Source organism: Homalodisca vitripennis, unplaced genomic scaffold, assembly GCF_021130785.1.
Source record: "Homalodisca vitripennis isolate AUS2020 unplaced genomic scaffold, UT_GWSS_2.1 ScUCBcl_5746;HRSCAF=12626, whole genome shotgun sequence".
Classification (NCBI taxonomy): Eukaryota; Metazoa; Arthropoda; class Insecta; order Hemiptera; family Cicadellidae; genus Homalodisca; species Homalodisca vitripennis.
Window position 1 is genome coordinate 21,448 of NW_025781874.1, and position 62,297 is coordinate 83,744.

Here is a 62,297-nt window from a genome sequence, read left to right on the forward strand (position 1 = left end):
GCGAATTGACTTTGGAGATGTTAGTGCTCTAATACTTTTCCCTCATGGATCTCGATAGGAGGCACGCCCTACTCCCTAATAACTTATCCCATCTCTGAATATACTGTACTCGGGGAGACAGCGCAAAGGTTTTCTTACTGGCATAAGTGCAAACTTTAAAGCTTCCTTGTCCTTAGGAGACACAAAGAAAAAAGATTAAAGCACAGCTTGATGAGCCTGTTTAAGACACAAAAAAAATTTTTTTTTAGACAAAAAATATCTTATATATATCAATTTAAACTGGGGGGAATGTATTGACACATGAGAAAATATTCTTTATAGTCTTGCTTTGGTCTGAACTTCAGATTAATGTTACGGCTTGTACGTACAAACAATTAAAACACAAGGTCTATTTTAAAGAGCAGCGCTGCATGTGTGAAGGTAAGGATGGCCTTTATCGTGTTGTGTTTATACTTTATATTTAGTGCCAATGTAAACCGAACAAAAATCTACTGCTCTAATAAACGCACAGCTATGAACTTGAATCTTATTGTTTATTCCTCATTGGTCGAAGTTTAACATTTCGTCTTGTTCGACAGCTAATGCTGGAGTTCTGCTAGTCATTAGATATGTAATTTATGTTCTGGACTTCCTCTAAGTTAAATGGCAAGTTTGAAACTCGTTTTTAACTTTACTATGTTGTATTATTTAGGAAACAGGATTGCAAATTTGTTTTTAACTTTTGGTAAACTTCATAATACAAGTTAAAAAACTAATTTTAAAACTATTGTACAATTCTAGTAATAAAAACCAAGTAGATCGAAATTAAGAAGTAAACACTTTAATCTGCATACACGAAAGTTATTCCAAAGGCGCTTTCACACCTCAATTTGTACGGCCGGGCGCTAAGTTTTAGAGAGACTATTGAAAGGCACAGTCCCAAAGTTTGTCTGTTCAAACACGTGTTCAAGAATGCGGGGACACCCCCCCCCCCCCCCCCCTCCCCCCCCCTCCCCCCCCCCCCCCCCCCCCCCCCCCCCCCCACAACCTCCCACCCCCCCCCCCCCCCCCCCCCCCCCCCCCCCTATTTATTTGAGCTTTGATCTAAAGTTGTTAAAAAGAAACTAATGAAGTGAAAATATTTTTAATAATCTAAAGCAAGACGCGATCTTAATCATAATTCAGCTATGAAAGAGCTCATCTTCCTTTGTTCTTTGAGACAAAGAAGATACTTCATAATTACTTGTAATACTATTGTTCCCATAAACCACTATGGAGGTAATGACAAAACTGAAGTTACTATCACACTGTGGATGGGACTAAAAAACAAATGCGGTTATAAATAAACCTGTGGAGGAAATAAACATATGTGTTCCTAAAACATTGTGGAAGAAACAAACAAAAGGCTTCCTATATCATGTGGAGGGGAGGAAACAAACAAATTAGCTTATATAACACAGTGGTGGAAACAAACAAATGAGTTCATTATAACACTATGGAGGGAACAAACAAATGAGTTCCTATAAACACTTTGGAGGAAGTTATATCAAATGAGTTCCTACAAACCACTGTGGAAGAAACAAACTAAAAGAAGATTTATTAATACTGTGGGGGGGAAAAAGCAAACAAACGAGTTTCATATAAAACCACTGTGAAGGGAAAAAACCAAAATGAGTTCATATAACCACTGGTGGGGGGAAACAACACAAATAAGTTCCACTACTAAAACCTGTGCAGGATAACAATCAGATAGTGTTTATCATTCAACTGTGAAGGCACCAAAAAATGAAATGAATTTCATAATAAACACTGATGAAGGAAACTCAAACAAATGAGTTCACTATAACACTGTCGGATGCACGTATTACAAATGAGTTCACTAAAAACCACTGTGGAAGAAGCAAAACAAAAGAGTTCTTATATCACTGTGGAGGGAAACAAACAAATGCGTTCCCATAATAACAATGGGTGGAGGAAACAAACAAATGTTTTCATATAAACCTGTGAAGGAAAACTGTAAAAATGTAGTTCATATATAAATGTTTATGTTCATAATAAGGTCCATTAGTGATGGAGGGAAATTTAAACAAATGGAATTTGCTCATAATCACTGGATGGGAAATACGAAAATTTTAGAGTGCCTATTTCCTTGTTGCCAATCACGGTTTGCTTTAACTGCAATATATAAAACTATTTGCCAATGTTCAGCCTTAACCTTCCATGGTAGTGGACATGCTCATCGTTGATTGAAACTCATGTGTTGCCTATATAGAAACTGACATTTTTCATGCTGATGACAAATGGGTCCATAGGCCCCAGTAATGTATTATTTTATTTTGTTTGTAATATGTTCTATAAAAATTAGCAATATAACACTTTACTTTTACCCCAAAAATCATTAAAACCAATCACCTAAAAAATCATCTAAAAATTCAAATTGACCGATTGTTACCAAAAAACAGGTTGATTTCAATAGTCAGATTAATATAAAAATGAGGACATTGTTTATTTAAAAATTTACAGCTTATTTACAAATTTCATGTATTATGATATTTTTATCCGTTGCCGTTTGGTTTACAACATTAAAGGGCCCAATGTAGAATCATCTGAAAGATCGCTTCAGCAAATGGCCCTATATAGAAAGGAAGTTTCTTCAAAATTTAAAGTCTATGTCAATATTTGATTTTGTTATTGTGCCGACAGGACAGACAGGAACATGACATGAGCCCTGATTCTAATATTAATTAAAATTGTTTTATTTTAATCTTTTTTGTGTTTGCCAATTAATTTTTAAAGTTGACAAAATTTCATATTATCTACATGCAACAACTAATGTTAATGATTATCAATTCTACTTATTTAAATATTTTTTATATTAAAAAAAAATATTGGGCGAGGTTATTCTGATCTAATCCCCAAGAAGAAACAAGTTTGCTAATTTTTATATCAATTGCATTGACCCATATATTCTGGTTAAAATCAAAAATCAGTTACTTTCAAAGCTGCTTAACTTAAAACTGGAGTTCATTGCCTTGTCCTAAAAAACAAAGGAAGATGAGGCACTTTCATAGCTGATTTTGATTTACTAAAAAAAGATCGAACTGGTCCTTATAAGTTATCTGCAAAATTATGAGGAAGAAATTTTCATCTGAATAATGAACCAAGAAGTGGTCGGTGAAATGAAAAGGTGATTTTGATGTCATCTACAAGGTTTTGAACTCCAGCCGTGGTTCACTAGAATATGACGATCACGTGTTACTTACGCCAACAGTGGGACCATACAAAACATGGGTTCGAACAGCTGATTGCTTCTCTGCTTTGTCTCTATTAATAATCTCTTTGTTCTGAAATTAATCTTATTAGTTCCTTGTTTTCTTCTTAGTTAGGGTTTAGTGTAATTTTAATAAAACCGATCCAATTCATTCAGTGAATTTAAAAAACGAACACTACAATTAATATAATAATTACTTTACATCAACCAACGACATCGAATTACGTAGGTGCATAGCGTAAATGCATTTACCGTAAGAAACATTGCTCATAGGAAACTTGGTTGGCATTTATCAAGGTTTGGTTGAGGATCAGATCAGGAGTACCTCAAGGATCCGTAATTGGTCGTTTTTAATTTTCTATATATATATAAACGACATTCCCTTCCAATATGAAAATCTGTATTTGTTTGCTATGCGGACTTGTCACAAACTGCTCTAATATTTTCCTGTGTCGTGATAATCACAAGCTCGAAACTTATTATGTATCAGTCGTTATATAGATGGAATAGTTGGTTTGAGTTCAAATTGGTTTTCTCTTGAATGACAAGAAAAACGATAAAATCATGATTTTTTTCACCCAACTTTTCGTGATATAGCGAGTGTCAGAGTAAATTGTATCAACCATCAGAGGTTGCCTTTTTTCGTGGTGTTGTCATTGATTACAAGCTCAACTAGGTTCTAAAACAATATAGATATGCTATTGCTCAAAGCTGTCTTCAATTACCTTTGCTTTTTCGAGTTTTACTGCCTGCTATGTTGGTAAAGAAAAACGATCCTTCAAATTTACTATGGCTTATGTACCAAAACAGTAGGACTGAACATAAGCTATAGGATTCTGGGGATCTTCTTAGTGAAAATTTTAAGAGCTCTGTTCTCGTATCCTCTTCTCCCTTATTCCATCCTTTCTATCTCTATCTATCCTACATCCTTTTCTCCTATACTTTCTGTACTCTCTATCTTTGCTCCTATTCTCTTTCTATATCTCTTTCCCTCCTCCCCTAAAAACTTTTTTGAATCTTATAACTTCTCCTCCCGCCTTTTTCTATCCTTCTCTATTCTCCCTCCCTCCTCTTCTCAAATCCCTGTATCTATCTATTCTTTATTCCCATCTATTCTCTTCTTTGCTCTACTGGCTTCTTTCTCTTCTGCTTACTTTATCTTATATCTCTTCCTCACTCCTTTATTATTTCTTCCTACTTTTTAATTAGTATCCTCTCTTCCTTACCTCTCTTCTTTTCTCTACCTTACACTCTCCTTACCTTATTTGTATCCTCTATCTTTTACTTCTCTTATTTCTTCTTTTCTCTCCTTCCATTCTCTCTACTGCCTTTTATCTCTTTCTTATTCATATCTCTTCATAAATATCTCTATGCTGCTTTTCCTCCATACATATTACTAATTCCTGCTTCTATCTCTCCCTTTAACTATTTTAGAATCTATTCTTCTTTCATCTCCTCTCTCTTCTCTCTCCTCACCTCCCTCCTCCTCTTATCTGACCCTCTCCTTCTCTTACACTTCTTATCTATATCTCCGTCTCTCTGCTCCTCTTCCTCTTCCTATGTTCTATCCTCGCTTTCCTTTTGCTTTCTTTTCCTCCTTACCTCTTAGCTTATTATTCTTCTCCTTCTCTAGCTACCTCTTCTTATTCCTCTCCTTTTCTCCTTTCCTTCCCTATCTTTCTACTATTTTTTCTTATCTTACACTTCCTCCTATCCTGGCCTCGTCTCTCTTATCTCCTCTCTTATTCTCTCTTATTCCTGCTTCTACCCTCTATCTTATCCTTTTATTTTTATTCGCTTATCTATCTTCTCTCTCTCTTCCTCCTATTTCTTCTACTCCTTTATGTCTTTTTTCTCTCTCTTTTCTCCTATTCTATTTCTGTTCTGCTCCTCTATCCTCCTTATCTCTTCTATTTCTCCTTTCTATCTCTATCTATTATCTCCTTTTCTCCTTCTACTATTTCTCCTTCTTACTTTTCTCCTTCTCCTTCCCCTTATTACTTCTCTACTCTTTATCTCCTTTTGCTCTCTCTCTCTCTCTTCTCTCTTATCTGCTTTATACTCCTCTATCCCTTCCTTCTCCATCTGTCTTTTATCTTCTTTAATTCTATCCTCTCCTACCTTTTATCTCTCTCCTTCTCCTCTCTGCTTATCTATTTTTTTCCTCTCTCCTCTCCTCTCTCTCTCTTCTTCTTATCTTTCCCTTCTCTCTTACTCTTTCCTTCTAACTTACCTCCCTCCCTCTATCTCTTCTTCTCTTCACTTTCTCCTCTCTCTTTAGCTTTCTCTTCTTCCTTTCCTCTTTTCTCCTTCTTCTTCTGCCCTCACTACCTTCCCTACTCCCTCTCTTCCTACTCTACTTTTCTCTCTCCCTCTTCACTCTCTATCTCCTGTTCTTTACCTTCTCTCTTTCTTAGTCCCTTTCCCCCTCTCTACTCTTATCTATCTTTTTTGCTTCTCTCTATCTACCCCTCTCCTTTTTTATCTCTCACCTACTCCTACGTACTTTTTTTTTTCATCTATCTGCTCTTCTACACATATCCTTCTTATTTATTTCTCTCCCTCTTCCTATCCGGCTCTATTTTTCTCTCTCTCTCTATCCTCTTCTTTACCCTTTCTTACTCTATTCTCCTGCTCTTCTCGTGCTCCTTCATTCTATATTTTTCTCTTCTTTGCCTTCTCCTTTTTCTCATATTTCTTTCCTCTTCTCTTTCATCTTCCTCGCCTTCACTTTTCCTCCTTCTACCTCTATTCCCCTTCTCTCCTCTATCTTCTTTTCTTTTCCTATTTACTCTACCTACTTATCTCCCTCTCTATCTGCTCTTATCTCATTCGCTTCTTTTGCCTCCTGTGCCTCTATCTCTTTTCTTACGTCTCTTACCTATGTCACTCTGTCCTCTCTTTGTCTCTCTGGCTCCTCTCCTACTTCTCTCCTCCTCTCAACTATGGGCTCTCCTTTTCTATTTCTTCTCTCCTCTCTTCTACCTTTCCTCTATACCTCTTTCCCGACGCCCTTACTCTTTGTTCTCCTTATTCTTCTGTTCTCTCTACTTTCTTCTCTCTCTCTCTTACTTCTCTCATCCTCTTCTCTAGCTTCCTACTCGCTCTTTTCTTCCTTTCTTCCCTCTTCCTTTTTCTATCCTTTCTCCGGCTTCCTTTTCTTCTCTATCTGTCTATATCCACCCTTCCTCCTTCCTTATTCTCCTCTCCTCCCTCTTTTTTCTCTTTAGGCTATCCTTCCCCTTCCTTTACCTCTATTATCCTACCTTTTCTATCCTGTTATTTCCTTGCTCTTCCTCCTCTGCTCTTCTACTCTCTTTCCCTCTTTCTTTCTTTTCCTCTCCCGTTACTTTACCTCTAACTTCCCTCTTTTTCCCTCCCTTTTTCTTATTCTCTTTCCTCTTTCTCTGATCTCCTACTTTTCCTCTCTTCTTATTCTCTTCTCTCCTCTCCCTCCTACTATTAGAAGTCCAAAAACGAATTGTTCGCATTATGTCTGCAGCGGGGTAATCGTGCTCACTTGTAAGCCCTTTTTCAGTACCTGAATCTCCTGACTCTTCCAAGTAGCTATATACTTGAAGTTTTGACTTTTTTCAAAAATAACCCACATATTTTTGCAGAGAACACTTTTAATCATCAGTACAATACCGCCACAGGGGTAATATGGTCTACCGATCCATAGATTGACAATTTTTGAAAGGGGCATGTACTATTCAGCTCTACGGCTCTATAAACGCGCTGCCTCGGCACCTGAAAAACAAAACCAGCTCACAAAGTTTTTTTAAAAAACGTTTAAAACTATTTTGCTTGAAAAATGTCCGTTATACTTTTCAAGAATTCCTGTCAGATTGCACAAACATGTAAAATAACCTATGTTGACTATTTGAGATTTTATTTAATTATTATTATTATTATATTTAACTACTTTTTTTTATCTATGACTTATTTCATGTAACTTTTTGTTTATTAACGAAATAAATTCTTTCTGATTCTGACTCTGACTGACTCTGACAGTATTTGTGGTTGTCAGGTACTTTCTTACATAAGGTAATACTTCTGTTGTAAATTATGTTCCAATATATTCGGATATTACTTCATTTGGGACCATAAGTCCTTCTGAGACAACCTGTGTAGATTATCTTTAGCGATGAAATAAAAGTTTTATACTGTTAAGCATATTTACTGACAGAAAACAATGGTTAACTAATTCTTCAATATGGACAGAATTCTCTCAAACCAATACTTCTAAAATGTTACAGAGAACACTGGTTTGAAATCACTTTAAATATTACAGAAAGTTGTGTCAGAATCGGTTTGAAAAAGAGTTTGTAAATGTAATGGGTGTGCGTACCATGTTTTGTAACATTACTGCTTTATAATTAATATATTTCGATAATGTTTAGATGTTTACGCGTTATCTGTAGATCCCTTAGTCTTTGCAGTTTACGCTGCCCCTAGTCTCATGCCTGTATAGTGTTCGCTTGCCTCTAGTTCTCATGCCTGTATAGTTTACGCCGCCCCAAGTTTCATGCCTGTATAGTTAACGCCGCCCCTAATCTCATACCTGTATAGTTTACGGTTGCCCCTAGTCTTATACGTGTGTAGTTTACGCTGCCTCTAGTCTCATGCCTGTATAGTTTACGCTGCCCCTAGTTTCATGCCTGTATAGTTTACGCCGCCCCTAATCTCATACCTGTGTAGTTTACGCTGCCCCCTAATCTCATGCCTGTATAAATTACGGTTGCCCTAGTCTTATACGTGTGTAGTTTACGCTGCCCCTAGTCTCATACATGTGTAGTTTAAGCTGCCCCTAGTCTCATACCTGTGTAGTTTATGCTGCCCCTAATCTTATGCCTGTGTAGTTTATGTTGCCCCTAATCTCATACCTGTGTAGTTTATGCTGCTGCCCCTAATCTCATGCCTCTATAGTTTTTACGATGCCCCTAGTCTTATATCTGTGTAGTTTTTTTCGCTGCCCCTAGTCTCATACCTGTGTATTTTACGCTATCTTTAGTCTCATACATGTGTAGTTTATTCTGCCTTTAGTCTCATACCTGTGTAGTAGTTTATGCTGCCTTTAGTCTCATACCTGTGTAGTTTATGCTGCCTTTAGTCTCATACCTGTGTAGTGTATGCTGCATTTAGTCTCATATGTGTGTGGTTTACGCTGCCCCTAGTCTCATACTATATATTTTACGCTGTCTTTAGTCTCATACATGTGTAGTTTATACTGCCTTTAGTCTCATACCCGTGTAGTTTACGCTGCCTTTAGTCTCATACCTGTGTAGTTTATGCTGCCTTTAGTCTCGTACCTGTGTAGTGTATGCTGCCTTTAGTCTCATACCTGTGTAGTGTATGCTGCCTTTAGTCTCATACCTGTGTAGTTTTATGCTGCCTTTAGTCTCATACCTGTGTAGTGTATGCTGCATTTAGTCTCATATGTGTGTGGTTTACGCTGCCCCTAGTCTCATACTATATATTTTACGCTGTCTTTAGTCTCATACATGTGTAGTTTATGCTGCCTTTAGTCTCATACCCGTGTAGTTTATGCTGCCTTTAGTCTCATACCTGTGTAGTGTATGCTGTCTTTAGTCCCATACCTGTGTTGTTTACGCTGCCTTTAGTCTCATACCTGTGTTGTTTACGCTGCCTTTAGTCTCATACCTGTGTAGTTTATGCTGCCTTTAGTCTCATACCTGTGTAGTTTATGCTGCCTTTAGTCTCATACCTGTGTAGTTTATGCTGCCTTTAGTCTCATACCTGTGTAGTGTATGCTGCCTTTAGTCTCATACCTGTGTAGTTTATGCTGCTTTTAGTCTCATACCTGTGTAGTGTATGCTGCTGCCTTTAGTCCCATACCTGTGTTGTTTACGCTGCCTTTAGTCTCATACATGTGTTTGTTTACGCTGCCTTTAGTCTCATACCTGTGTAGTTTATGCTGCTGCCTTTAGTCTCATACCTGTGTAGTGTATGCTGCCTTTAGTCTCATACCTGTGTAGTTTATGCTGCCTTTAGTCTCATACCTGTGTAGTTTATGCTGCCTTTAGTCTCATACCTGTGTAGTGTAACGCTGCATTTAGTCTCATATACCCGTGTAGTTTATGCTGCCCTTTAGTCTCATACCCGTGTAGTTTATGCTGCCTTTAGTGTCATACCTTTGTAGTGTATGCTGCCTTTAGTCTCATACCTGTGTTGTTTATGCTGCCTTTAGTCTCATACCTGTGTAGTTTATGCTGCCTTTAGTCTCATACCCGTGTAGTTTATGCTGTCTTTAGTCTCATACCTGTGTAGTTTACGCTGCCACTAGTCCCATACCTGTATAGTTTTACGCTGCCACTAGTCTCATATCTGTGTTGTTTACGCTGCCACTAGTCCCATACCTGTGTTGTTTACGCTGCCACTAGTCCCATACCTGTGTTGTTTACGCTGCCACTAGTCTCATACCTGTGTTGTTTATGCTGCCACTAGTCCCATACCTGTGTTGTTTTACGCTGCCACTAGTCTCATACCTGTGTTGTTTACGCTGCCACTAGTCCCATACCTGTGTATGCCTTGAACTGTTAAGGCACATTCAGACATACAGAAACATTGTTGTCCCAAATGTATGGCCCTGGCAGCACAAATATATGTACTATAATGTCTCAATAAAGTTTGATTTTAACAACACGTAATTTAAATATGCATATACACACAAGCGATTCGACGAATATCTTCGACGAAATAACTCACGACTACAAACACTAGAAATGAGGATAATGTTGGAATACGTGTACCAAGACTTATAAGTACTTACTCGACCACTAATCCGTTCATTATAGCCCATATTTTATACAGAAATATACCTGAAGACCTACAGCAAAACAACTTTTTATACAAGCACGACATATAAAAAGAAAGTTAATACACGGTTACTGGAGGTTGGAAGGGGACAGGAACTGAACAAATTATAACATCAATCTATAGATAAAAAACAAATATAAACTTAACTTTCGACCTAACGTAGTACAAATGTTTTGTCATTGTGAGCTAGCGTGTATGAGTGTGTGCGGTGTGTATGAGTGTGTGCGGCGCGCGCGCGTGTGTGTGTGCGCTGTTCAAGTAGTGTGTATTGGGTGTATGTGAGTGCGAGTGATTGGGGACGTACGAGTCATTAGGTGGGGGGTGGGGGTGGGAGGGTTACAACTGCCATAGTCTTCTCCCATATAACCAACCAATCTTTAGTATATTATTTTTAAATTATTAAAAACATAATCAATTAATAATTTTAGTTTCTGAATATTTATATATTTATTTTTACAGAAAATTTTAAGTATTTTTTATAGAAATTCTCAAATGTAATTAAGCTACAATAAAATATTAAGTAACAATGCGGTACATTACAAGACTCATTCTCAAAACACAAGTTTTTACTTAGTTTGGAAATTAATTTCTAACTTTTATTTTATAGAGTTGTACAGCAACGTAATTAGTTCTTGTAGTATATTTTATTTCACCTAAGGAAATGTATGTATACTAGATGTAAATTGTTTTTGATAAAGAAATAATAATTACTTTTTGACTTGACTTGACTTGAAATTTTCGTACTTCTCACAAAATATAGAACTGGTTCTTTGTTTGACGTGAGTTTGAGTACACGGTAGTACTTCCCCCAATTACTGACGTAATAAAACTGTAGAGGATCGTATAATATATGAATTTAAAACTGTAAAAAGTTACTGGTTTAAGCTATTAGGGGTAAAAGATGTATGTTTTTGTCTGAAAATGTTTTAAATGATTCATTATTTATATATGTTATACAGAGTCATACTCTACACTTACTTTATCACGTTCTAGCTCTTTGTTAAGATAAAGTATTAACGTACACTTTAAGTTTCTCATGCCAGTAGTTTGTGAAATGTAAAGTCTAATTTGACAGCACACAAGCAGCGGATGGGGGGAGCGAACTGTGAACTTGGTTTAGTGATAGTAGGACGGACAGACAGACAGACACTGGAGCGCCAGCTTGAGTCAGTGCTCAGTGGTGAGTGAGCGAGTGAGGGTAGCAGCATGGACTCCGACGAGTACTCCGATGCGTGGATTTTACCACTCGCCAGGGATCGATGTTAGTATTAATAATAATAATAATAGTAGTTTTTTTTTACTTTAAGTAATAAATTTCTCAAAGACAAAATTTAAATAAAATAAGTATGTAAAATACAGTTTTGCTGCCTTTTTCATTTCAAATTACTTTAAAATGTAATATATTCAAAATTCTTATTAATAGCAGCTTAAATGAACTACATTAAATTTGCTCCATTAGTACTGTAATTAGTAAAAAAACTAAGCATGTGAACTTAAGCAGGATTTAAGTTTCATTAATATATATTAATTATATAATAATATATAGTGTTCGTCTATGTAGAGTATTCTTTTAATTGCCATAAGGTCCTATAAAATAACTTTAAATAAAATATTTAAAAGGGATGTAAAGTGAAATTGTTGTGTACACAATTATAATGGAAACTTTAAAAATTATGTATTTTGTGTGTTTAGAACCAAAAATATCTAAAATACAAAAATTTCAATTTTTACCAAATTCTTTGTTTGAAGTTTATTTTTCACGATGGAAGGATTGTGAAGGAAACAGGATTTTACCTAATTAGTTTAGGTGAGGTTCCTGTTTAAAATGGTTAAAAAAGGTTAAAGTTTACAACTCTATTACAATCGTTTCAAATCCATTCATATTTCATTTCAGAAACTTAGATTTTAGGATTTCAGTGCTAATTAATTGTTAAAAACACGAAAAAACGACTCACTATGTCACACTGTGTTATTAATACTAATTGTTTGTAATTCGAGCGCGCGCGCGCGCGTGTGTGTGTGTGTGTGTGTGTGTGTGTGTGTGTGTGTGTGTTTGTGTGTGTTTTTATATAATCGTAAACTATTTGAACGATCGTTATACAAATTTGTATGTATGTGTATTTTTTCACGGAGTAGGTTTATACGCTATGCCCATTGACGTAACTCGCTCCATCAGGCGGCACTGCAAATAATAAGTTTTTAAAGCGCCTGCACATTATAAACTGCAATCACAAAACATTTACGTATATTACATAGACAGACGCTATTTGAAGGCACTAAGTTACGATGTGTATTTGCCTTCAAAATAAATGTCTGTTTGAACTTAAAGCTTGAGTGTTAGACCACTTTATAATAAAGTACATGAACGTGTACAGTGTCAACAAACATAAACTTTTTACAGATTTTCTTAATCGTTGCAACAAGGCAAAACTCTACCTCGGCGTTGGAAATATAATTCACTCGAACTAAAGCTCGCGGCAAAGCTCATGAAAATCGTGAGAAACCGCGGGGGAAAACAGCTAGTTCAGTATATATTTCCCCATATGAAACTATTTTTAATTTTATAAGAACCCACAAGTTTGATTGATTTCATCAGATTTCAGAATTAAAACTCTGCAATATTGCCTACAAACTTCGTTTTAGCAATAAACGCGTTATTCTCAGCAAACAAATTTTGCACCATAAATTAAAAACTTTTCCAATAATGGTCTTGGTTTCTTTTTTATCCCACGGGTATTGTATGTTCCTGATATATACCTTTCTCAGAAACACAATCCAGGCTGCAATAATGTTCCTAATCATTCTGCTAAATGACCAAACACGTAATTGCTAATGGTGCAGCCCTGAACCAAAGAGTTTCACTCTTCATGAGTATGTTTCAGAATAATTTCAGCCTCTTGTGTTTTTTTTTCCTGGACAATGATGAGAAATTCAGTATCTGTAATTCAGATTACATTATAGATGCTAACTTCCTTTTAAGTCTTTTTAAGCTATTTTTGTACAAGTTAAATAGTAACTCATGTTCTGTAAAAATGTAAAAAGTTAGAAAATTTTATAAGTTTTTGAGACATAACCCAGAATATTATGTTTAACTAAATGGGTTCATATTTTTTAACTGGACTTACATAGATGTCATCAAAATTAATATAATATCATCATACATAACCTTATGTTTTTAATTTAATTTCATAAAAAACTAAAGCATTAAAAAAATAATTTATAGCTGGACAGAATGGTACCGATTCTTCTTTTTTTTCTACCTAATGAGCTATGATAATTGAAAAATTCAATCAGCGCTGTTAGAGTAAGTTTTAAAACATTTTTTATACTACTTGGTATTTTGGAAAAAAATCTAAAATATTATAAAATTAAGGTTATTATCTTCGATTGTATTTTATATGGTGAAAGGTATCACTAACAATACCTGCATGCAAACAAATTTTGGTCAAAAATTATTTTTTTCCAATACAGCCTTGTTTACATACATACGGATGGATATTGTTTGTAACAATAATTTTTTGTTTACTCGTATGGTACAAAAAAAGACGTTTTCTCTATGAACCTAATTTAATTTTTTTCAAACCATTACATTACTTCTTCTTATATCAATAACATAGTGAAAAATAGTTACGTAAAAAAGAGTGATACACAAACGCATGTTATGATCTGTTTATTGATATAACATTGACAGTGACCTTGACCTTTTGAGTGCCTTCTTAGGTCTTTACAACCTGACCTTAAGGTGTGTAAAATACTAACAATGCTCATTTTTGCACGTTGTTACCTATCTTTGATCTGGGGAAGACTTTTTTATTAAAACATCTACTGATTTTATGAAAGGTGCATTTGAAAACGGCTAAAAATAAACAGCTTTATTCATAGATCAAAAATTAATTCAAATATAATAACACACACTCGTTATAACAAAAACAATTCCTCGAAATTTGAACATTACTTTTCATCAAATTGTTTAAACTCAACTCAATTCATTTATTGTCATAAACAAGTTAATTAGGCAATCATCAAGATACATGTATATATATATATATAAAATGTGATATATAAAAGTAATAAATGAAAACAGAACTACCTATCTAACCTAAAACACTATACAATAGTAGAGGAGTTCTACAAGTTTTTCTCTTCTAAGTATTCTCGAACACTGTTTGGTTTAGATAAAACCAGAAATAATCACAACATTAAATGTTGATTTTACCGTATTTTGAGAAAGAATAGAGCTTGATGATAAAAACGTTTAAAGGAAGGTATACAATATGACAGAGAACAGTCGTTTGTCAATTGTACATTGTAAATTTGGCTTTAAGATGCAAATAACAAAACAGTACTTTCAACCCTTACAAAACGATTTGAAATAATCACAATTGTCCAGAGGTCAAATGCCAAGGACCAGAGTAATAACTATCTGACTATCTCTGGTAAATACTGATTCACTATTTGCCTTACAATAGCACACACTGTACATCTACAATACCACAGGCTTACATAACCTTGTGGTTGCATCACTGCTTCCTCCCATGCCGCTTCTCGAGTGAACACAATTCTAATAATACTTTCATGATTAATTAAAATATTATATGAAATAATTAATTTTAAAATATCTTGAATTCTAAACTATTGGCTATTGTATCAAATGCAGTCACAAAAATCCCAACCTCTATTCTAAAAACTTCAACATGGCTTAAATTTTTTTAAAATAGTTTATTATAGCTATACTACATTTTGTTTAGTCTTATTTTGAATGATAATTTCCTGTATTTTACTTGCACTTGGTTGTATTTCAAAAACTTTACCAAATTTTCCTCGTGAAATTCAGTATTAATTCTGGTCCGGGTTCAGCCAAAATATCTTTGTTTCATACAACTTTGTACCTTGTTCAACAGTTTTGACAATAAGTGGAAATGGTTGGTGTACTTGTGCATGTATTTATGTATACAAATTTGCTCAGTATCACTTTTACTCTCTTAATAAAATGTTTATACATGATCGTAAAATCAACATAACGTAAATCATAAAAGTCATCTATAGCGTTAACAAAGACACTCATACATAACCGGCGAATTTAATAGAGAAGTCAAAATCCCTGAAGTTGACTGAACCCACAAACTAGTAAGTTTTGACGTTGAAAGTCTATTCACAAATGTACCAATTCCAGAAACTCTCGAAATCATTGAATCACGACTCAAAGAAGACCATTAAAGGAAATAACAAAACTTCCCGTGCCAGTAATTGTGGAACTGTTAGAACTATGAACTCAATGCAATTATTTAGAGTTTGAGAGTCAAATTTACCGTCAAGATGAGGGGATGGACAATGGGTTCTCCACTGTCTTCTTTTTTCGCCAATATCTTTATGGAGGAATTTGAGCAAAAGGTTTTGACTTCAGCTCGTTTAAATCGAAAATTTGGTGAAGATATGTAGTTTATGCCTATGTTGTTTTTCCTCATGAAGACACTGAATTGAATGAGTTTTTGAATCACAGTGGAAGTGGAAGTCCTAAACAAGTTTCGTGTTTTGGATGTGTGTTTAAGAAATAGGGATGTCCTTAAGACTACTGTTTTTCTAAAGAAAACACACAAAGAAATATTTAAAGTATCAATTAAACCATAAAAATCTGTCAAAGAAGGAGTGGCCTACTCGTCATTTGATAGAGCACAGATCTTATGCTCAAACAAATATGGAATAAAAGAGGAATTTAAGAAAGTTGAATTGGATCTTAGACGCAATGGATACCCTCAATTAGTAATAAATAAGTAAAAACGAACCAGAAGAACCATTCCTGAGTCAGAAAAACAGAATAGTGGATAAATTTGCGTTTATAACAATACCTTATGTGCAGGTATTATCGGAGAAAATTAGAAGAGTATGTAGAAAGTACAACAATAGAACAACGTTTAAAACATACTCGTACAATACTCTTAGACAAATTTTCGTAAAAACAAATCAAAAAACGGCACACAGGATTTCAAAACCTGTTTTACAGTATAACATGTTGTTGTAATAGAACATACATACAATACATAGGCGAGACAAAAAACCATTAAACGTATAAGGATAAAAGAACACAAAGAAAACATAAGACATGAACTCAGAAAAGTCAAAAATTGCGTAGACCATCATATGAATTGGGATGAAGCCAACATAATACGTCATGAACCTCATTTCTTCAAAAGCATATTAATCGAGGCATCAGTAATTAAATTGGGCAGACCAACCAAATCAGTCAACCATCAGTCGAGATTAGGCTGTAATTGTAAAAAATTGTAAAGAATATTTTGTTTGAACACACTCGAACAGCTTTGAAAGATCCCAGAACAAAAGCAGCAGTAAATTGTGAACAATTAAAAGCAAGTCAAGTCAAGTCGGGTCGCTAGGATGGCCTCTGGGCACTCCTCTTGGTCTGTGGGCAGTATCTGAGCAGTTTGAGCTCAATGGCTTGCCTGTCAACCGGAACAATTTGTTCCTGCAGTAGTCTAGCAGCTGGTCGGTGTGCCACTGAGGGCCACTGCTTCTGCTGCTGCATCGGCTGCTGGCGCCTCCGTTTGTTGCAGCAGAGTGGCTGGTGTAGGCGGCCAGTCTATTTTCTGCCTGGGAGTCACCTTGGGCCTCTGTGTGACCGGGAAGGTCAGCCACAGATGCCGGCGGGCGAGGCAGTCGGTTAGCTGGGTTCCGGGGTTTCCTCCGGCGCTTCAGCTTCACTCTCTGATGCGGAGTCCGCTGGTGACTCGTCCCGCGCTGACCGCTTAGTCGGCTGGGTTGTTGGTCGCCTCGCCGCTGGTTTGGTTGGCCGGGACTTGCGGCTCAATTGGACAGCTGCCGCTCTGGCTTCCTTGTAGGCTGGACAGCCACGGTAGTTGGCGTTGTGATCGCACAGTTGCAGCAGTGACCCTTCTCCGTCGAGACTTTGGGGCAGTTCATCTTCAGATGATTTTCCCCGCAGCGGACGCATTTTCTCGGCCTCCCGCACTTGCTGGAGCCGTGGCCAAAACCTTGGCACCGGTAGCACTGTGGTGGGCCGGCCGGCTTCTTGTAGACAGTGACTGAGACCCTGACATGGAGCAGGCTTGTCACGTTGTAGATTTGACAAGCTCGCTTGGTGTCAGGGTTCTCTCGCTCGCTGTCCCTGGTCAGCGTGATCAGCCAGCTCCTTGTGGGTCCCCTGGCTGTCCGTAATCGCAAAACCTCATCGACGGCGAAGCCCTCGTCAGTCAAGACATCGAAGAGCTCCACATCATCGGTGTCGGGCAGTCCGCTGATCACAACCTTAAGTTATCTTTCACGCCCAAGGTTGTGAGTGTAGAAGTTCAGCTTCTTGGTAATCAGGTACCGCTGAACTGCCCAAGTCCTCCACGGTGGTAATTTTCAAGCGATAGTGAGCACCGCGGAACGTAGTCGTCAGGCCGCCAACTCCTCCAGCTTCTTGGCGTGGGTAGGCCAGTCCAGAACACTGTCCAGGAACAGCCAGGGTATCCTGGGTGTAGAAACCGGAGCCGTCGGTTGGTCAGGTGCCACAGTAGAAGAGGTGGCGTTGTGGCCTATAAAGAGGCCATTTGCTGGAACAGCGACCCGCTTAGGCGCCGAACCGGCAGGTGGAGAGCTAGGCCTCTTAGCTGGCTGCCCGGCGCTTCCAAAGGCAAATCAAAAGCACTCACCACTGTAGAGACCATCTAGCATTAAGAGTTCCTCTTCCCTTCCAAACCCCAAATTGCGACGAATGAAAACACTCATCCTCCTCAAGATGACTAGAGAGTTTATTGAGAACTACAGTTTCCAACACTTAAAATACTGCAGGGAAAGGAGCAATTGGACGGTAGTTATCAAGTTGGGTTAGATCATATTTTTTTATTGGTTTTCCATTACTGTATTTAAGACCATCAGAAAAAAGCACCAGTTTTGAGATAAGAATTAATTAAATAAGCCAAAGGCTTAGAAAGGTGGCACATTCTCTGAGGAGAAACACAGGTATTTCATCCCAGCCTGAAGATTTTGTATGTTTTAGTTGCATTAGTGTCTCCAAAACTTTTAGGTCAGACACAGATCCAAAAGTTGTCAGTAGGTTACTAGGCCTATTCTGTTTTGGAAAAAAAGAAGATTGTATTAAATTAGGGGACAGCTTAAGTTTAGTGGATACATCCAAGAAAAATGAGTTAAATGCATCAGCAATTTCCTTTTGATTACTGTATGATTATTATTTATTTGTATTTCAGTAATAGGAGTGTTTTTTAAAAGACCCTATTTCTTGTTTTACAATATTTCATGTAGTTCTACTTTTATTTGCTGAGTGTTTTATTTTTAAACTATTGCAGTTAATTTTTGCAGTACTAACATACTTTTTATAAGCTCGTTTATAAATTTGCAACATAAGCTTTTAAAATAGGATCGCTAGAGTTTTTACATTGCATGTGCAGTTTGATTCGCCCCTCTTCTTAGCTGCCAACCTCGCAAACCAGCTGTGACCCACCCATTGTCAACTGATGGCTCAAATTTCTTTTTGGAGAAAAAGCAAGATCAAAATGATGTTTAAAAATTTGCAAGAATATCCAATATATCTTGTTGGGATCATTATTTTGAATATCATAGATGGCGTGTCAGTCTTCATTTGAAATATGTAATTTAAATGGTATAATATTTTCTTTGGAATTATTTATTTTCTTGGATATAAACAGTAGCGTACCTAGACAAAGTGGCACCCCCCCTCAGCGTAGTGATATACGCCTTTACTGTCTGCTTCACCCCCTCAACTTCCCACATACCCCTATCTTTCTATATGTAGCCTACTTCCTCGTCGGGGTACATTTGTTCTCATGATGTATATATGCTTTGAAGTTGTGCAAACACATAATATATTATGTACAATTTTTAATATGTATAGAAGAAAGAGAAAATATCAAAGACGTTGTTTAACATCAATAATTATTCAGAAGACATAAGATATAGAAAAACCTACAGTTAATATAAATAATAGCCAAGTAGGTCATGGTTATTTCAACTATTTAAAACCTTTTTCTTATCTTATAATTATAGTATTTTTCAGCCAACTTGTTCAAGTCGATACTACATACACAAGTTGATCCTCTATGCTGAAATTTCCTAAAGCATGGGTTGGTCGTCATATTTCTCAAATAAGCCTTCATCAATTAGTTTTGAAAAATTAACTTAAAAATTCAAATAACGTTAAAAATGTTGTTGTCGACGAGTATGACATTTCCAAAATTGAAACGCTTCATTTAAAACTACGCAAATTTGTAATGAAATGGCATAAACATGCGTGATTGAAAAATTTTAGAAGCTTTTATGAAACTTTTATAATAACGAACCTTTCAGCTGACGCTGATGTAACTGATGGAGTCAGGAATATCATCATGGCAGTACAGACAGCAGGAAGGCTGCTTGACAGAGTTGTTTTCTACCATTAAAAATTAGGCTAAAAACTCCTTAACTTTTTTTATTCCTCTGTGTTTTATGTCACTTGAAACAATCTTTTCAAGGCACACTATTTGTGCCTCTAGCACATGTGAAAACACCCCCCCCCCCTCATAGTTTATAAGAACTAGAAGAGCAGAGTGATCAGAAAGACATGTATCAAGAGTGAATGCATTACAGGGATGTGGATCAAAGCTGGTTAGAATATTGTCAATTCAGGTACTAGAATCTTTCGTTAGTCCCGTTGGTTTATCAAAATTAAAAAATAAATTACATGAATTTAGTGTGTTAAACCAATCAGCTTTAAAATTACCTTGTTTGAGGTGTTAAAATTAAAGTCACCTGCAACAAGAAGATACAGGTTATATCTATACATAATTATAATAACTTTGGTGGAATATAACTTAAGAGTGTAATATCAGCATCAGTTTCACAAAGATTTACGAGAATTAAAGAGGATCCAACATGTTTAATTTGAATATAGTTTGTGCAGGAAACAGAATACTATGAATGCTGGTCCTAAGTCAGTAAGTATTATTAAGTATTACATAATAATACTCAGCTTAGACCTATAAAGAATCATAATAAAAGAGGCTAAACATTTTTAAATAAGCTTTTAAAAAATGCTAAAAAAAAAGATGCACCAACCAATTAAAACATGTTTTTATAGTATAAAAACACATTTAGGTCTTTAAAGTTTTTTATATCTGTATTAAAAATCTGTATAATCAGGGTTGTATTTAAAATTTGAAAATTATTTCCAGTACATTTACATTCTACTAAAATTAATTAAATTTAATTGTTAAAGTGTTGTTTTGTACTTTTTTATCTAACCATACTTTATTCTTTTGTTTGCTGAATTGTGAGTCACTCAATCACTTTATTCCAACGGGCAAAGGATTCACTATCAATTTTGACATTTGCAAGCAGTTAAAGAAACACATTTTTTCACACTTTCTGTCATTGGTTATACCGTAAAAAACGTTAGTTTATAGTTATAACGTGTATGCAGTTACGTAACTGAACGTTACACAATTTATATGTGAGGAAGTGTTTTTGACTGTTTGTGCTTGTTCTGTTCATAGATCCTATAACTGCAGAGCCGTCACAAGAAGAGAAAAACAGAGCAATTATATCGGATGGGCTCAATCTGCTCCTCTACATGGGCATCCTAGCGGTCTTCATTGGCATAGCGATGTACTTGGACCACAAAAAGAGGTGAGTTTTCTTTACTGAGTCGCTATGGTTGACAAGAACGTAGCTAGGAAAAGATTTGGGGGGTCCAGACAACTAATATTTTACCGTAGTGGACAGAGAGTAAGGCCCCATTTTGTTCCTAAAAAAGTTCTTGACCCCGTTATAGAACGATCTTTCAGCAGTACATGTCAATAATACTTAATTATTTTAAATAATAATCGTTTAATAAAAAAGTAATTGAAGACACTGAAAATTTGGGGGGGTCTGAACCCCTTGGATCCCCTCGCTGGCTATGTCCTTGATGAAACACCAACATCATCAATGGCAGTTTAAAACCCGGCTGTAATGAATGAAAAGGTCTTGGGCTATACCTCATTAGAAAAATGACAGACTTCAATTATTTGTGCGCCTTTTTTATGTTCATAGAATTATGGGAGTTATTTAATGTTTTAAATCTTATTAATACACATCCAAACGCTTTTTGGGTTCCCTTGTAAATTTTTTTAAATTGAAAACACAAAGTAACAAATGTTTTTTTCAAATAAGCAATATAAATATTGACAACTAAAACACTTTTGGGTGTATATTTAATTACATTTTAAAATTGGAACATCTCTCAAAATAAGGATATAAATATGTTTCAGGTGTACATTGTTCTTATAAAATTAAAATCAAAATAGCCACTAGTACAAATTTGGGAGGGGTCTGGACTTTTTGGACCCCCTCGCTGGCTACGCACTTGCTTTAGATTAGTACTCACTTGTTGTTTTAAATTATTGTTAGTTCACTTGTAGAATATTCAGCCAACTGAAATATTTAACTTAGCACGTTAAAACTTTAAACGTATTATTGTGAAGCTTACTGGATAAAAAGATTTACATTCTGACCATTTCTTCATAATTAATAATGCCAGGTTATTTCTCGGTGTTTTAGAACAAGAGTTTACGCCATCGATGACCCGCAGGACCCGTCCAACAAAGGCATCCCGTGGCATCTGTATGACCCGAACTTCAGGTTTGATCCCAACGAGAGGAATGCCATACTCCGGTACTCCATGAGACCCGGACTTGGTACGTCGAGCCGACCACCAACGCTCCCAAGCCTGAAAAAAAAACAACTCACTTTGTCACGATTCCCGAGGAAGAGGAAAACGGAACAAGAGCCTGTGAAATGTTAGCCAGAAACGCCCCCAACAATATTACACCGAAAAGCCTTCTGTGATAACCTTTTTTATGTATGTTTTGTTTCGTCTCAAAAAGTTTAGTATGTGTAATTAAAAATCAATAGCACTTCACTGGTTTTTCCCAAGTAATTATAATTTTCCATCATACCGTAGAAAATGCCAGGGCTGGCGTATAATGACTCCATCTTGATTTGAGCCTCTTAAGAGCAATGTTAAACTTAAAAACCCTCCCAAGACCTAATTTTTAGTCCTAGAATTGTGAGAAATGTCTCATTTTAAAAATGTCACTAATACACATCCAAACATTTTTGTATTTCATTATTTAAATATTACAAAAATATGTAAACTATAAAAGGTTTGGATGCATATAAACTAATCTTTAAAATGAGACATATCCCATAATCCTATAAAATTGTTTCGGTTTAACATTGTTTTTATGAGGTAAAACTTAAGGTAATTTCATTACAGCCGGCTCTTCAAGTTTGTTTAGTGTTATACTATAGTTAAGTTATATAATAACACACAGTATTATAACAAATCTGTAATAATTTGGAACGAAATTCAGACGTAAGCTGTTTAGTTTTAATACTATATAAACTGAATAGAAGTTCTAGGGGAAATTAATTAATAATGTTTGATAGTAGTATAAAATTTTAACTTGTTTATTGTGGTGTTAGAAAAATATAAATATTACGTGAATTCAGAAAATAAAACCGTACACATTATCTTAATAAAATGTTTTGTTAACAAATTTGTTATTGCTAGATTATAATTAGCTTGTATACAACAAATCAGTGATAAATTATTCAACAAAGGCATGTTTTGAGAAACAATACTTTTGGTTAAAATTACAGATTTTCAGCAATTACAAGTATTTATTGTGTAAAAGTTTTTATAGACAACTTATTTGATAATAATAAACAATTTCATTTGCAACAGACCTCCCTTTACTGAACCTCCTATATACACATTCAGAAATATAATTATGTAATTATTTTTCAGAGCAGGAAGCCGAAAACACAAAAGGTTTCTAGTGTTAAAGCCTGAAATAAAAATACAGACATTCTTTACTCTATAAAATTCTCAACATTTATGAATCAGGATCAGATTACTCTCAAATCAAAAATTAAAGTCATCCTAGTTTGAAAGTTAATCACAAAATAACAAGTAGCACTACAAAAATGGTAGTAACAGTCAATTTTGCTTGGTTATTTCTGCATTTAAATATATAAAGCAAATTATTTACAAACAATAGCTTACAGCATTGTCTGTAAGAACGATAAAAGGTACCGGTTTTGATGCTTGTCAAACAACCAAGGTGCAACTTAGAAATTTCATAACTCAGAAACTTGAGATCCAATTAACCCATTGGCTTATACATATTTTTACTATCAGCTCAACTGGAGTTATCCTATTAAAAATGCTAAAAACGTAAGAGTTTTGTTATATGTTTATAAAAAAATTATTTTTCAAGTTGTTTCGTTATATTTTATATCTTTTTGGATTAACATGAAATGGGCTTTAATAATAAATAGATAGTGATATATTTGGTCGTAATTTAAAAATAATAATGGTGTACAAACTAAAAAAGTTTTTGAATTTTTTTTAATTTTAAATTTGTACTCAAATAATATAAATTAAAATACTCCATTGTTGCTTTTATTTTATTTGAAATGTATTTCTCTACCTAGCAATACTAGAATATGTGTATATACAGGGTGAGTTTTTTAAAGTGATCCAATAGCTAACTTTTTAATTACACGACTTAGCACTACACTTTAAATTTGGAACTTGCTCAATTTTAAGTTTCACTCAGGGATACACTTTCAAATTTTTTGAAGATGGCCGCCATTTTCCAATATGGCGGTCAACTTTTAAAATCTCTTATGGAACACCCTGTATTTTATGTTGTTTTTAGATTCTACTCAACAAAATAATACATTTTTGCTTTTGAGAGTTTTTCAATATCTCTAATGGTTCAGGAGCTACGTGGACTGGAAGTTTTCATAATTTTTGCCAATATGGCGGCCAACTTTAAAATCTTTTATGGAACACCCTATATTTTATGTTGTTTTTATATTCTACACTACAAAATAAGACATTTTTGCATTTTAGAGTTTTTCTATATCTCTAATGGTTCAGGAGCTACGTGGACTGCAAGTTTTCGGATTTTTTCGGACTGATGATAACAAACTTGCAGTCCACGTAGCGCCTGAACCATTAGAGATATAGAAAAACTCTAAAATGCAAAAATGTCTTATTTTGTAGTGTAGAATATAAAAAACAACACAAAATACAGGGTGTTCCATAAAATATTTTAAAGTTGGCCGCCATATTGGCAAAAATTATGAAAACTTCCAGTCCACGTAGCTCCTGAACCATTAGAGATATTGAAAAACTCTCAAAAGCAAAAATGTATTATTTTGTTGAGTAGAATCTAAAAACAACATAAAATACAGGGTGTTCCATAAGAGATTTTAAAGTTGACCGCCATATTGGAAAATGGCGGCCATCTTCAAAAAATTTGAAAGTGTATCCCTGAGTGAAACTTAAAATTGAGCAAGTTCCAAATTTAAAGTGTGGTGCTAAGTCGTGTAATTAAAAAGTTAGCTATTGGATCACTTTAAAAAACTCACCCTGTATATGCATAGTTTGTCAGAATAAATGTTTTTTCTAAATACTGAAAATTCCAAGAATATTAATTTTCTTGTAGTACATTAATATTTTTATAGTAACTTATTATTAATTTAAATTTCAATTAACAGTAGTATTGCAGTTTTTCTTATGTGTTACAACAATATTAGTCTAATTTATACTAAAATTTGGTTGAAAAAGGAGTTAAAATAAAATTATTTAGATGGCGCTGTACTTGTCACGGAACGTTTCCGTGATATAAATTTTGAGCCCAGACTAGCTGTCACGGAACCATTCCGTGATACAAGGCCAATGGGTTAAGAGTACATTTTTACACAAGATAGGTACAAGTGTAAGTACTTTTTTTTAGTATGTAATTTTAGAGCTTGTTTGTTTGAATGTGCAACCACCAGACTGCCCAATGTGGTGTTGCCTCATATTTGCAACATATAACTCATGTTTTCGTAGCTCTACTGGTTAGTTTGTGGTAAACTTCGGTATCTAACCTTCTCTGTAAGTAGACAAGACAGTTATTTAGATCAAAACTGCCACCTACAATACATGAACAGATGGAATGGCAGGATAAAAATATACAGTATGAGTCATAAAAATTGTTTTTTTCTTTATCAAAATTTCACTAAACATCTGCATTATAGCATTTTTTTTTAATATAATTAATTTACAAAGTTAGCTTAGCACAGCAATGATGAGTAAGCCTGTGACACAAGTAGTAAATATTTGTTCAAACGTTTATTACATTCAATAATTAATTTATGAAAACAACTAATTGTCCGAACATCTTTGAAACCAGAGATTTACCTTAGGCTGGGCTTGAATATTTTAACTTTTTAAATGGATGAACAATTAATTTTCAAATGTCCTTTGTTGATTTTTTTATAATGCCATCGGAATGGTTTCTAACAGTTTCAAAATTTCTTACTTAACCCATTGGCTTATACATATTTTTACTATCAGCTCAACTGGAGTTATCCTCTTAAAAATGCTAAAAACGTAAGAATTTTGTTATATGGTTATAAAAGATTTATTTTTCAAGTTATTTGGTTATATTTTATTACTTTTTGGATTAACATGAAATGGGCTTTAATAATAAATAGATAGTGATATATTTGGTCATAATTTAAAAATAATAATGCTGTACAAACTAAAAAAGTTTTGGAATTTTTTAAATTAAAAAGTTTTTTTTACTCAAGTAATATAAAATAAAATACCCCATTGTTGCTTTTATTTTATTTGAAATGTATTTCTCTACCTAGCAATACTAGAATATGTATATATATATATATATATATATATATATATATATATATATGCATAGTTAGTCAGAATAAATGTTTTTCTAAATACTGAAAATTCCTAGAATATTAATTTTTTTTCTCGTAGTACACTAATATTCTTATAGTAACTTATTATTCATTTAAATTTCAATTAATTGTAGTATTGCAGTTTTTCGTATGTGTTACAACAATATTAGTCTAATTTATACTAACATTTGGTTGAAAAAGGAGTTAAAAAAAAATATTTAGATGGCGCTGTACTTGTCACGGAATGGTTCCGTGATATAAATTTTGAGCCCAGACTAGCTGTCACGGAACCGTTCCGTGATACAAGGCTAATGGGTTAAAAAAATAAATTGAGGTATGGAGGGCTAGAGGAATGCGACACTCACAATGGCACTAAAATCTGTTATACAATACAAAGTTTACAAAATACAAATTTTGATTTTTATATTACCAGCGGCACAAAAGGGAACAATGCAAAAGAACAGGAAAGAAAAGTAATATGGAGGTCAAAAGGAAGGATACATACGAGATGGTGTCCACTTTTGAGTATTTTTTTCAATTATCTGCCACAAAATATTATCTTCCTGGAGTCAAGTCTGTAACAGTATCAGATTCCAGATGCTACACTAAGAGGAAGGTGAACTGGAGCTGAACTCATCAGTCACAAATGATTGACTCATTTACTGCCATATAATATTACTAGTGTTTGTAAGGTAAGATGACTGCAGGAAACAATTGTAGAGTATAAGTAAAAAACCGTGCTAAGTGCCAAAAATTAACAAATTGAGTTTAGTATCAAAATGTGTGCTATAAGCCAACCCCAATACAGTGTAAACCGGGCTATGTCGAGAAAAATCAATAATTCGTTCAAATCCTTGCCGCTAGAATGCGCATGGGCTATGTTCAAGGGTGACATCAGTAAAAACCGAGTCAAGTGCTGCGCTCAACACACGCCAGACTACTCGTGATTTGCAGGTTATGTTTGTTGCCACAGGCATTCTAACCACTGTATGAGGAGTGTGTGTTACCGCTTTACATTGTGATTAGATTGAGTTTGTGTTATCCATAATGGATGTGCCTTTAGTATTACCGAAGTGTAAGAGACGAGCAAAGGGTGAAGCATCTTGTTTGTTGAAAGGAGTCTTGAACAAAATAACCCACAAAAAAGTTGATTGTTTGGAGCGACAACTGTGGGGGACAAAATAAAAAACAAAAATGTTGCTGTTTTTATGGAATTATTTAGTTTGTCGTGGTATCTCTGATGAAATTGAACATAAATATCTTGTGTCAGGCCATTCATATCTTTCTTGTGATCGAGACTTTGCGCTCATCGAGAAAGTAGGTGTGAAGTCCCACTAGACATAGTTCAAATTCTTGTAAGTGCCTCCCACAAAAAGCAATTTTTTGCCACACTTATGGATGAAGATGACTTTTTTGATTTTAAGGAAAGTAGTAACAATTGTCTGAATACAAAGAAATTGGAAATATCCAAAGTCCAATGGCTAAAAATTACAAGAACAAAACCAAGTAGTATTTGTAAAAAAATCATGGACTGATATTGAAACTTGGCTTGAAATAAATGTGTTCAAAAAGGGGGTTAAGGAAGGGGACATCTTGCAAAACCTATCCACTTTGCAAACAATAAACCGATTAACTAAAGAAAAATAAGAATACCTGAAAAAGATGATACCTTACCTCAAAGAAGGGAACAAAGACTTTTATAATAATTTAACTGCATAGAAGTTTCAGTGTTCCTGACTGTTAACTTTAGTTTAGTGTATAATATACTATCGAGTATTTGAGTAAAAGTTTAAAATAATTAAACTGGTATAACATTATAATATTGTTTGTCTTTTTAACCTGTATTATTTTTTAACTACATGTTTGCTTACTCTTTCATTTTTCTGGTTTTTTAGTAACATTTGTTTGGTACTTAGCCCTCTTTTTACATCAGTAAATGTGGCACTTAGCCCGGGTTTTACCTCAGTAAGTTGTGACATACCTCTTTTCAAAAAAAGTTGAATTCAATTTTTTTTTTCTTTACTGTTGCCATGGTATATAATGCATTCTTCCACTGATACTATTAGTAGTGATGTGTATTTTTTATTTAATATATTACAGTTTAAAAAAAATATTTAATTATGACAGTTATATGCAGTTTTCATCGATTATCTCAAAAGTAACTTTTTGGCACTTAGCCCGGTTTTTACTTATACTCTACAATTGACGTAGCGTAAACACGTAGTTTATAACACATTACATAAAAATATGAACTGCACTAACAGCAGTCTAATAATGAAAACTGTAAAGAAGGTAAATAACAATTAATTGTATTAATTTATTCACGTCAGCTGATAATTTGACATTGAGTTTTTAGCCAATCAAAAACGAGGTGCCTTGATTAGCGCTCCTTTTGAAGTAGAACTCAACTAGCACCCTTCGCCGAAGGAGAAATAAATCATGGCCCAATCACCATATGTGAGATAACTGGGCCTGGTGAGCCTGTTTCATCTACTCATATGGTTCAGTTGTAATTCTCATCCTTAGCCAACAAAATGTGAGATGTTAACTAGCTACAATTCTGCAATGCAAGACAGTGTGAGGTGACTTGCATATAGCCTTAAGTTAAGAAGATACTAAAATCAGTCTGATAATTGTTTCACAGGTAGAGGAACGAGGAATGAGGAATAGAGGAATGAGGAACACAGGTAGAAATGACTCTCCCCCACTTCACCTTCACCTTCATAGCAAAGAATTTCCACAGTGAAGAAACATCACACCAGAGTTTTAACTATAAAACATTTAACTGTCAACGTCATTAATAAACTGCTTCTGTAGTGGCTTACATTGAAAGAACAAGTCATGAGAACATCTGTGAGTCATTAGCGAATAGATAAAATGTAAATCAATTTAAACATTATGAAAAATCTGCTGTGAAAAAGTTAAACAAAATAGGACCTAGACAGTTGCCTTGAGGAAACACCATAGCATATCAGGAGGGTTTGACGTCACACTACAACTTGGTAACTTGCAGCTTATCTCCAACATAATACCATATCAACCATTATCTTCTCTAGTAGCATACCATAGTTCATTTCAATCGCCACAGAAATCATCAACTTAGGTGACATTTTACGGTAACATCTTCTGAGTAACAGGTAAATAACAAAGCTCAAATTTATTACAAAGTATACTCTATATTTCAGTACAAAAATATACATCTATTAACGAAGATAGTATTATGTCATGTGATGTGAGCAATCAGGCTCGTCCGAGGACCATAGCAAGCAGAGCCATGCGTACGTACAGGCCACACTCGGCCTGGCGGAAGTACGCGGCGCGGGGGTCTGAATCCAGCTCCACGCTGATCTCAAATACACGAGGCAGAGGGTGCATCACCACCATCTTGCGCTTGGCCTTGGTCAGCAGCTGGGGTGTCACCACATACTGGCCGCAGGCCTGCAAACACAACAACAAATTACCGATACTTTCTGTAGTGACGAGTCAGAATCATATCCAATTTTTTCTATTATTTTATAAAAGAAAACTCACAATTATCCAATAATTTTAATATTTTTACTTGATACAGTAGTGTAATCAATTCTGAGATTACAGATTCCCTGTGGCCCTAAAAATTATTGTATCTTTACATGCCTTGTTAATTAATTATGTTTGTTTCTCAAACAATGAGGATATGTCATCGAAGGAGGAGCTCTTCTTAATTGGAAACAACTATTTTCTATCATTTTATAAAATAAAACTCACAATTATCCAACAATTTTAATATTTTCACGCTTTTGTTCATGAGCAATTGGCATTATTATAAAGTAGTAACCATCAATTCAACGAATTTATTCAGAGGATTTTTAGTGGTTTTAACGTAAGGACCTTCTGAAAGCATTTCTTGAGCTCGAGAAAAAAAAAGTATATGTCAGTAAAAATTGTTGATAGACATCACGATACCGTATCATTCTGAATTTAAATGTGTACAATTATCCTTCCCAGGAGTTAATCAGCAGCTGTTGGTTAGTTGCATATGATTGAACATCAATAAATTGGCCAGAATTTGTGTTTCAAATTAAAGGACAGACACGAGTGTTCACTGAGAAAGTACTCTCCTGTTGTTACAGCCAGTCGTATGAGAATGAAAACTGGAGCAGAAATTCTTTTCAGACAGATGGTTGATAAGATTTACAGAAATGTGTCCTTAGGTGTCACAACACTTTACAACTTATTTACTACAAAACAATTTCTCAAAGTTTTGTTCAGGATTAAAAAAATCTTTGTCCTTCAAGGAAGCTTGGATGGATTTAATATTCAAAGATAATAAACTTAAACTTTATTACCACTTATCCTATTATAAGTGGTAATAAAGTAAAAATTTTATTTTGAGAACTCCACAAAATGGTAAATATGGAATTTATTAATATGCCCACCTTTAATGACAAAGTTAGGATGATATTATTCAGCAAAATTATTTTTGATATAGTATTTAAATATTTGATCAAAAAGAGCACATCTTCACAGAAATAATATAATGTGATAATGGTATATGAGTAACTGAGTCTAGTTTTTTCATGTATATTATGAATTAGACTATCATACAAATCAAATACTAACACTTTTCTTAAACTAGTGCTGGAAAAAAAAGAAATATAATTGCTCTGAAGACAATTACTATGCAAACACAACATCAATTACCTTATCATATTCCTCCTGGGAGGGGAAGCGTTCTCGCTGTATCCGGGTCATATAGAGGACATCCGTGTCGGGCAGGACCTCTTCCAGGGTGCGGTACTCGTGTTGTGATATACCCTTGCCCGCCACGTACTGCACGACATGTAGCGGCATGCCCAGACCTGCAGGGCTCACATACTGCAGCTGTACATTGTAGTGGGTCAGCAGCCTGTGGTGCATAATCACAGATATTTTCATATTTGTTGGGCATGAAATAGAACTATGCAATTTTAAGATATTAGCGTTTAGAGTAGTCATATTTACTTAGGTGAGTTGTTACAGTCTAAAATAAATGTTTAACACGTTCACTGCCTGCCCCTGTCTGACAGTTGCGCTACCATCGCTGCAGCAATTGTGTTATTTTTCCTGTCAATCAATCAATCACATTTTTATTACTTTCAAACAATTTTACATTGCATTTGTAAACACCAATAAATAAAGCTATAAAGCCTGCAGTTTACTATTCTAAGATTCATTCATTGCATGCTTACATACTCTCATTCATACATGGCTTCAGTATCGGTACTAAGTTACGAAAACTGAGTGGTCCCAGCGGCGTAACATGAACTCATCTACAGAGTAAAACACTTCAGATATTAAAAGGTCCTTTAATCAAGCTTTATACAGGGTTGGGTTGTTGACAGTTTTTGTGCTCTCAGGGAGATAATTAATTAATCTGACACCAGCTTGTGAAGGAAGTTGATCAGATGTGCCAGTGTTCTATGAGATTGCATCTGTCCCCACCTAGAATCATACCTGTAGACGTCCCTGCCACGCACTAACTCACATCGGAATCGGCAATACAGAGCTACATCCAAGATATAGAGGCAGGGTTAGGTCAGAAAACCATGCTCCCTGTAAGCATCATGGCATAACTATCTTGGTTTCAATTTGCACATGATTCTAGTGGCTTTTGACTAATTAAGCTAAATCTGATCCTGGAACATCCACCTGAAAGGTGTATGTTGTAGGTCAAATGGAGATATAAAAGGCCAAAATAGGCCATCCTTAGAATGCCACATGCTGCAGATCTCTACAAACTTGTTCTACATAAGAGTGCTTACTTTCTGTTACCTCCGTTCGGCCTGCAAATCTGGACAATGTTAGTGAAACTTATCACTTATCAATGTCATTTGTAAATGAACGTTTTATTTTTCGTATTACAACTATTCAAACAATACTTGAATAGTTTTTTTTCTCTATTGGGACAAGAAGCTTATAAATTGCACTTAGTCCTATAAAGACCTTAGCGCTGCTTACGGAGTGACAGGATATTCTTGATGGGTAAGGTTGGGGGTAGGGGCAACCCCCTGTCGAGATCCATGAGGAAGTATTAGGGCACTAATCTCAAAGTCATGTCCCCCGGAAGAAGGGGAGGCCAGCTCTGAACCAGCCTCTCCAGTCAAAGCAGGCACGGAGTGGCACACCCTTGTTGAGGCTAACAAGAACCTCTGATACTTAGGGAACGAACCCTATTAACTCCAACAGTCATCTCCTGCAGTAGACTAGACCTATCTGGAATATCACTCTCACAACTAGTAAGTTATGATTGTATATCTACTTAGAACAATGTCTGCTAAGAATACAGGATGACGTCCGGATAGTCCTGTTGATTACTTACAAGTAAAAATGTAATCTAATATGACGATTTTATAGCATAATGAACCAAAATTGTACCAACTGAACAAAAACCTTGAGTTTGAATTTTGCTACGTATCAGTTACATAATGGGGGCTATTGCCGCAGTGAACCAAAGTACTGGATTTTATGTATAAAAACAATTTATTTTCATTCATTTCTGGTTATTTTGAACATAAAGTCTATTGCAAAATACATACTCACATAACAAGAACTAAGGTGGCTAATTTGATTTTGATGTTTTGAAATATTTTTTTACATTAAATTCACAGCTCTTTAAGATACTTCCCTGAATACAGAAAAATTAGAAAACAATTTTTTGACCACTCCACATAAAATTACAGAGATTTATTATAATAGGCAATTTATGCCACTTTGTAATCAGGCTAAAAAATGGCTGAAAATAAAAATGTTAAATTGTTACAATATGTACATGTGTTACAGGAAATAACACGTCTGTTTATCCCTAAGAAAATTAAATTTATTAGGAAAATATTTTTAAGAACATGTCATTCAACAAAATTATATTTTATTTTATTTTAAATACATAACTTCTTTAAATCAAAAACGAATAAAAACACGTCACCGTCTGAAACTATAACTTATGTATATTCTATATAAATTTAATTTGTTATTTCCAGCCATTTTATTTGGGCCTTATTATAAAATGGCCTGAATTCCCTACTTTAAATTAATGTAATTCACTGTCTACTTTTTCTGTATTTAAGGAAACACCATCTTAACCACGATGCTAATTGTTCAGACCTGGCGAGAGAGTGGACGGTTCGGCCGTGTTTCAGGTCGCCCACCATCGTGATAGTGAGGCCGTTGACTGTGCCGATCTCTTCTCGGATGGTGAAAACGTCCAGCAGAGCCTGCGTGGGGTGTTCTCCAACCCCGTCACCTGCGTTCACCAGTGGCTTCCGACAGTGTTGCGCAGCTCTCTGCAACAATTTGCATACTCTATAAGCTAAATAATGTAATAGTTTTTTTTTTTTAGTTTGATGAATGGAAAAATCTTTGAAATCTCTTACTCTTAATCCTTAAGAACTTTTTTAGTACTTTTGGATCTACAAGATTAAACAATATGATACAGGGACTTGTACTTTTCTGTGATCAACATTGATGAGTCTGCACTCAATCTCAAAATAATAATAGTACAAATTTTTTTATACAAAAAGAAGATGCCCATCCACTTTTTTCACCTCATTATGCCCACCCTCATGGACCACTGGTCTGTGCGAGGATATTATCTAACAGAATAAGGGGAAGAGTCGATACAGTACAAGGTCAATGGTATTGATAAAAAAGTGCTACGGTCACAAACAGGATTTGAATCTACATTATATCTAACTCTAATCCGAAGTCAAATGTCTGCTGTTTCCAAACGTACTGCTTTTGTATAAAAAAGCCAGTGTAACTCATTTGTAAAACAGTTATTTTGTTCAGGAACATCAAACTGTGGAAATCATAATAGGGAATAACAATTTTTCCAAAGGTACTAAATCTTAAACATTGGACTGATTGTATTTGCTGCTTTAATAGCACAGTCATTTAAAAGCTTGTCTACACATGACAAAAATTGGCTTTATATAACCAAAACATCCATTGAATATTCTGAATATGGTTATTTAAAATAACAAAATAACTTAGCACTATCTTTTAATATCAATTCCAAAACATACACAAAAAAAGAATTTTTTACTAATAATAAACACTGTTACTGCTGTATCTTACATAAACTTGTATTTCTTTATGTAAAAATGAACAAGAATTGTAAAATAGTTCAGCACGGCTTAAGCCAGTTTTACATAAATTAATTCTATTTGGTGTCCAAATACCTTTCTTACGCATAGTTTAGTGTATTCAGGAAAATAAAAAGCTGAAAAACAACACAGAACTGTCACTATTTTCAACAGTGTTTTAGAATCTGATCGCCACGTAAAATCTGAGATAGGTAGAATCAGTTGTTTGCCACTTACAGAAACAGCGCCAGGTTCAGGGTGTCTCAAGACGACAACATCGGCGTAGCCCGCCATCACTGCCACTGTATCTGCAAACATGAAACAGGGTTCAGAACAGTTTTATTATCTGTTTCATTTGTAATAAGTCTGTGTCAAATTTCCAGACGCTGCACTAAGAGGAAGGTGAACTGAAGCTAAACATTCACATTGAATGAACCCTTCCCACCATAGCAACATTATCTGTTCAACAATGCAAGAGCTCATGATGTCTTAAAGCATGACGATCTTTTGATATTTCTTTAAATCTGCAGTTACGTAAATAATGATAATAATTGACATCTCAAACTTTGGAAGCTGCTGTAATTGTAAACTGAAATTGATGTGCACTGCAGATCCCTCCATATACTATCACATAAAATCTTAAAAATACTTTGGGTTCAAGAAACCGAACTGCAGCATTATATCACAACAATTGAATATACTCAATAAGATCCTAACTGTTATAAGATTTCGAACATTTACCATTGTTATATGTTACAAAATGTATAACACAAAGTTTCAAGGATTGAAATTAATCCTATTCGTCAGGTGAGAAGACAATTAGTACATAAAGTTATAACATGTGGGAATGGACTGCCATTAAAAACGTATAGTAAATAGAAAGAAAAAAAGAAACAACATACATACATACCCGACAACAACTTGGGAGTCCAGATGGTATTGTCATTGCACAGGATGCAATTCACGAGCATGAGAAGTCAAGAGCACAAACACACATCACACCAGCACAAGCGAAAATGGGACACTAACAAGAAAAGTGACAATCCATTGCAGCATGTTCTAATGTACCGGTACTAATTGTCTTCTCACCTGATGAAGAGAATAGATTTCACTCCTCGAAATGTTGTTATACACAGTAGCGTAGCCAGAAATTTCGTTCGGGGGGGGGGGGGGGTCCGAAACCGGTTCTAACATAATTCTAAGTACCACTTTTATCTCAACGACTCAACCAGTGAAATCCAAAATCGTCAAAATCTCAATCAGTAGAGCTTTTCCTCGGTATTTTTCTACCGGAAGTGTTTTATTATTTTTTTCTTGATAATTATATATGAATTAGTCGGCGTTGAATTAATGTCTAAAATCAACGTCCTAACATAATTCTAAGTACCACTTTCACCTCAACCACTCAACCAGTTAAATCCAAAATCGTCAAAACTTAAATCTGTACAGAGCTTTTCTTCGGTATTTACCGACCGGGAGTGATCTTTTTCTCGATAATTATATAGGTACAGTGTACAGTTTAATGATAACAAAAATCGTCGTCCTAACTCAATCGAAAACACCACGTTTACGTCATCACTGAAGTCCAAATTAGTTGAAGTTCTAATCAGTACAGTTTTTCAAGTGTATTTTCCGACCAAAAGTGATTTTTTTATATTTTTTTTCGATAATTATACACACGTCTACAGTTTAATCACACCTAAAATAAACGTTGTAACTTAATTCTAAGCAGTCATTATACGTCCCCTAGACGAATTTGAACGAAGTGGTTGCTAATTTAAACTGTTCACCGTGTTACGGTTCGGGTTACTTTGCGACGTCACGTGACCGCGCCCTATAGAAATGCCGTGATTACACTACACTATCTGAAAGGCCGAGCCGAAAAGTATCGTTTAATACTTTATGATTTAAACGAAAGGACAATCATAATATGTTTCACAACAGTCACTATAATCAATTAAATCAATCAATTTAATGTTTGTGGACAAGAGTAATGATAACTCTCCCTTTTTCTCCTGCTCTATGCTTTATCTTTTAATATGTCATAAACTTTCGGGGGGGGGGGTCTGGACCCCCTGGACCCCCCCTTCGCTACGCCACTGGTTATACACTTTGTTACATGTACCAGTGGCAAATGTTTGAAATCTTTTTATCCTTCCAAACCTTCCATATCGTGAATAAAAAACTTTAAACAAAGAATTGTTACAAGATTGTTCCACTTGCGTACCTTCCAAAGTCTCCCCCTTCTTGACCGAAGAGCTGGACTCGTCCACTTGCACCACTCTGCCTCCCAGCCGCTGCATGGCAGCACTGAAGCTGCTGCTTGTCCTCGTACTCACCTCGTAGAAGATGGAAGCCATCAGTTTTCCCTGTCAGAGAAGTTCACAATAATTGTATAAGCCTATTTAGGAAGTATACATGCAATTCTTTCTCTTTCGCTTATTTTCAATTTACATCCACTTTTTATGTTCCGGACTGCAAAATTACAAATACGACATACTTTGTTGCACAGTCCATGACTAAAATTGCGTATCGGTAAAAAGATACCACTATCAGAGGATATAAACACAATTCATGCATTGGCGTTAGCTTCGTCAAAATTAATATTCAGTTACATAACACACGACACAAACAAAAACCGGTAGGCCTACCCTGGTGCACATTTCGGGCTTAAGTAGAAGACTGCAGGATCTAGTAAACTCGTTGCTATCGCTACTGTTAGCTGCATTATCGGCTTGGCAGTTATCTATTGTTGCGCCATTTAAGGGTGGCGTTAAAGATATATTTTTACTTGAACTGCAGTGTGCCATTGAGTTCATTTATTTTGTCTTCGTTCTTAATGTATTTGTAAATTTCATATCCACAATGTCCTAAATTTTCACCCTTTTATTGTAGTTAATTTTTTTGATGTTAAAGAAGAGGGAACACAGTAAAAATTGCTGGAAATTGATACCTTTCCATGTGAGACATCCGGAGAAATGCTGCCTTTAATTTAAATAGGAACGGTTATATTGCATTTTGTGGGGATGAAACAACCCTGAACGGACTAGCATTATCAAATGTATTTACAAAGTTAAGACATAATTTATGCAAGAATATTTACAGGGTAGGTCATAACTGCGTGAGCACAATAACTGATAGATTGAGTTGTGCCATTGAAAGCATAATAATGAAGCTGTTTCCTTATTTCTCTGTGTACGCATTTAGTACTGAGGCTATACAATTTGCTCATTTTTCGTGCCATTCAAAAATTCATTGGTTAACATTAATGACAGTAGTATAACGGGTTTTTTTAATGTTTAAGGCGTTAAGGAAATTTAAAAAAAAGAAAAATCTCCAAAAGTCTTACTTACATTTTTCAATGAAGAGAAGCATACCTAAGGTTTATCCATAACCCACTCAGTACTTTTCAACATGATATTAAAAAATTTAAGGAAGAACAAAAAGTATTATTGGTACACTTGAATCAATTTCAAAAATAAAGAGCAAAAGCTTTTTTCATTTAGCGTCAAGTCTGTTCATAGAAGAAATGACATCACTCAGCCTCTTCAAACAAAGTTCAAAAATGAAGTCAGTTATTTTTATGAATAGTTGAGTAAGTGGAGTGTATCGTTCTTCAAATTTTCTGTATTCAAATGGATGTTGTTGAGGGAAATCCATGGCTGCGAAAATGCGAAAAAAACTGTTGCAGACTTTAAAGAAAAAAACATTAAAATAGATGAATTGTTACTCTTTAATCAAATGGCTTTTCTAGCAGATTTTGCCACAACAAATCTATTAAAGACTGGAATGTCATGAAAAGTGGGCCAGTTTCTTTAAAAGCTGTGAAAGACATGAACAGTATTCCAAATTTTCAAAGATTTACAAGAATACATTTGCCATCCCCATCCACAATGCCAACACTGAAAGAACATTTTCATTAATGAATATACAACAGAGAGACAAGAGAAACAGTTTCTGCTATTCTTCAAGTAGCATATTGTAATTTTAAAATGGACTGTTGCCAGTTTTTTTAATTACACAACAGATACGGAAGACATTATAAAGTTGGCTGGTGAAAATGAAAAGCCCCCTTCTTCGCAAGAACAAACACAAAAAAAAACTAATGTTATAAATACTGAGTGTTATTTTTAGAACTAATAAATAATTGTATTTATTGTTCATTCTAAACCCTAATAATTACTAATTCTGAAGTTAGGTGTATTTATTGTGAAAAAAATATAAATATTTGTTTCATATCTACCTCCCCCTCCACCCCATCCAAACCTCCCAGATGATGATTATACCCTGTTATCTTTCTTCATAACCATTCGGTCACCGTATTCTAGCCCTTTAAATGCTGTTTTAAGATTTTACTGGACATTCGGGAAAAAAATTCACTAAAAATCGAAAACTTTATATTTTTCAACTAATATTATATTAAATTGTTCGTGAAGAACTCTTCTTTTCAAAATAAATTGTTATAGCACACTTCCGATCAATTTACTTTAACGAAAATCAATCTAGAACTCACATATGAACATTTTTGGTTGACCTGGCAACTGGAAACAATGTGACATTAGTCTTTTAAATGTTGTATAACTCACTCATTATTGAATATAATGATGTACATTTTTCAAGATTTATCGACAATTGAATACTCTTTCCAGTGATATGGACAAAGAAAAGAGTATGATTTTTTTAGTAATGATAATTAGGCTGAAAAATGAAATTTAAATCAATTCTGGAATTTTTGAAGTTAGTCAATTTTGTACATTCCTAAATTTTATGGTAACTTTGTTATTTTATGTTAATTAGGAAGAGTTTTCAAAGAAAATTTACAAAAACAGAATGTTGATAGCTTATTAAATTATCAAACTGTGAATTTTTTACTGAAACCTTGCAAAATGCTTTCAAAAGGGCTGACACTTTTAGGTGCAATCACTAGAAAATCCTGGCACTTTTCAGTACACCCACTCAATAAATACTTGGTACTCAAAGGGCTAGAGACACTGCCGACTCACCCTGAGTATGTGGTCGAGTGGTCTGTCCTTGAGCACGTAGACCCGCATGGTCTGCGCCAGGTTGAACAGGTCGTTGAGCTGCTCCTTGGTGAACATGTCGACACTGAGGATGTGCTGACCATGCAGCCCATGACTGTGGGGCGTGCTCTGCGACAGCAGGTTGGGGTTGCTGTCACTCTTCCCCTTGGCCAGCAGCATCGGCGACACCGGCCTCAGCAGGGAGTGGTCCATAGAGTGTGGCGTGGACAGCTCTAGCCTCGGGTGACTCTCTGCAACCAGACAGACTGACTGTCATTTCTCAAATCAAATCATTTATTGTCAAGATGTAATGTACATACATATAACAACGTCAAATAACTAGAAGTCTACAATAATCTATTCCACACTGTCTCTTAATGCAGGATAAAAATTATTAACACTGTACAGGCAAGATTTGAGTAACAAGTCTTTTTACAACGTTCTTAAAATTAGTTCTACTTAATTCCATTTATATCTGAAGGCAATGCATTGTACAGCTTAATTCCTTGATACTTGAAACTGGATTGGGTGCTTAAAAAATTAATTTTGTTATTACTAGATTTTTTTTCATGAGGGAGAAGGACAGTTTGTCTTTGTATTATTTTTTTACATGTATAGTAATTATGAATATTAATTTGGTTGGAAAGGTTGTTCAAATTATCCTTTACATACAAGAGCACATATAATAAATAAATAGAAGGCAGCGTTCAAATATTAAGTTTTAGAAAAAGAGGTTTACAGTGTTCACAGTTAGAAACGTTACATAGCAGCCTTACTGCCCTTTTTTGTAAAATGAATAGCTTGCTGAGTAACCCCACAAAACAATCCCATAGGTTAGAAAACCCTAGACATAAGCATAGTACATATGTAGCAGAAGGTCTGGGGAAATAACACCCTTTAAAGATCTAATTAAGAAAATGACCTGAGCAATCTTAGAAGCAGCATAATCTATGTGAGCTTGCCATTTAAGATTAGCTCTAAAATGATTAGCTCAAACAGGAACATGGTAAACACAATTTAAAATGAGTAAACACACCAAACTGAAGAAAATTGAATTACAGTTGAAAGGTTCAGACGAAATAAAGCTAGAGTCTAGAGAAGTATAACGATTACCTACAAAATATAAATTCAACTTGTAGTATATTAATAGTAAAACCCTAAAACTTGCAAAGTTTCCGATTAGTTTTATAATTTAAATTAACTAAATAAATAAATAAGCTATATCATGTCCTGTAGCTGTCATGTAAAATTGAAAAATAAATAGAAAATAAATAAATAAATGCAAACTCATCAGATTTTACTGAATTGAATAGAGTTTGTTGGAGTTTGTTTCTAATGTATAGTACTGTAAATAAATATAGAATATTAAAAACTGAAGAGTATTAGATATAAAGCATTAAGTGGATTGAATTGAATTATTGATACAACGGCCGAGTGGTCTAAAACGTCCAATTTTGGATCTGAGTTAGAGATAGTGGAGGTTCAAAAATCCTGTCTTTCATTGTAGCACCCTTTGTCAGTACCATCAACCTTGTACTATATCGACTCTCTTCCTTCCACTGTTTGATAAGATCCTCGCACAGGCCCATGAGGACGGGCAGAATAAGGCTAAAAAATCAGACTCTCTTTTTAAGGGAATAAAATGTACGTGCGAACAATAGAATTTAAATTCTGACTGGACAATGGTGTTTTTCGTCAGCATAAAACCCTATGATTATAATGATAGAGATTGCAGATTGCATTGTCGAGTTTGCAAAAGAAATGTACTACTTGATAACTGTGTCACCTCCTACAAGATTAAAAAAAGTTCACCAATGTATCTAGTCACTGTATATACCAACATTGGGATGTTTAAAGCTCATGAATTACATCTGGTTATTCTTTGTGAAGCAAGACCGCCTGACAAAAACTCAAAAGGAATGAAAGGGAAAAGGTTAGATAGGATTCTTTTTCCTCCTTGTTTCCACCAAACAGCAACATTAAAGAGTTAATGAACACCGGGCCTACTGTTCTATTACCGTTATGGCTATCGTCAGCATCTGACTGATCCAGGTCAGTCTTGATGGCCGGCAGGTGGATGTCCAGGGAGGACCCCAGGCTGAGTGCGGACAGCAAGGACTTCTTGCAGGGCTGCCACTCTCGCACATCCTGACCGTATCCTGGTGGCACCAACACCTGGCAACAGGATACGTGATTTTCCACAGGAAACGTTACAATATGTTTCATTAATTTTACAAAGACAGCTTGTACAATATCAAAACAGGTGTGCATCTGAATTCTTACCGAAACTTTTAACGTTAAAATCAATGCTGTTAAAAAAAATTAACATGAATAACGAAAAACGAGTTTCTATATATATTGCAATCATATGATTAAAATTTGCAAGTAGTATTTTTACAAGCAGTCTTCTAGTGTCTAAATTTAAATTGGTAGTATATGATTTGAATTAAATCAAAATAATAATTTCAAATAACTCTGGATGATTTTTTCCAGTATATGTGTATGTGGGCTTGTATGCACATATGAGAGTGAAATGAAAATTTTCAATATCATACAAAAAGTTTATATGTTGATATATTTTTGAATTTTTTTTATATATATTTTACTTTAAATAGGAATTATGAAGTTAGTAAATCTGTAAAACTATTAGGGGTATACCTTGACAGCAAATTAAGTTGGGAACATCACATAGATGAATTGTGCAAATAATTATCTAGAGTAGTCTATCTCTTGAGTAAATTGAAACATTGTATAACTATGGATATGCTTCTAGCCTCCTATTATGCATTTTTCCATTCGCACTTAAGTTATGGTATAACTCTATGGGGGAACAGTAGTAGTGCAGTAAGAGTATTTAAATGGCAAAAAAATGCATTACGTGTTATGAAAATTGTTTCAAAAGGAGAGACTTGTGTTCCAATTTTTAAGGAATTAAAAGTAATGACTATTCCTAATATGTATATATTCCACTGCCTTATAAGTGTAAAGGAACAACTTGAAACATTTACAACTAGGCAGGATATTCATGATTATCCTACTAGAACAAAACATTTGTTACAACTCTTACCAGTTAAATTAACCAAAACAAAATGCAGTCATCTTTTTATGAAAATTAAATTGTTTAATAAGTTACCATTAAATGCTAGATCTGTATCTTTAGCCAAATTTAACTCTACAACTGGCAGTCGCCTGAAAATCAGTTGATATGACACGTGCCCGTTTGACATCTGTTATAATCAATACACGAACTAAACTGCAATGATTCATAACCACTGGAATCAGAAATAGTTGCTGATTTGATCGATGTATTTTGTTTTGTTTTGTATGCCATGATTTAAGTATGACATATTGAAAACGAGAGTTGTTTGTAAACAGTCGGCCATTGTTGTTGTATTGTTACCCGGTCACGTTATTCTTCTCCATCTAAAACGTAAGTTTATTACATGAAATAAGTGTTTTTATGTAATAAGTGTGTTTATTTATGCATATAAATTCTCGTAGATTGTGTTTTATCAGTTTATTTTGTGATGTTATGAAGAAATATATGTGAAAAAATATATTAGTGAGCTTTTGTATTCTAGGCTATGTGCAGTGTTGTGATAGTTTTAGTTAGCTTTAGGATCATTTTCATTCGCGATGATCATGATATAAAGCTTCTTTATTTATTTTTATAGGCTTACTTTTAACCTATTTTATGAATTTTTCGAGTAATAATTAAGGTTTTGATGAATTTTATAACACAGTCGTATCCATAGCAACGAATTTAGCCGTATTGTACTTTCTTCAGTTTAGAGTATTTCATAATTGTTTTAATAAAAAAAATGTAGTAAACTATACATTTTCTAAAACTATAAAAAATTGTCAACATTCTGGGTATTTTGGAAATATTTTTTTCCACACACACAATATGTCTTTTATAGGTGCACCCCCACCACTTTTACATACCTTTTTTTATTTTTTGAAAACAAACTTAGTAAAAAAGTGATAAATTTCTTATATATTGGGGTTTTTATTTTCATAAATAAAAAGTAAATTTTATTGTGAAAACTTAAAATGATATATAATACATATAGGTTTATAATCACATTATATTTTAAAAAAAATTAAAAACCGATACTACTGCAAAACACCTCAAAATGGCCTGCCACTTGAGGACATTTCAACTGCCAGCTCGAGGGTTTTAAAACAGTTTTGAAGTGCTGGTTAAAAGTTAATATATTTTATTGTGTTGATGAATTCTTAAATGTGATACCACAACAATAATTTTTTTTAAATTTTGTCTCTTAATGTATTTATTTATTCAGTTTTAATATTGTTGAGTTTAAAAATTTTATCTATGTTAAATGTGTTAATAGTTATTTAATATTGTTAATTTATATAGATCTGTTGGTTGTTTGGTTATTGTTGTTATTAATTATATAGATCTATATATTTACTGGTAGGCTGGATTGAGTAGGAAGAATCTGAATTGTTTGTTTTAGTTTTAGTTTAGAATATTTTAGTAACTTGATGAAGTTTATTGCACTATTGAATGTGTTTAAAGACCAATAAAGATTTTGAATCTTGAAGGGAAACTGGTTGATTGGGCTATCATACATAACCCATATGAACTTAAAATTACAGAACTTTACAACTACTAGCTACTTTCTGGATGTTCTAGCTGCCACATAATTGTAGCAACGGATACATACAAATTAATAATATTTTTTAATGAGGAAAAAACATAGTTCTGAAAGGGCACTTTCATCTACCTCTCTTATTTATTTTTAAGCCACAAATCTCAATTTTTTTGCAAAAACCTATAAGACTTGAGGGTTCCTGTTCTCTAATGTCTTTTGAGATCAAGAGATAAGCTCCTACAATTTTATTTCTGAAATGCAAATAGCTATTCGCCGTGAACCATTTGAACAATACTCAATGAGAGGTACAACTCACCTGACCCTCCACGTAGGCCACCTCCTTCCTGAGGACAACACGGTGGACGTTGCCCTTGACTTTCATGCCTGCGAAAGGTGTCCACTGGGACTTGCTGAAGGGCATGGCCTCAGGGATCGTCCACTCGGCATCCATATCTACTTCCACGTACGTGTGCTCCTGCTCAGGCAGCTGAAATATCCGGCGAGGGTTGCGGTGCAACTTGTTCACCAGATCCTGCACACAACCGGATTGAACTTAAGAGTAACACCATGTTGAGTGAAAACTGCATTTTAGTTACAAATTCGTGTGAGCAAAATATTACGTACTTTGTAATATGTATTACATCAAACTTAGACTTGCATAAATTGTAAAACTTTTACTTCTTTTTCCTACTGGCAGAAAAATTACTGTTATTTAGAGAACACAATAAGAAAAACCATTCATAAAGAATACTGCAATTCGATATTTCGTAAGTAAATACAAGAACTGTCGTGTTGTGTAGGTAGACACATAAAAGAGAGCATTTATCAAGAGGATTTTTGTGCCAAACTCCATTGGCAAGAAGACAGTTAAACCATTATTTATTAAAATTTATTCTAACCATTTTGGAAACTGATAAGATAATTTTGTATTAGTCTATAACAAGTAATAATAAATACTATGCAACTTTGGGACACCCAGTTTTTATAACATTCTTTACTTGAATTGAAAGATTGCACAACTATTCCTCGGAGAGTTCTTATATACTGTACTGTTATATTATACCTTTTTCTCATTACAACCTCAAAACAATTAACTGTAAAGTTGAATCTTTCGTTTTTACTGTATCTTATATAGACAGAAATATTGAAAAGGTTTATGAATTTGGTTTTACTGGAAATATCTTCTTTGGGATGTATGACAGAATAAAAAAGTGATCTCTCAAAAAAAGGAGTATGCCATTATTAAATATACTTAAAAAGCAACTGTAGTGAAAAAAAATATAAATACATTGATCACATTTGTCATGCAGATGAAGTTAGTCAATATATGGATTGATATTTATATTTATTTAACATTAATATATCATCTTTGAAAAAAACTTGAATAGTGGATTTTATTATTTTTTTATGTATATTAATAAATTAGTGTAAAAAGCATTTCACAAGAAAATATTCAATCAAAAGGTTTTGACCTTAGATCTGGATGAAATTTAATTGACATTGTAGTATAAACAATATAGATGGTCTAATCTATAATACTATTATCTCTACAAAATATTTTAATCAAAATCATTGTTTTAAAATAAAGAATTTCTAAACCTAAAAACAATGATTTTATTTTTTTTAAATCCTTTTTTATTTGATAAGGAAAGAAAATTAGGTGCCCTAGTGGTATAAACAGGAATTGACTGATTTCTCGTTCTAGACCATGAATGATACAGAAGCAACAGCGTAATTCAATGCTATTGAGTTGTTTTCACCATACATCTTTAAAAATGGTGTCAAATTGTGTTGGCTAAATGCCAGTAAAAGCATAGCTATCATGGAAAGGATTGATTAAAGGATTAAATTGGAAATCTTAGTGTCAAACATAGTTAATTTTAACAAATTTCCATAGAAAATAATCAATTTATAATCTCACAAGACCCGTTTGGGGTAACAGAGGAGAAAGCTACTGTTGTACGTGCAATATTCTCACCTCTATAGTCAACTTGCCCTCATTAACGGCAGTGAGCAGCAGAGGCAGCATAGTCTCCAGTCCCGGGAACCCTGGCGGCGGTCGCTCGCTAGTCTTCTCCTCCAACGTGTGCGGAGCTGCAACACCATCCCCACTGCATTATTAATGTGCATCCATAACAACTGTGCTGACAGTTATATGAGTTATGGATAGTATATCCTTTATCATCAAGAGTAGTAAGTAATATGTAGAGTCAAATCTCAAATCCACAGAATCTTAGGCAAAAATTCGGATTCAACAATCAAACAACGGGATTTGTTAATCAAATCTGTGGAGATCCGCGGCATCATTGTACTGATCAGCAGTACTTAATAGTTAAAAAATGTTTTTACCACACTTTTTGTAATAAAACTATAAATAGATGACCTAATCGACAAATTAATGTACTTTTGTAAATAATATTTTGCTTGCAGTTAGTATTTTAACAATTTACATTTGCACAGCACTGTCAGTTGCTGCATTTTTTTGCGGACAGCATTATACAAATTACCAATGACTAGAACGTGTTTTTGTTGTAGTTTGTGTTTGAATAAACATAAACAAATATCATAACTAACAAACTACCATAGTTTTCCAAATCAAATTTTTTAAGTTTGTATTTTCTAATTTTATGTTCATGCATCGCGCTGCATTTGACCGACAATCAGCAGTATGCAATTTACCGATTGCTAATATTTCCTTTTGTTGTACTTTGATTATGAAAATCTGTTGTTTATGAAAAAATTCTTTTGCTTATACATGTATATAACTATAGAAGTATCGTACATTAATCAGTCACAATATCACTTCACTTATGTAAATAAATATAATTTTAGGAACCTAGAAAAAGAATTTAAGTCAACCGGAACATCATCTGTGCTGTAAAAATACTATGTGACTCAACTCAGTTTATTAATATAAACTGTAAGTTATTAAACAAAATATAGGGTTGGGTGCAAATGTTGAGTTTGGCCCCATTTCACCCTCCGTTGAGTGCAGGGTCTGAAATCTAACACTGTCACAGACTTGACTCCTGGAAGCTAGAGTCCACGTCCAAGGGGATCAAAAAAGTCGGGAATAACGACGTTCAAAGCAAACTCTTAATGTCTGTTTTGACATCAGAGACACCTAAACTACAAAAGAGATACAACTAAGTGTATCTACCACCCAGAAGGGATCGCTTCTGGCTGGTTTATACCTTCCAGTTTAACCTACCACTGGGGACAGCAAAACCGATGTGTCACTTAAATCTGGGCAACCTTATAGATGTCCAGGAGCGGCACATCACTAACCGCAAATCTCGAGATTCTGGGGTGCAAGGGTAATTCGATAGGTTTAGTCTACTGCAGAAGATGACTGTTGGAGTTTGTGAGGTTCATTCCCTAAGTATCAAAGGTTCTTGCTAGCCTCAATACAGATATGCCACCCCCTGCCTGCTTTGACTGGAGAGACTGGTTCAGAGCTGGCCTCCCCTTCTTCCGAGACGACATGATTTTGAGATTAGTGCCCTAATTCTCCCTCATGGATCTCGATAGAAGACGGCCCCCCTACCCTCTAGCCTTACCAATCCTGAATATCCTGTCACTCCAGAAACAGCTTTAAGATCCTTATAGGACTAAGTGCAATTTATAAGATTCTTGTTCTAAGAGAGCAAAAACAAGGTGTATTTAATGAGACAATCAGAACACCTCTTCAACTAGATTACTTTTTGTAGTCAAGGTTTCTCTGATGTTGCAAACAGTTCATTTTGACCATTTTATCGTTGATTTCATTGGATCTCTTCAAACAGACATGGACCAAGATTCCAGGAGTGAAGACTGTAAAAGTGTAAGATTTCAGATGCTGCACTAAGCGGAAGGTGAACTGGAGCTAAACTTCACATTCGTATTGAATCTACGCTTGTCACCAAAGCGTACAGGCAAGTTATCTGTGTGGAATTGTATATGGGATGCGGGAGACAAGGAACAGACATACCGTGATCGGTTGCGAAGCAGTCGATGATGTCCAGGTTATCCCAGAGTGCCTGCTGGTCCTCCTCGGAGCAGAGTATAGGTCGCACCTGGGACTTGGCCTCGCCTAACTTCTCCACCGCCTTATTGGTGAGGAACAGGTGGTGTGGGCACACCTCGCACGTCACTGGCAGACCCTGCAATAGCAGTTAAGTAATTGTTTAATACTATCACTAACAAGATTGTGGTAAATCTAAATAAAATTTTATAACTGTACTGATTGTTTGTTAGTGCAAGAACTAAGTGTCAAAACTATCACACTGAAACAGGAGATCTATTTAATTATGTTTAGTAACGAATTGCAGATTTTTTTCAATTTCCGTCATTATCAAGAATTTTTACTCATATCTAGCGAAAGTAAGTCGGATCTATTGTAAAAAATATACTAGACAACAATCTACCGTTCCACTATCCATATAAGTAAATTTATTTTATTTTTATGTTTGAGAGCAGATATTTTAAATATTTAACTTGTATATGGAGAATGTAAAATTCAATTCAAAATTCTTTATTCATTTTTATGCACATGTGATACAATGAATAGTGACAAAGTTCTAGATACTATCTAAATAATATTTACAATGTTAAGTACAGCTAGTACTTAATTGCAAGCATCTTGGAAACTATAAAGAGAGGTGGATAGTTCCTCAATGGAATAGAGGGCTTTGTTGGTCAGGTACTCTTTTAGATTTTTTTTTAACTTAGGGCCACTTTCAGTTTTTATGTTTTGTGGGATGTATTTTAAAAATTTGTTCCCCATGTATGTAGGTTTTTTTCAAAAAACTTCAACTTATGGTTCGGAATAATCTTGTTTTTTGCTCTAGTGTTGTAATGGTGACTGGGTGTCTTAGAATTTAAATTTAATTGTTGATTTTTTGCTAGAAGGATTGATTCAAAAATATATTGTCCATAAACAGTAAACATTTTTAAATGTTTAAAATGTTCTTTAGCTGAATCATTATATTTCAGCTTCAGCATTATCCGTATTGGCTTTTTTTGTTGTTTTAATATATTTTCCATATTTATTTGTTTAGTTGAACCATAAAGGGTTATGCAAAAAGAGATATGAGAATGAACATAAGCGAAATATAATTTTTCAAAGTTTTTAGGTCACTGTAGTAAACTCATTCTCCGTAATGCATAGACACCAGAATTTATTTGAATTAAAAGCTTATGAATGTGTTCATCCCAATTCAGATGATGATCTATTGTTAAACATAAAAAATTTGTGCTGTTTTTCTTTTCAATTTCGAATGAATCACAGACTATTGTAGGTCCCTTCAACGTTCTATTTTGCGGTGTTTTGAATTTTACAAAGTTTGTCTTTTTTGAGTTTAATATTAAATTGTGGTTTTTTTTAAATAATTGCCAATATTTTCTAATTCAATAAAAGTATGAATTTCTAATTCTTCTAGAGATCTTGATGACATAGCTAGATTTGCATCATCGGAGGCACAGTTCACTATTTGGCCCGTAAAAAGGACTTGATTGTTGACAAATAGTGAGGTTTCAAGCACCTGTGAGTATTATGGAATTTTGTTTGATTGAAGGTAATTTAAATTCTAAAAGACTAGGGCATTAATCCATAATGAGGTCAAAAATAAGTTTTAATAAGTATTTTTTTTATTACAATAACACTTTTCACTATATACATACAGGGTGTTTGAAAAGTATGGGTACGGCTTAATATTTTAAAAACCATAGGAGATAACATCTATAAACTTTGCACAGTGTCATATGGCTATGTAAACTATTTTTCCTTGCTATTACCATGACATGCCAACCATGGGGGGACGGCCCACAGAGGAAAACATGGAAATCTTAAATTGAAGCATGGGTCGAGTGATACCTCATTTGAAAGAGCTTACTTAGTAGAGTTGAATGCCGCAAACCGCATCTCAAAAGGTTTATCCAATCAGAAATGGCGGGTTGTTTTAGGTACACATTGTGAAGTACATTATGCGCTGCCATTTCTGACTGGATCGTCGTATTCTGATGCGGTAGGCGGCGTTTCACTCTACTAACCAATGTGTTTTCACTAACTTTTTTTAATTAGCAAATTATGTCATAAATTTATAACACAATAAATAAAAACACAATAAATAGGGTCTACTGATGTTTTTTAGTTTTATTTATTGTGTTATAAATTTGACATTATTTGCTAATTAATAAAAGTCAGTGAAAACACATTGGGTAGTAGAGTGAAACGCCGCCTACCGCATCAGAATACGACGATCCAGTCAGAAATGGCAGCGCATAATGTACTTCACAATGTGTACCTAAAACAACCCGCCATTTCTGATTGGATAAACCTTTTGAGATGCGGTTTGCGGCATTCAACTCTACTACCTGATCTCTTTCAAATGAGGTATCACTCGACCCATGATTCAATTTAAGATTTCCATGTTTTCCTCTGTGGGCCGTACCCCCATGGTTGGCATGTCATGGTAATAGCAAGAAAAAATAATTTACATAGTCATATGACACTGTGCAAAGTTTATAGATGTTATCTCCTATGGTTTTTAAAATATTAAGCCGTATCCATACTTTTCAAACACCCTGTATACACAGTTACAATAGAGTAGAAACTTTTCATATTTGGTCTAATTTAGCATTGGAGTTTGCTGGGTAACGTTTAAAGCCGACTGACGAGACGGTGAGAAAACCTCTTCATCTAGATCGCACTGGGTGGCTGCTTGGAAACCATACAGAGCTCTTTTGTATACTATGTTTTTATTGGTCAATTTGATATCACAGTCTAGGAGCTGAGAGACAATTTGCGCTGTATAAGCACACAATGTGGTTTTTATTGGTCAATTTGATATCACAGTCTAGGAGCTGAGAGACAATTTGCGCTGTATAAGCACACAATGTGGTTTTTATTGGTCAATTTGATATCACAGTCTAGGAGCTGAGAAACAATTTGCGCTGTATAAGCACACAATGTGGTTTTTATTGGTCAATTTGATATCACAGTCTAGGAGCTGAGAGACAATTTGCGCTGTATAAGCACACAATGTGGTTTTTATTGGTCAATTTGATATCACAGTCTAGGAGCTGAGAGACAATTTGCGCTGTATAAGCACACAATGTGGTTTTTATTGGTCAATTTGATATCACAGTCTAGGAGTTGAGAGACAATTTGCGCTGTATAAGCACACAATGTGGTTTTTATTGGTCAATTTGATATCACAGTCTAGGAGCTGAGAGACAATTTGCGCTGTATAAGCACACAATGTGGTTTTTATTGGTCAATTTGATATCACAGTCTAGGAGCTGAGAGACAATTTGCGCTGTATAAGCACACAATGTGGTTTTTATTGGTCAATTTGATATCACAGTCTAGGAGCTGAGAGACAATTTGCGCTGTATAAGCACACAATGTGGTTTTTATTGGTCAATTTGATATCACAGTCTAGGAGCTGAGAGACAATTTGCGCTGTATAAGCACACAATGTGGTTTTTATTGGTCAATTTGATATCACAGTCTAGGAGCTGAGAGACAATTTGCGCTGTATAAGCACACAATGTGGTTTTTATTGGTCAATTTGATATCACAGTCTAGGAGCTGAGAGACAATTTGCGCTGTATAAGCACACAATGTGGTTTTTATTGGTCAATTTGATATCACAGTCTAGGAGCTGAGAGACAATTTGCGCTGTATAAGCACACAATGTGGTTTTTATTGGTCAATTTGATATCACAGTCTAGGAGCTGAGAGACAATTTGCGCTGTATAAGCACACAATGTGGTTTTTATTGGTCAATTTGATATCACAGTCTAGGAGCTGAGAGACAATTTGCGCTGTATAAGCACACAATGTGGTTTTTATTGGTCAATTTGATATCACAGTCTAGGAGCTGAGAGACAATTTGCGCTGTATAAGCACACAATGTGGTTTTTATTGGTCAATTTGATATCACAGTCTAGGAGCTGAGAGACAATTTGCGCTGTATAAGCACACAATGTGGTTTTTATTGGTCAATTTGATATCACAGTCTAGGAGCTGAGAGACAATTTGCGCTGTATATGCACACAATGTGGTTTTTATTGGTCAATTTGATATCACAGTCTAGGAGCTGAGAGACAATTTGCGCTGTATAAGCACACAATGTGGTTTTTATTGGTCAATTTGATATCACAGTCTAGGAGCTGAGAGACAATTTGCGCTGTATAAGCACACAATGTGGTTTTTATTGGTCATTGTGATATCACAGTCTAGGAGCTGAGAGACAATTTGCGCTGTATAAGCACACAATGTGGTTTTTATTGGTCAATTTGATATCACAGTCTAGGAGCTGAGAGACAATTTGCGCTGTATAAGCACACAATGTGGTTTTTATTGGTCAATTTGATATCACAGTCTAGGAGCTGAGAAACAATTTGCGCTGTATAAGCACACAATGTGGTTTTTATTGGTCAATTTGATATCACAGTCTAGGAGCTGAGAGACAATTTGCGCTGTATAAGCACACAATGTGGTTTTTATTGGTCAATTTGATATCACAGTCTAGGAGCTGAGAGACAATTTGCGCTGTATAAGCACACAATGTGGTTTTTATTGGTCAATTTGATATCACAGTCTAGGAGCTGAGAGACAATTTGCGCTGTATAAGCACACAATGTGGTTTTTTATTGGTCAATTTGATATCACAGTCTAGGAGCTGAGAGACAATTTGCGCTGTATAAGCACACAATGTGGTTTTTATTGGTCAATTTGATATCACAGTCTAGGAGCTGAGAGACAATTTGCGCTGTATAAGCACACAATGTGGTTTTTATTGGTCAATTTGATATCACAGTCTAGGAGCTGAGAGACAATTTGCGCTGTATAAGCACACAATGTGGTTTTTATTGGTCAATTTGATATCACAGTCTAGGAGCTGAGAGACAATTTGTGCTGTATAAGCACACAATGTGGTTTTTATTGGTCAATTTGATATCACAGTCTAGGAGCTGAGAGACAATTTGCGCTGTATAAGCACACAATGTGGTTTTTATTGGTCAATTTGATATCACAGTCTAGGAGCTGAGAGACAATTTGCGCTGTATAAGCACACAATGTGGTTTTTATTGGTCAATTTGATATCACAGTCTAGGAGCTGAGAGACAATTTGCGCTGTATAAGCACACAATGTGGTTTTTATTGGTCAATTTGATATCACAGTCTAGGAGCTGAGAGACAATTTGCGCTGTATAAGCACACAATGTGGTTTTTATTGGTCAATTTGATATCACAGTCTAGGAGCTGAGAGACAATTTGCGCTGTATAAGCACACAATGTGGTTTTTATTGGTCAATTTGATATCACAGTCTAGGAGCTGAGAGACAATTTGCGCTGTATAAGCACAAAATGTGGTTTTTATTGGAAATTTGTAGATGGATTTATCCAAAGAAAGAAATTAGTTGTCGGCCAAGCTAATTTTGATAGAGGTCAAAATGGGGAGAGGTATTAAAAGGGTTAAAAATATGGAATATGTTATTATCTTTGTGTCAGATTATATTTTTTAATTGGATATAGTTAAAACAACCACCAGATACATAATAATAGTTTCACCATTGTCTAGATACTAGATAAAGAGACTAAAAAGTGCAATTTTAAGGGCCTGAATTTGGTTAACTGATGCTGATTTACCTTTTATTTATGTGCCTGAATGTAGATTTTAAGTGCGTCGAACTAAGAAAAATATTATCTGAGAAAAAAATCATTTCATTACTTTTAACCCTTTTGATACCCTCTTATTTTGACCTCCACCAAAACTAGGAAGGCTGATGATCAATTACTCTCTTATGGGAAATTTCTCTATTGATTTCAAGAATAATTAGGTTGTGTGTATATTCAGTGCAAACTGGCTCTCTGCTACTGGACTCTTTTACAAATAAAGATAAAAGATAAAAGTGATAAAATATAAAATTAAAGTGATAAGATAAGTGATAATCCTAAAAATGACTTATCAGGATGATTGCTCTAAATCCAACCCACCTTCTCCTTGGCGGCTCTGATGATCTGTATCTCCTCCTTGCGAGCAACATGGCACACGTGTATGGGGCGGCTGTGCAGTGTTGCCAACAGCAGAACAGCAGCCGTTGTCTGCCCCTCAGCATGGACACACAGGGGGTACTTGGTCGGCCAGTTGTCAAAGTGCTGTTGGGACAAATTTAAGAATGAATGAATGAATGTTTGAATGAATGAATAAATGTTTGAACAAATAAACGTTTGAATGAATGAATAAACTTTTGAATGAATAAATGTTTGAATGAATAAATGTTTGAATGAATAAACGTTTGAATGAATGAACATTTGAATGAATGAATGTTTGAATGAATGAATTAATAATAATAATAAACTTTATTGTGAACAGACAATGCAGACATTGTATCACAATCGTCCTACCTAACCTAATCATTCATACTGACAATACACCATTCAGATATACATTGTATCACTCACGCCTCTTTCACACGATTTACAGGCCTGGCAAATTTATTTGTTTTGATGGTCTTTGAGAATTTTTAGGTTTTAATCATCCCAGCGACCCATCATAAACTCACCAACTGAGTAAAATGCCCTCGAAATTAGAAGAGTTTTCAACTGAGTTTTGAAATGTTTTCCATTTTGTTGTTTGATGTGTTCAGGGAGACTATTGATCAATCTGACACCAACCTGGAATGGTAAATTTCTGAACGCATTTGTCCTGTGCTGTTGGACACGCAAGTTGTCCCTGCCTCTCATCCCGTGTTGGTGAACATCCCGTCCCCTAACCAAAGCACACCTTGACACGGAGTAGAGGATCACCTCGAGAATGTAGAGACAGGGCAGAGTCAGAAATCTCAGCTCCCTAAACGCGCTTCTACACGACTCTCTATTGTTTAAATTCAAAATTACTCTTACGGCTTTTTTTTGGAGTCTGAAGACTCGCTCCAGCTTGTGCTGTGCACAACTGCCCCAAAGTTTGATTCCATATCCCAAGTGGGGATAAATTAAACCATAATAGGCCGTTTTTAATACCGTAATAGGGCAGTGCTTTGCCAAATTGCGAAGGGCAAAGATGCCCGATGCAACCTTGGCACAGACATGATCCACGTGAACGTCCCAGGTTAGTCCTTGATCTAGGAACATTCCTAGGAATTTTGTTGATTCCGCTTCATCGAGCGGGAGATCATCCACAAATACTGAAGGTCCTTGTTTCAGATTCTCGTTTGCTTAGCGAAAATTTCATGAAATTTGATTTTGATTCATTTGTTTTCAGGTTTATTTCTGAAAAAAATTGAATGCAGGAATTCAACTCAGAGAAAGTAATTATTTCCAAGTTTTGAAGTGTTTTGGCTTTAACACAGAGAGTCGTGTTGTCAGCATACTGAACCACCTTTCCATTCTGGATCGATGGGTTCAGATCGTTTACGTAAAGCAGAAAAAGAACTGGCCCAAGGATAGATCCCTCGGGACTCCATGGGTGATCTTTGCTTTTGAGGATAAGGCACCCGAGATCTGGACACACTGCTCTCGGTCACTAAGATATGATCCAAGCCATTTTAGAGGCAGACCTTGTACACCACTCCTTTCTAACTTGTGCAAAAGTATTTCATGATGCACACAGTCAAATGCTTTGGAGAGGTCGAGAAATACGCTGAGCACGTGTTCATGCCTCTCCAGTCCATCGACAACATGTTCTATGAGGTTAGTTACAGCGTCTACTGTACTCTTTTTTTTTCTCTGAATCCGAATTGGGTCGGGCTGAGAATATCAAACCTTTCGAGGAAACTGCTGAGCTGTTCCAGGAAAAGTTTCTCAAAAATTTTGCTCAGCACTGGCAAAATAGAAATTGGACGGTAGTTGTTGGTTTGTAAAGGATCATCGTTTTTGAAAATCGGAATGACTTTTGCAGTTTTTAATTTTGATGGAAAGATTCCGGTTTGAAATGAACAGTTGATTAATTTTGTTAGTGGTGTTAGTAAATGCCTGAAGCATTGCTTTAACATCCACATTGAAACTCCGTTGATGTCGCAGGATCTTTTGGAATTCAGTCTCTGAATGACACGAACCACCTCCCCCTCCGTCACAAGATTCAAGATATTTTATTGTCATTAAGCACAATACATATTATGCAATAGACAAAGTCAACATATTATATAGCCTACTTTAATCTAATCTTTAATCTAGGCACAGTTATAGGACAAAATACAGTATTGCCAGCTAGAACTAAATAACAATAATATAAATGTGAATAAAAACAATAAAAATTACAATTAAATAATTTAAAAATCTATACAATATGTGCTAACAATCCTAATCTTAAATTAACAATGGATTAAAAACTTAATGAGCTAATATCACAGGCTAGGTAATCTTCAACAGTGTAAAAAGCTTTATTTTTCAGCCACTTTGCAATGGTAACTTTAAAATTATTAAGTGTAACATTCCATGCCTTCTCTGGTAATTTATTAAATAATTTTATACTGAAAAAATATCTGGCTGTTTTTGGTCTTTTCGAGTCTGACTGGGGGTAGATCGAGTAAATACTTTTTTCTTGTGCAGTGTGTATGAACATCTTGTCTATTTATGAAACTATTCAAATTTTCTTTTACATCAAGTAATGAGCAGTAGATGTATAAACTTGGCAAGGTCATAATTTGAAGTTCTTGAAGATTATATCATAAATTGAAGTTCTTGAAGTTCATAAATTGAAAAAAGGTGAACAAGATTCTTGTTTAGAAACATTTTTTAAAATCCTAATAGCTTTTTTTTGCCATAAAAATATTTTTTTGGCACTGGAACTGTTTCCCCAAAGAGTCACACCATACCTCAAGTGTGAGTGGAAAAAATGCATAATAAGCAGTTATCAACATCTCCTGAGTAACAGTATTCCTTAGTTTACATAATAGGTATATAACTCTAGATAGTTTAGTACATAAATAATTAACATGATGTTGCCAGCTTAATTTACTATCTAGGATAACACCCAATAACTTAACAGAATCATTACTGTATTTAGTATTATTGTGTAGAGATAATGTTAAATATTCAGTTTTATTATGATTCACTGCCAACCCATTTGCTTTAAACCATTCTAGAGCTAATTTAAATGAACGTTCTTGATCAGATTTTAAGGTGTGTGAGTCTTTATTACAGTTTAAAAGAGTAGTATCATCCGCGTACAAAACAGAATTACAAGGTAGGCTAGATGAAAAAATCATTGATTGCAACAATAAACAGAAAAGGTCCCAAAACAGAGCCTTGCGGAACTCCCAATTTCACTGATCTGAAATTGGACTTGTTCTCCCCTTGGACAACCATCTGTTTCCTGTCAGATAAATAAGATGACAATAATTGTAATGCTTTATGTTTTATGCCATAACTAAACAACTTTTTTAACAACAACTCATGATTAATACAGTCAAACGCTTTACTTAAATCTATCAATGTTGCAGATGATATAATCTTTTTCTCAAAATTATTTAAAAATGTTTTCCACAATTTTTCCTATTGCTTTCACAGTGTTTGATTTTTTTATAAATCCATATTGTTCTTTACAGAGCAAATTGTTTTGAGAAAAGAAATCATACAATTGGTCTTTTAAACAACACTCAAAAATCTTACTCAGTATGGGAACCAAAGAAATGGGACGGTAACTAGCAGGATCTGCCTTGCTGCCCTTCTTATATACTGGTACTACTTTGGAACATTTCAGTGCTTTAGGAAAAAATCCCCTCAGATAACATCCAGTTGAATAGAAATGTCAATGGTTTTACTATGTAGGGTATAATATCCTTGATGATTTTATTGGAAAACCCAAAATAATCTTCGCTTTTTGATCCACTCAAACTTAGATACATATTTTATAATTTCAAATTCAGTTATTACATTTAATTGGAATGTTTTACTAGCATTATTAAATCTAGATAAATAATTACTCAAAAGCTCAATAGCAGTGTCAAAATTATTTTGCTTCAAATGTGTAGTACTAACTATATTTATAAAATAATCATTAAAGTCATCAGGCTTTATTAATTCTTCAACGCTTTCTTTCTTACAATGAATTTCCTTTTTTATTATACTCCAAGCAGCTTTACATTTATTTGGAGCTCTCATAATATATCTGTCAGTGGCTAATCGTTTTTCTTCCTTAATTCTATTTTTATACATCTTTTTTATTTCTATATACATTTTTTTGTGTTCAGCTTCATTTTCTGTGCCCTTACTTATCTTGAATCTATCATAAAACACTGTTACTATATTTCTAAGTTTATATAGTTCAGGTGTAAACCAGTCAACCTTTGGTCTATTTCTACTTTTGATTTTGACATCTTTAACAGGACAGCATTCTTTAAGTGAACTTGTTAATATTTGTATAAAAAAAATCAAAAGCATCGTCAACAGTTTGAAAAAAAGTAAGCTGCCACCAGTCAGTCTGATTCAGTCTATGTTTCAAACCTTCAATGGCACCAAAAGACAGATCTCTCACTTTTCTTTTAAGAATATTTTTGTCTGGTACTGTATTTGAAAAATGCAACTCATAAAACTCTGTGTATATACCAGCATGATCAGATACATTTGGTTCGACAACTTGACATTTTACTTTGTTTTTGCTTAAATTACTAACAACATTGTCAAGACAAGCATCTTCTCTAGTTGTATCAAAATTATGACAATACATATTAAATGATCTTAATAAATTCAAAAAAGTAAATTTTTCAGAAGAATCTTTTCTTACATCTACATTAAAATCACCTGTTAGTATCACAGTTGCAAAATTTTTAGCGAAGGATAACAAGGGTCAATTCACAGGGGTCAAAGCGAAGGATAACATAGGTCCCTGCAGGTTGTGAGCACGAGGACGAGGCACTGGTAAAACTGGATCAACAACGGCCACGTTTGAGAAAAAAGTGTTTAAATTTGTTTTGCTATTTCGAAAGGATTTTTAAGAATTGTTAGATCAATTTTTATTGAGATGTTTTTAGAGCTTTTTAGATTCGTGACCATGTTGTCGATGGCTGTGCTCGAGAGAGCAGTCACCCTCGTTGGCGAGTCTATGGACCAATTTAGATTGAATGAATTCAGAACATCGCGTAATCGCTGGGTTTGGGGATTTGTGTTGTCTATTACATTAATGTTAAAATCACCGATCACAATGAATTTTTTTGAGATTACGAAATTTAGAAGAGAACCTAATTTTTTCAAAAAAGGAGTTTATACAGCCTCTTGGTGATCTGTACAAACCCTACTATTATGATTTCCCCTTCTGTTTTTGTATTAATTTTTAAACCTTCGGCTTCAAAGTCAAGGTCATTACTTTCAGGTGTTTTGAAACAACAGAATTTTATTGGGGATTTTACAAAAATAGCAACACCTGCCCATTTGAAACGTTTTCTTTGATAAGAACATGCCAATGTGAAATTTTCAATTGTGAAGAACTAGATTGTATTCTCTGAGAACCGTACATAGCCCGTACATGATAATGAATGTTTGAATGAATGAATTAATGAACGTTTGAATGAATGAATGACCGTTTGAATGAACGAATGATGAACATTTGAATGAATGTTTATTGTCATATTACCTCTTACAAGATCCAGCTATGCTGGTAAGACAGATAACATAGTCAGAAATAGAACAATAATAAATATTGTCATTACTACATAATACAACTTAATACTATATGATTTTAAGTCAGTAGTAATGTCGGGGGTACTTGTATTCATTAGCAACTACTCTTTGTGAACTGCCTAAAGTACGCTCTGTTCTAACTGGGACACCTCGGAATTAGACACCAGCCAGGCCAATGAAACATGGATTACAGTTAAGAAATATACATGTTTCAAACATTTATCATACAACTACTTAAATTACATGTTTAAGAATACTACTCAAAATAAGTATTTAACCATTTATTAACTGTACCATCATTAGGTTGTTTATTTTGTTTTTTAGATTGAAACAATAATTTAGATAAAAAGCAAAGTATCACACATGACAGCATTATTCATTACAGCCTACTCAAGAATTGCAATTATGTAAATATGCTAGGATTGCAAATTCAAATTCTCACAGTTCGTTTGAGAACTTTGTCAAGAAAAACTTTGTTATTTAAGGACCTTGACAAAACAAAAAGATGTTATGGAATGCATATAACATTTCCTCAAAGTTTTGTTATACAAAATAATTTTGTATCCAATATTTTTAATTGATTATTGTTTACATGTCAACCCCATAAGAAATACATTATGAATATTTTAATTGTCACAAAATCTACCTGACTGACCTGAAAGGACTATTTAGAAAAAATAATAAAGTTTTGATGTTATGAAACAAAAAGAAAGAATTTGTTGTAATCAATATTTGTAAAGGGGAAATAAAAAATAATAAAAAATAAGAAAATCGAATCTGCCAAATTGAGATGATTCAAATATTTAGATTTGATACATCTATTAAAAGTCCATTCAACTTTAAAGTCTCCTCCTTACTAAAAAACAAAATTAAACTTACAATACTGTCTTTAAAGCCTAACAGTAATTGTGTTAAAAATACTACACCATAAAATTATCTTCTATAGCAACTTTTTGGATTTTTACTGACCCTAGCCCAGTCGGTGAGGTCACGGAGGCGGAGGGCGTTGAAGGTCTCGTTAAGGTACATCTTGAGGCCGGCGGCCTGAGGAGCAAGCTCCGGGATGGTGTTGTGGTTATCGCTGGTGGCACCGAGGAAGATGGCGTAGTCACAGCGCGCCTTGGCAGCCGCCAGATCTTTGGCCAGCGAGAACGTGGCCTGGTCTGTGATGGCAGGGGCAGTGTTGGGCATTGCGCAGATCAGTGTGATGCCACCTGCCAGCGCTGCCGCAGTACCTGCATCAGTTACATCATTTAAGTGTGTGAAATGTTAGAAAATTACTCTTCATTGTTCCTGATAGATGAACAAATCTCTCTCACTTCACAGCATTTATATAAACTAAAACCAATCTGACTGTACCAAGCACTGTACTGTACTTAGTTATCTTTCCTTCTACATAGCGAATGTATTTCAGATTGTTTTAAATACTGAAACAAATATACGTGCTTTACGTACAATTAATAAACAAAACATAATAAATTTGGTAAGATTAAAACAAAATTACACTTAGAATTGATGTTATTTCAACATGTTAGGGATAACATCCCTTTTGAACGCTTCTCCTTTTGAAAAATAATAAAGGGTGATCCAATTTCAGTTTTCCACATTTCTTCTATAACAGAACACACAAAATTTCACATTTACTTAAATGCTCCTTTATTGACACAATATTTGGCATTTTTAATTAACAATGGAAAATTGTATCACGATGATGTTGATCTGAACTTCCTACAGTTTTCTCTTTTTTAAGGTACTTTTCCATGGCCTTTAGACAAGTTCCAGAGGTTATTTGGCCTAAAAATGGTGAATGTCTGAACGACTATTTAGAAACCACCATAAAAAAAGATTCAGAGTTGTTAAATCACATGATCTTGGCGGTAATAAAGCAAACCTCTGCGTTTTTTGACGAAAAATATCCAAAGTTGCACTTGATGGTAAGTTGCGTTGTCTTGTTGAAATCGCATATCTTCCACATCAATATCTTCAATGTCAAAAGTACTCGGTTATTAACAATCCATTTTGTAAGTATTTTATCTTAGACTTATGTTTGGCGTAAAAACAATGACGCAAATATTAGCTTTCAGTGATACCAATATACGAAACTGAAAACCGGTTCACTCTTTGAGTCTCATGTAAATAATAGAAAAACAAACAAATGGAAAGAAAATCAAATAAAAAGCAACAACTACCACAAATTAACTATAAAGAATTCTTCAACTCGAATCGTGTGAAATCTGTAGACATTTCCCTACTTCTAAAAACAAGCTCTTCTAAATACATTCTAGAAGCTCTGTTCTTATTGGAATTAGTTATAAATTTTAAACAAAACACTCCAATAACATATTTTTTATTTCTTTGAGGCCTTTCGTGCTCAAGGAGCACATCCTCAAAACCACATAACTGAATAAAAGTGGTTACAATAATAACATAAATAATGTTGTACTAAATAAAAAATCTCATTAAAAAATACAAGGAGATAATATTCTACCACAGGACAGTATTTATTTGTATATGTAAAAAATAAAGTTGATATTTAGTTAAATCAGATAAAGTAACAGTTAATTTTGAAAATAGAATATCATCTCCTTGTATTTTTAATGACATATGTTTTTATTTAGTAAAATAATTGTTTATATTATTATTATAACCACTTTTATTCGGTGATGTGGGTCTGATGATGTGTTCCTTGAGCACAAAAGGCCTCAAAGAAATAAAAAGTATATTATTGGAGTGTTTGTTTTAAATTTATAACAAGCTCGTAATGTCTTAAGCATGCTAAGCGAGTGAAAAAAGTTACTTTTATTATAAGATAAACTACAAAAATTGTAATACTTCTATCTATCCGTAAAGCTTAATTTATACACAATTTTAAACCCGTTTGTTACCAATGGTTCAATATCAAAGTGTGTTAAACAACATCAGTCACTGTGTCGCGGCACTCAAAGTGTTATATTTATCCATAAAATATGGACTTTCAGTGATATGGACAAAGCTTGTCCCCATTTCGTCCATACTTGGGAGAATGTACTGTAGGGAAGAGAGGGTGATAAACACAACATGCAAGTGTTCGTCCCAAACTAC

At 34.6% G+C, this 62,297-nt stretch overlaps 2 protein-coding genes across 2 annotated transcripts; one reads left to right on the forward strand and one right to left on the reverse strand.

Annotated features, from left to right (window-relative positions):
- The first annotated feature begins 11,263 nt into the window (after nucleotides 1–11,263).
- On the forward strand, nucleotides 11,264–22,807 carry LOC124373504. Its single transcript, XM_046831865.1, has 3 exons — nucleotides 11,264–11,351; nucleotides 20,617–20,749; nucleotides 21,662–22,807. Exons 1-3 carry the CDS (start codon nucleotides 11,297–11,299, stop codon nucleotides 21,903–21,905), a joined length of 432 nt encoding a protein of 143 aa, XP_046687821.1. The 5' UTR covers nucleotides 11,264–11,296; the 3' UTR covers nucleotides 21,906–22,807.
- Nucleotides 22,808–29,023: 6,216 nt separating this feature from the next.
- Nucleotides 29,024–60,485, reverse strand: LOC124373505 (CAD protein-like; the record flags this gene model as incomplete). Its single annotated transcript, XM_046831866.1, has 12 exons — nucleotides 29,024–29,305; nucleotides 30,548–30,752; nucleotides 32,987–33,165; nucleotides 34,204–34,274; nucleotides 36,194–36,335; nucleotides 38,970–39,238; nucleotides 41,006–41,162; nucleotides 43,923–44,138; nucleotides 45,585–45,700; nucleotides 47,577–47,748; nucleotides 53,595–53,756; nucleotides 60,186–60,485. Coding segments are annotated over 12 exons (2,187 nt in total), but the record flags the coding sequence as incomplete, so codon positions are not given.
- Between the last annotated feature and the right edge of the window lie 1,812 nt (nucleotides 60,486–62,297).

Excerpts from the sequence above, each read along its gene's own strand:
- LOC124373504 (XM_046831865.1), top strand. The coding sequence starts at position 11,297 with ATGGACTCCGACGAGTACTCCGATGCGTGGATTTTACCACTCGCCAGG. Across the intron at positions 11,352-20,616 it reads ACCACTCGCCAGGGATCGAT|ATCCTATAACTGCAGAGCCG; the intron begins GTTAGTATTAAT and ends TTCTGTTCATAG. Across the intron at positions 20,750-21,661 it reads TACTTGGACCACAAAAAGAG|AACAAGAGTTTACGCCATCG; the intron begins GTGAGTTTTCTT and ends TCGGTGTTTTAG.